Raw genomic sequence first — 63280 nt, forward strand, 5'->3', positions numbered from 1 at the left:
TTTCACTTTTGAACCTCTCACTATTTTCAGCACTCCCAAAATAGATTTTTGGCACTATAGATTGACGTCCAATAATTTTCCACTTAATTACCAAATTTAATTAATTTAGGAATAAAATCTTAAAATCATATTTAAATCAATTCGACACGATTTAATGCTCAAGTAAATAAACAAACTGCACCACAATAATCAGCATAAAATTTCGATCGTCGACAATCCCACCTAATTTCTAGAAAATAAATAAATAATTAATTAATTAATTACATAAATTATAAATAAATATAATAAATCCAATTTAGGCCCGTAATGCCTAATTGGAAGACAAGACGAGCCCGGAAAATTATCGAGACTCGTTCAATAAATACGATGACCTATTTCCTTGCTAACTACACTAACTATTTGCCTAACATGCATAGGTAAATCCCTAATTTAATTATTCTAATATATATTTTGCACTTAATTAAATCTAATCAACCCCTAAGCATAATTAGCATACTAATAATGGATTAGTGAGCAAAACTTACTTGTTTAACGAGTGGGTTGGATCAAATCGACGGGAACGTCGTAGAAGACGTTTTTTTTTCTCAAAGCGGGCCTAGGTTTTGAGGCTCGAACACCTCTATATTGGGCCCGACACATTGTTGGAAACCCACTGCTTTCCCCCTCTGATTTGAGTTGCAAACAAGGGAAATGAAGCTGGTTTGGTGCGGGAATGGTGACGGTGGACTGGTGGATGGCTTAGAGAGGTAACCGGTGGCCGAATGGAGAAGAAATGGGTTGATAAGAGCTCCGGCGAGTGGGTGGTCGGCAACCGGTAGCTCCCGAGGGTCTTAGGGATCTTATAGGTGGATGGAATGGCCAAAGGAAGGGTCGGAATGGGAGAAAAATGAAGAAAATCGCGAAATAGTGCAGGTGGGCAAGGGATCAACGGACCGGCAATTGGCAGCTTGCGATGGTCATACAGGACAGCCATCGACTCCATTCGGGGTGAGGTTGGGCTTGATGGAACGGTCTGGATATCCTCTTTATGGCGATGGGTGGCTCATTCGCCGATCCATTCAGGAAATTGACTTTTTACTTGGATCTTTGGCGAAAGGTCAATTGGAGCAGAAATCGGCAAAAGTGAAAATAGAGGAGGAAAACGGTCTGGCGGTGGTGTGGCTGCTCCAGCGACTTCCTTGGCTGTTGTTGGGGTTCAAACAAGGTAAGAGGAGGGAGATGGAGAGGGTTTTGGATGGCAATGAGGGAGAGAGAGAAGGAAGATATGAGGTTGGAGAGAAAAGATCTAGGGGACAAGGGCTCCACTTGCCTCAACTTTCCATCCCATGGTCTCCTTGACCATTTCCAGCAAAGTATGGCTTCCTTGGCTATCCATGAGCCACCAAGGCCCGCTTCTAGAAGTCCGAAGCGATCCAAAGGTCGCGGGTGGTGGGGGCACATGAATTTGGTTCGGTTTTTCCTTAATTGGACCTTGATTCAACACCAACCGGGCTCAATAAAATTAACCGACATCTCACTGATTCATTTGGCATTTTTCCTCACCCATACAATCCACTTGCTTCCGAATTTTGTGATAAAAAAACGATCCCAACATTTTCTGAACAAAAACGTTCGTATGCCAACTTTTTTCCCAAAAGTCTCGGGTTTCAGATAAATCTTTTGAGATTGAGTTGACGCTCCTATAATTTATTGTAACTTGACAGAATCTTCAATTTTTGAAATCGGACTTAAATTTGTTGTTAATTTCACTTAGGCGCGTTTTTAGCGTGACCTAGGCTACCGGGTAATTTTCAGAGATTTTTAGTGCAAATGACCCATGATCGATTTTCTTCAAGCCACAATGAACCCACTCGACACATTGGCGACTCTCGGTAGTCGTGAAAATTTCGAGGATTCAAATACGGACACAGGGTACCCAAAATGACAGAAAATCGGTCTAGTGCTAATCGACGAGAATTTTGCAATTAGGTGGAATCACCCTCACTTTGATCACACATCTCAGTCGAATCGACCTAACCCTGATCTCTGATCGATTTTGATAATGTCGTAATGATTCTTGCAGACTAGCACGGTCGAGGAGTCGACTTCTCGTCGAATTCTCAAGTCCATTGCATTAAAATCTCTTAATAACTTCCCCAAATAGTCTAGTTATCTCATGAGTGATCGATTCTAAGAATAACACTATAGACGCGTTGATGAAAGGCCTGATTTATTCAATTGAAAACAGTACTTGAAATTTAGGTTGTCACATTTGTTGCCAAGCACCCATCACCTACAGACGTTTCTCACAAACAAAGGAACCACGACACTCAAAGAAAAACAACACTTTGATCAACAACTCGCACCCAAATTGCCCACAATCCAATATATATAAGCCAAGAGTTGACTGACTCTAGTGTGGAAAGAAACCCACGCAATCCTAAGGGTTTATTTGATAACTGATCAAATAGTAATTGATTCTATTATTTTGTTCTCTAGAACAAAAAAAGAAGAAAAGAACATAATTCCTTTTGGTAACTTCTTTGTTCCTATGAATAAATTTGTTCTCGAGAATAGATTTCAAACATAATCAATAAATAGAAAAAAGTTGTTTCCTTATTCTAGGAGACAATTCCAAAATGAAGCCATTTTTTTTTTTTTTTGTTGCTCTTTTCTTTTCTTCTTTCGTTTTCTTCTCTTTTCTCTTTTTCTTTCTCATTGCTGGTCATTGGCCATGGTGATGGTCGATGACAGGCTAGGTGAGGTCTAGTGACCGCGCCAGAGCCTCCCAAGGCTAGGGGGAGGTTCGACAAGCTTGTTGGAGCCTTGCAAACCTTGTTAGTGGTTGGGCGAGCTTGCCTAGCCATAGGTGAGGTCGCATAGTCATTAACGAGACTTAGCCTCACCTAGATCTAGCAAGCCTGAGGCCTTGTCACTAGTTGCCGCGAGACTCAGTCTCCCTAGGCTAGGAAAGGCCGAGCCTCATTAAGCCTTGCCCTAGCTTGGCGAGGCTTCGGCGAACTCGCTGAACCTCACCCTTGCTTGGATAGCCTCCGACAAGGTCGCCGAACCTTGCCCAGCTGCTCATCGGCCATTGCCGTGGCTAGTGACTGGCCAGAGAAGAAGAAGGGGGATGGAAAAAGAAAAAGATAAAAGATAAAAAGAAAAGAAAAAGAGAAAATATAATATAAGTATTTCCTGAGAATATAATTTTGAACAGTTATTAAATGATTGCAAATGCTCAAAAATTCATCTACATAATAAAAAAAAAGAAATGTTTTTAAGCATAAATTATTCCTGAAAATAGAATGGTTACCAAATGCACCATAAGTAAACTTGGTCGATGAAGTCAACATTTGAGATTGGCTTTTCTATCTTTATTTTCTAGTGCGTTCTAGTGAGTAAAAGGTTAAATTTGCGTTGCTGATTTTTTAGGTCCCGGTTCCTTCTCCCTCGGCTATGGAGCAAGTGCAGCAACTCGGACCATTCCGAGTCCACAGCAACGGGAAGACTCTTTACGAAAATAAATTTTCATGGAATAATGGTAAAGTATTTAAAAAATGTCTTTGCAAAAAGCATTTCGCCTTTTCTTGTCGCTAACAGAGCGGAGTCTTATTTGTTTTATGAGGGCAGCTGTGAACGTGTTGTTCCTAGAGTCTCCAGCTGGTGTCGGTTCTTCTTATTTTAACACGACGGCGGACTATAGCACGAACGGAGACAGCAAAACAACTGTGGACAACTATGTATTGTTGCTAAATTGGCTGGAGAGGTTTCCCGAGTACAAGGACCAGGATTTTTACATTTCAAGCGAGGGCTACGCGGGTCATTACGTGCCTCAGCTCGCTCACAACATACTATCCAACAACAAGAAGGCAAACAAGACCCTTATCAACCTCAAAGGCATCATAGCAAGTTGTTTTCATAAATCGCATGGTCTTTGTATGTATTGAATATTGAACGATGCGTGTTTGACCATTGGAAACACCTAACGCCTATACATTCACGCGGCCAGCAGTGGAATAACCAGGCGTGCAATGCAGCAGAAAAGGACGTTGAGAAATAAAATAAAATAAAATAAGAGAGAAAACTAGAAAGGGACAATTTTTTGTTTTTTTAGCTCCACTTCTGTTCCTCTCGAAAAGAAGAAGAAGAAGAAGAGAGGGGCCACCGATCATAAAAGTAATCGTGCCTTCCACTAAAAATCTTATGAGAATCATATAGTGCATCTCCCCGTTAGCTTGACCAATACCATGATTCTTATTTTATCTTGCAAACTCGAACCTATATGGATTTGCCCTCCCATTATTCTGAATTTGACTTAATGCTCACTAAAGTATCACGATAAATAAAGGGATAAAATTCGTAGTGCGAATATATTGACATTTCGCTTATTGTGTGTATTCAGACATGCGAGACTTTTTTAAGGGAAGGAAAACATCGGACGGCACAAATATGCAAGCGATGAATTGATGAAATAGCAACGTATTGTGAGTATGCTCTTCCTTTTGTTGCCTTTTTTTCTTTTTCTTTTTTCTGGTTAATGGCTTTTGCTCATGCATGCAAGGAAAAAAAAGCATGATTAATTAAGTTGACAGCTATCATCATCACAATTTTTGTGGGAAAAGTGTAAAAAAAGTCCCAAACATTTTGCATTGATGTCAATTTAATCATAAACCTTTTATTGGTATCAATTTAGGCATAAACCTCTCCTCCCGACTAATTTTGGCTAAATTTTGTTGACATAGACATCGATCGGTTGACATGGCACGGCCGATACTAACATTGACAACTTTTAATATTATTTTAATATGTTTATGAATCTTTATTGTATATATTATTTATATTCTCTTTTCTTTCTATTTCTTTTTTTCCTTTTTCTCCTCCTTCCTCTAATCAATCACTGGACCTTGACGATCACCCAGAGGTGACGGCCGGCAAGGTTGAGGTCCACCTCACCAGAGGCCGTGAGGTCAAGCCTGCAAGGGCTCAAGAGGGCTGGGTGAGGGCAAGCATCGCCAAACACAGCGCGAGGCCACCCTTGCGATCTAGGCGGCCTCAAGCTAGCCTTGCCAGAGGTTGGGCGAGGCTTGCCCTCGCCAAATCCAGCGAGGGTCACCCTCGTCACCGAGCGCGAGTCCACCTCGCGGCCTAGGTGAGACTTGACATCACTGGATCTGGCGAGGTCGGGTCTTGCTCATGGTCAGCAAGGCTACCTTCACAGCCTGGACAGCCTTGAGCAAACCTTTGTAGAGGCTGGTTGGTTTGACCTCACCAAATCTATGTTGAGACTTTCTTGTTGAGTTATAATTACAATATTCTCTTTCATTATAATCCAAATTCAATTAAACTCTTCTCTTTCATCCGATCTTCTATATATACAGCTAATTTTGATCCAAATTCAATTACTCTCTCTCTCTCTCTCTCTCTCTTGTGGCTCAAAGAGGAAGAAGCTGAGAGCAAAGAGAATGGATAGAAACTCTAAAACCCACTCTTCTCTTCTTCTCTTCTCTTTATGTATTATGCTATCCTTAGTTCAAATCCAGGGAAGGAAGCAAGGAGATGTTCTTGATTCTCTATACAAATTGAAGTTCGAAAAGTCAGGGATCGACACGAGCCTTTTTCAGGCAACCGATCACCATAGAATTCTCAACTCTAGAATGTATCTTCAAGAAGGACTGAGGGAGAAAGATAGGATCAAAAGGTTGCTTGGACAACCACCGGTCAAATTCGATCACTATGGTGGATATGTCACTGTGGATGAATTGGCTGGTCGAGCATTTTATTATTATTTTGTCGAAGGGATGAGAAACAAGGAGTCAATGCCACTTCTTTTATGGCTTAACGGAGGTGTGTGTTTTAGTTTTACCAATTGCGCTTGATCTTCAGCGTCTTTTTCTGATTTAGAAAGCAATGCAAATTTTTCTTCTCTTTCGATCCAAGTATTCTCTTTACCTAAGAATTCATCACGGGTTTTATAGTCAACGCATGTAATTGCGTGGTAGTTTCACGGCCATTCAGGCTGAAATGAAACTTGGTCAATTGATATAAGTACTTTGTCAAGAAAGCTAAGCATGTCTCTATTTGTTGTGGTTGGCTATTTATCACTTTGGAAACACTGCAAGCGGTCACATTGGTATATATATTTCATATTTTCACGTACCTTGTACAGTCAAAGTATACTAATACAAGTTATTATCTGGATTTGCCATTTTCTAATCTACCTTGTTCGATGCTTGTCATCCCGACATTGGAAGGATTATCGGTGATATGAAATGTCGCAGATTTAAATGTCCTCTTCATTCTACATGCATATACAAGCATAGATGAGCTATCTATATCATTTATTTAGTTATATATGTATGTTATTATACTGTAAATCATCTTAAGAATATTTTCCGGTGCGTTTTAATGAGTAAATGGTTAAATTTATGTTGCTGATTGTTTAGGTCCCGGTTGCTCCTCCCTCGGCTATGGAGCAATGCAGGAACTCGGACCATTCCGAGTCCACAGCGACGGGAAGACTCTTTACAAAAATAAATTTGCATGGAATAATGGTAAAGTATTTAAAAAATATAGTGTAGTCTTTGCAAAAGCATTTCACCTTTTCTTGTCCCTGACAGAGCGGAGTAATTATTTGCTTTGCGAGGCCAGCTGCGAACGTGTTGTTCCTAGAGTCTCCGGCTGGCGTCGGTTTTTCTTATTCTAACACGACGGCGGACTATAGCTCGAGCGGAGACAGCAAAACAGCCGCGGACAATTATGTATTCTTGCTAAATTGGCTGGAGAGGTTTCCCGAGTATAAGGACCGGGATTTTTACATTTCAGGCGAGAGCTACGCGGGTCATTACGTGCCTCAGCTCGCTCACAACATCCTATCTAACAACAAGAGGGCGAACAAGACCCTTATCAACCTCAAAGGGATTATAGTAAGTTGTTTTCGCGAATTGCATAGTCTCTTACCTATATTGAATATTGAACGATGCGTGTTTGACCATTGGAGCCACCTAACGCCTGTACATTAACGCCGGGAGTGGAACAACCCCACGGCAATGCAACAGAAAAGGACGTTGAGAAATAAAAAAAATAATAAAAAAAAGGTCGAGGTTGACTTTGCCAGAGGCCATGAGGTCGCGCTTGCGAGGGCTCAAGTGGGCCGGGTGAGGGCAAGCCTTGCCAACCCAGCGTGAGGCCGCCCTAGCAACTTGGGTGGCCTCAAGCCAACCTCGTCAGAGGCTGGGCGAGGCTTGATCTCGTTGGATCTCACGAGGTCGGGCCTTGCCCATAGCTAGCAAGGCCACCCTCGCGGCCTGGGCAAGGCTTGACCTCCCTAGATCTAGCGAGGTCGTGCCTTACCCATGGCCAATGAGGCTGCCCTTGCGACTTGGATGGCCTCAAGCCAACCTCGCCAGAGGCTAGTTGAGGCTTGACCTTGCTAAATCTAGTGAGGTCGGGCCTCACCCATGGTCAACGAGGCTTGACCATCGCCAACTATTGCCTTTGGCTAGTTATTAAGGTCCGGTGACCGGCTGGAGGAAGGAGGAGGAGAAGGAAAAAATAAAAATAAAAATAAAGTAAAATTAAAAAATTATTTAAAGTTGTTCATGTTAGTAGTGGTCGTGCCATGTTAGCCAACTAGCTTTCAATTAGTAAAATCTGGCCAAAATTAGCTGAAAATGACTAAATTAGAATCAAGTCAAAAATTTTAGGACTAAATTGATATAAAGTGAACGGATTTATGACTAAACCGACATCAATAAAAGGCTTAGGATTGAATTGGTACCAATGCAAAAGTTTATAACTTTTTTGACATATTTCCCCATATTTTCTTGTCTATATATATATAGTTATGTCAATATATTTTGAAGATCGTATTGACATTTCAATACCGTGTCGTAGTTCTCTTTTGGCCTCTCCACATGAATTGAGCGCGCAGTCGTGTTGCGAATGTACCTCTTGGAGAAAGCAAATGGTCGGATGCCAAGCTCGCACACTTGACACGATACTTGGCCATTAATCTATTTTCCACATTTTTAGTCATCGACACGTAGAAAAATCTCTTTAGCTGTCATAATGAGGAGAACAAGTATCTTTGGTAGTTGTTCTCATCATTGGAGTTTATAGCTCCTGAATTGTTCTATTCGCTATAATGGATTTTAACAAACAACCAAGCATGTGCTTATAATCGTAGTCAACTCGATGAACATTTGGTACCAATGCCGCATCTTTTAATAAATAAATAATGTGGATGCTGCATCATCATCGCTGTAGTGGGTATTGCACTGTTAACTAATAGCGCCATAAAACGCACCACATGTGATGCTTTTTGTCTTTCCTTTTGTCTTTCCAGCGTATCATAATTTCGAATTTGGGTTCATTGAATCTGGTCCTTCTAAATATTTATGTCTGGTACTCCATTATGATTGATCATTTTATGGCCAAATGGGGCCCTTGGGCCTAGAGAATGTATATGGATTAATCGAACACGCATGCAGATTGGAAATGCGGTAATCAACGACGAGACGGACCAGCGTGGGATGTACGAGTACTTTGCTACGCATGCATTGATATCGGATGAAACAGGGTTTGCGATTGAAAAATATTGTGACTTCTCACCAAATGCCACCAGTCAAAGCCAGTGCCTTTCGGCCGCGCAGGATGCGAGTAACGACGTTTCTGCCTTGGACATTTACAATATCTACGCCCCCTTGTGCTTCTCTTCCAACCTTACATCTCATCCCAAGAAGGCCAACGTGAGCTCAGATCCATCTGCCTTTTTTGTGGGACAATTTGAAAAGCCTCAACTCAAATTTACGTTGGTCATCCATTTTTGGGTTGCGTTTTGTTTTCTCAGATCATGGACTTAGACCCGTGTGGCGATATCTACGTGCAAGCGTACATGAATAGAGAAGATGTGCAAGAGGCGCTTCATGCTAACGTGACGAAGCTCGATCACAACTGGGAAGGGTGCAGCAATGTAATCCAGGCCTGGGTAGATAGCCCTTCCACCGTCCTCCCTCTCCTCCGGGAATTCATGTCCAGTGGACTCCGCGTTTGGGTGATCAGGTGAAAACATAAAAAACAGAGACAAAAACACAGTTCGGTCACTGATGTGGGGGTATGTCTAACGAATCTTTGAAAATGCAGTGGCGATACGGATGGAAGAGTGCCGGTGACTTCGACCAGGAGATCCCTTAGCAAGATGAAACTCCCGACGAAGAGTCCATGGCGTCCTTGGTTCCTTGGGGGCGAGGTGAGGCGGCTCACTTGTTTTGATGCCAATTTTAGAGGAAAGTGACTCAATTTGAAAAGTAATCCGCACCGTCTTTGACGCATGTAGGTCGGAGGGTACGTGCAAGTGTACAAGGGAGACTTGACGTTTGCGACCGTGCGAGGAGCGGGGCATCAGGTGCCAAGCTATCAGCCCAAGAGAGCTCTCTCTCTCATCTCCCACTTCCTTGCCGGCTCTCCACTCCCGTGGCAATAGACACTTCAAGTGCTTGAAGATGATGATACAATGCTTGGGGATACATGTAATTGTTCAGTTATTTAGGATTTGTACAACTCGATTGATTCTTGTTTAATAAAGAAGTTGGTGCAGAGAAGAATGTGAGAAAGCAGGGAAAATTGGCGAAGAGACCGAAACACACAGAAAGAATAGAAATCGTTTGTTGTTTAGGGCTTCAACAAGAGAGATGAGATTTGTGAATGAAGAGAAAAATAATATTCTGTTCATTGACTAATGAATAGTACACGTGCCTATGTATAGGCTTTACATAACGATTACTAAAGTAACAAATAAGAATAAATCAAGGAGAATATATAGAATCACATAATAATATACATAATCATAGAATATCCTAAATATATCTCTAACATCCCCCCTCAAACTCAAGATGAATTGAAAGATGTCAACTTAAATTTGGAAAATAAATCCAAGTAGAGATAAGTTGACTAGTGTGACAAAGAACATGATATCGGATGAAATGAAAGTTTATTTTAATGTGCTTAGTGTGTTCATGAAAAATATCATTATGTGTGTCGCGACCTACCCTCGGGGGGAGGGAACAGGTTTAGGGGTATTGCCTAAAGGACGGGCCTAAGGCCCATGATCAGGCGTGGGCTCTCCCAAGCCCATACCCCGCGTGACATTGGGATATTCTTTAGAAATTGTGCACAAAAGGAGCCACCACTAGCCTATTGGGGTCGGCTAGAAACCAAGTGAGGTATGGGAGTATACCTCACTTCCTACGCAACCAGAGAATCTAGGTTCGGGGACTTGATTACACTAATTAATCAATTAGTGCCCTTTCGGTACCTAATCTTGTTTATTTTAACAAAATGATTTTTGACAGGCAGTTTGGATTAATTTTATACTTATCCACTAACATACGAGGTGATCATGCGGGTGCACAATCATTAAAGTAATAATCATAACTATCAAGATCCTAATTGCCATAAAATTAAACAGGTGCAATCAAACATAATTAGATATGCAAATTAAACATTTAACATAATCAATATACAAGCACATAAAGGTCTAATTACGCTAAAATGGCAATACATGGCAAGTCCTAATCAAACCCCATCATTTTTGGATTTTCGAAATTTTTAATTTTTAATTTTTTAAATTTTTTTATTAATTTATTAATATTTTTAATAAATTTTTTTGAATTTTTTTTGAATTTTTTTAAATTTGTTTAAATTTTTAATAATTTAATGTTTTTCTGGATTTTCGAAGTTTTTTTTTTTAAATTTATTTTTCGAAAAAAAGTTAATATTTTTTTTGGGCGAACCGGGTCGGGTCAACCTGACCGGGTTCGGCCTGGTGGGCTCGAAGCATAGGCCCAGCCCAAGAATTCCTCTCTCCTCTCTTTTAAAACAAAGCAGCCCACAAGTCTATACTAAACCAGCCCATAAGCAAGGACGGCCAAGCCCAACCCTAATAAACCCGGCCCGAAATATTCAAACCCTACCCGGTTCGCAACCCACACCCGACCCGGCTTCTAACCTTCTTCTCTAGGGTTTCCTGGTGGCGCTGACATCGGGCGGACAGGCGGCAACGGCGGTGACGAGCTTGACCACGGCGGCGATGCAGCGGGCGGCAGCGGCGACACGGCTGGTGGCGGCGGCATGGGTGGCAACGGTGCGATGCTGGTACTGCGGGTGGCCGGCAAAGGGACGGCAGCAAGGCAAGCGTCCAGTGCGGCAGAACAAGGACCGACTTTCAGCCGGGGGGCGGCAACGGCACGGTGGCGGGCTCCGTGGCTTCGCGGCGTCGAAGGGGATGCTCGGGGCGCCGGCAACTCGGCGGCTGCGGCACGGTGGGTGGCGGACGACGGCGGCGGCAGCAAGGACGGCGATGGAATCGAGCCGCTGTGGTGGTGGCGACGACGAATGGAAGTGCAGTGGCTCGCCGAGGATCAACAAGACGACACCGAGGCGCGAGGGTCACGGACGAGGGCCGGGCGAGGCGGCGAGGAGGACGGCTTGGACGGCGTCGGACGGCGTTGCCGCGCCCTCCTCCCCTCGTTCCTTCTCTCTCTCTTCCTCTCTTGCATTGCTTCTTGACTCCGACTCCTCTCGCTCCGGATCTGGGTTTTGGTGAGACAGCGGCGGTCGCGGTTGGTCGGGCGACAGCGGCGGCACGAGTGCAAAGAACTTCGCGGCTCGGGTGAAGAGGTAGGCGAGGGCGGAGGCGGTGGCGGTGGCTGTGGCGGCGTCGCGACTCTTGGGGCGGCAGCGGTCTCCGGCTGGGACGGAGCGGCAAGCGACCGGTGGGTCACAGCTCGAACGGCGTTGGGTCTACATTGAAGTGGATGGTGGTGGGCGGCAGCAACTCAGCAGAGATCCGGTGCGGCGATGGCGCCGAGGGATGACCGGGATGGTATGGCCGGCGCAGGGACGGTGACGGCCCCTTCTTCTTTGCTGGTTTCTCCCCCTCCTTTCTGTTTGCCTCTCTCGAGCTCTCCCCGTTCTCTCCCAGCTCTCCTTTTTTTTCCTCCTTCCCCCCCCCCCCTCTTGTTCTTGGGTTTCAAATGCGAAGGTGGAGGAGGGAGAAGGTGGCGTGGGCCCACCAAAGGGAAAACGGGGTTGGGCCGCACGGGGAAAAAGCTGCATTTTTGTTGTTGTTTTGTTCTCTTTTTTTTTCTTTTTCTTTTGTTGTTTTGTTCTTTTTCTTTTTCTAATAATTTTTTTTGTACATGAAAACAAAAATTAGGTGTCAACAACTGCCCCTCTTTGAATGTTGTCTCGAAGAGGTTGCATTCAAAGACAAAAGACACCTAAATTATTTCTGTAGTAGAGAGACCCTGAGTGCCTAGGCACGCGTCAGGTCGACAAAAAGGATTCATAACTATGAAAGCATGTCTTGCCAATAAGATGAAGAAAGACTCCGGGCTACAGAAGCCTACCAGGTCATAAGATGGGAGGGAGACTCCGGGATACAAAGCTCTCCAGGTCATAAGAAGTGAGGAAGACTCCAGGATACAAAGCTCTCCGGGTCATAAGAAGTGATGAAGACTCCTGGATACAAAGCTCATCAGGTCATAAGAAGTGAGGAAGACTCCAAGATACAAAGCTCTTAGGGTCATAAGAAATGAGGAAGACTCCAGGATACAAGGCTCTCCGGGTCATAAGAAGTGAGGAAGACTCCATGATACAAAGCTCTCCGGTCACAATAAGTGATGAAGACTCCAGGATACAAGACTCTCCGGGACATAAGAAAGTGAGAAAGACTCCAGGATACAAAACTCTCCAGGTCATAAGAAAGTGAGAAAGACTCCAGGATACAAAACTCTCCAGGTCATAAGAAGTGAGGAAGACTCCAGGATACAAGGCTCTCTGGGTCATAAGAAGTGAGAAAGACTCCAGGATACAAGACTCTCCTGTCATAAGAAGAAGGAAAACTCCGAGGATACAAGGCTCTCCGGGTCATAAGAAATGAGGAAAACTCCAGGATACAAGGCTCTCCGGGTCATAAGAAGTGAGGAAGACTCCAGGATACAAAGCTCTCCGGGTCATAAAAAGTGAGGAAGACTCCAGGATACAAAGCTCTCCGGGTCATAAGAAATGACGAAGACTCCAGGATACAAAGCTCTCCGAGTCATAATAAGTGATGAAGACTCCAGGATACAAGGCTCTCCGGGTCATAATAAGTGATGAAGACTCCAGGATACAAGGCTCTCCGGGTCATAATAAGTGATGAAGACTCCAGGATACAAGGCTCTCCAGGTCATAAGAAATGAGTAAGACTCCAGGATACAAAGCTCTCCGGGTCATAATAAGTGATGAAGACTCCATGATACAAGGCTCTCCGGGTCATAATAAGTGATGAAGACTCCGATACAAAGCTCTCCGGTCATAAGAAGGGGGAAGACCCCGGGATACAAGACTCTCCGGTCATAAGAAGAAGGAAGACTCCAGGATACAAGGCTCTCCGGGTCATAAGAAATGAGGAAGACTCCAGGGATACAAGGCTCTCCTGTCATAAGAAGTGAGGAAGACTCCGGGATACAAACCTCTCCGGGTCATAAGAAGTGATGAAGACTCCGGGATACAAGGCTCTCCGGTCATAAGAAATGAGGAAGACTCCGAGGATACAAGACTCTCCGGGTCATAAGAAATGAGGAAGACTCCAGGATACAAAGCTCTCCGGGTCATAAGAATTGATGAAGGAATGAGGTCTCCCCGTGTAACAACGGGTTTCGACCGGGTTGAAAATGCATGATTTGAGGAAAACCAATGAACCTTTGTAGATAACGTGGTTTAAGGTTGACCATGAACCTTTTGAAAAAATTGCAGTTTTAAAAATAGACTCATGAACATTTTAAAAGTGTGGTTTAAGGATTGACCCACGAACCTTGTGGTTTAAGGATAGGCCCGCGAACCTTGTGGTTTAAGGATAGGCCCGCGAACCTTGTGGTTTAAGGATTGACCCGCCAACCTTGTGGTTTAAGGATTGACCCACCAACCTTGTGGTTTAAGGATTAACCCACCAACCTTGAAAATAACATGGTTTAAGGCTGACCACGAACCTTGTTTTTTTAGGGAAGTACTTGCTAACCCCTTGAAAACTGCATGGCTTCACTAAGGAATCCTGTCAAACTCAACTTGAGCAAATGTCATTAGAGACGTCATTAAGAGACGCATTGGCAATATTACAGCATTAATTAAGGAAGCTAATTAAGCTAAGTCTGACTGCTTTAGAAAAACACTCGATGTCAATTAGCATCATGTGGCACAAAATTGTCATCTCGCTTGGAGATGTATCATTAATCATCAAATTTCTTTGGAGACGAGTTCTCATCGAACGGCTACGACTCGAGAAAAGGTTCATTAAGCATGCCAAACTAGAGCTTCTTAGTCGAAAGGGTTTCTCACGCACTCTCAATAAAATGGCTACTCACATCCATTCATGTGGGAGATAATTGGTTGCTGAAGGTATCTCACATAACCTACGTCGAAGGCTTTCGGAAACATTCACAATGAGCACAATCTGATCGATCAAAAAGGTCTTTTGAAATGACTGCAATATAGGCTCGGTTAGGGCTTACACAAAGGAATTATTGCTTTGAGGCCAATAAAGGAACATTTGTCACTATCTTCAACAGCTTTACAAGTCGAGAGCTTGGAAGATGAGACAAGACAGAATTACTTCCACTCCTTCAAGCAGTAGCTTCTTTGTGGCATTCTCATTTTCACTCAAACCATCCCAATCAGAAGAGACTTCGGAAGAGGGTTGTAATGTTGGCTTGGGCGAGGCTCGAAAGGCTTAAAATTTTCAAGAGGGTTTTTAAGAGTCGGTGATCATAATGGCATCGTGACTAGGTCACTCGATCTTTCCAAATCATTTGGCTTTTGAAATACAACGTATCTCGAAAGTCCATTGATTAATCATTCCTGCATGGGAGCTTTGCCCCTTTTTCTAATTTCCTTTGCACTTGCAATGATTTTTTTTTTTTGCAGGCACTTGGACTGTGATAATTTTTCACATAAGATGCAGCCTTTTGGCCTTTTTTTTTTTTTTTTTTACGGGCATTGGCCTTGCTCTTACCGGACACCTTTGCTTTTTCATGCCCCATAATTTGTCAAACTTTTTGCTCTTTGAACCTTTGGAGTTCTTATGACTTTCGAGATGCTTTTCATATTTTCTCGTGATCAATTATATTTGGTCAATTCTTATGCCTTGCCCCAGTGAAGGGAGATGATCACCGCTCGTGGTTCAGAAATGAATAATCAGATCCAAATTGGTTAAAGCAATGGATATCAGTGTTTGGGTAGAGAATGAAATGCTCTTCTTCACTTTGGGATTAGTCGAGATCTAATGAGAATTCCTTTGAAGTTATCACCAGAAGATTGATGCAAATGAAAGTAATAGAATCTTTCTCAACCTTTTGCTTTACAACACGACCGTAACCTCCTATGTTGCCCCAATGTAGGGTCGTCCTCGACAGGGTACTTTGAATGATCATCTTTATTCTGCCCAAAGGGGTAGGAAGAGATTAGTGCAATGCTTGGGATTGATGAATGAAACGCTTTTATCATTTCGATCTTTGCGCTCAATGCGAATGAATCGTTCATTCTAAGAGAATGTCGTTTTTCACTCAACTCTCAAAAGTGTTTGAAGGACGTGTTTGGAAATGGGCTTGCCTTTCTTCATCCTAAGCACTTTTTGCTTGGCATGGTTAACGTCTCAATCTCACTCTGTCGAGATCATCTGAGTAGATCAATCTCCATAAGGAAATTTGATTTTAAATGAATAACCCACAAAACCAGAAAACAATTTTGAGATAAATATGATGCTCAAAAGTTTGAAGAAATTTTTTGTTTTCAATTTTTCATTTTTGTGCTTATTTCTAGGGAAGCGCCAAAGGATCTTTTTGTAATGGAAATTCTCTTTCTTTTTTCTTTACTTTTTTTTTTACTAAAAAAAAATTGAGAAGGATGGTACTTACCTGCGGCGTGGTGACCCGGTAAACTTGTAAAGAATGTAAAAGAATATGTTAGTGCAAACATCTATAGGGATTGATGTGTTGGAAACGATACATTATTACCCTTCATTCGCTTTCATCCTTTGGGCGCTAACATCTCTTGGATTCACCTTCGTGGATATTTGGTAGCTCGACAATACCCTTCCTTTACATTCGTCTTTAAGCGTTTGACGTTTTCCTGATTCCTTGGTAGAAGACGCCGCTTCTACGGTCAAGATGCAACTTTTTTTATCACCCTATAAGAAGGGAAGATGAAACGAGTTATCTCCTTTCTTAGTTAGGTTCAACTGAGGAACGATACATCCTTCTTGATGAATTTGACAATGTTGTTCCAGCGCACTTCATTGATGGGTGGAGGAGAGATTTTTCTCTAGATCAAACGTTGTTCTCCCATTCTTTATATGACAAACCTTTGTTCTTTTCGAATCTATCCTGTACCAAAGAAAAGGATATGTCATTTTTTATATTGAAGAGAATCAAGTTTAGGAACGAAATACATCCCTTTCCATAGTCGAGCAATCAGCATCCCGAGGTGTCCCTTATGAAGGAAAGGGGTAATATTGCCCCTTTGTTTTATTTGAATCCTTCTTTGTTTAAGATGAACATGACTTCATAACACTCCATCGCATCTGCTGGAATGTTACAAAAATGTGTACTTTTGATGTCTCCTTGACAATGAAAAGAAAGTCATGTCAGAAACGATATCAGAAATGAATAACTAGAATCGATACAATTTACTCTTCCTTCAATTTCGCCTTTTTGGATGCTTGGCAACTCCCTTCATTTGTCTCATCATGCAAAGTGAACGAGATTGATGGGTTGTTTTGGCATCTAAGGAATTTGCGAATAACAAAACTTCCTAGAATGGAATTCAACTTTGTTCCGCCTCTATGGAAAATTGGTGCCAAGGATGCTTCGATGCATGCTTACTCCTCAAGTTCCCTGAGTCTACACTTTTATCTTTTAGAATGAGCAAATGTCAATCTCAAATAAACTCATCGTCCTACCAGAGAAAGCGATTTTGTGAAGAGAGGGCCTTAAGCAAAGTTTTCTTGAAATTCATTTTGGAAGGTAGACGTAAAGATTCACTTGAAACACTTATGAATCCGTTTTTTTTAAGGGATGATTTTCGTGAAGTTGAATTCCATCATAAAAAAATGAGTTGCATGATTTACAAAGGCATTAATTGGATTCACAATCAAAACTCAAAACGGAAAACACAACTCTTAACAAGAGTAAAGACAATAATAAAATACAAGAAACACTTGCACAAATGAAAGTAAAAATCAACTCTTGTCCTAGTTCTTGAATTCACTTCTCTATGTGGTCACACACGAGAATGTCATGGAACATTACACATAACCTGCAAAAAGATGACAATGTCAATACGTGAATGAGAGAAAATGATATCTTAATGAGGTCGCTTCTTACAATAAAATCGAGGCGACGATACATGCCCCACAATCCTTGTTACGGGATTTTAGTATTTCGCCAAGATTTTATCATAAGAAAAGACATTATTAAAATTATCAATCCACGGCCATCGATCGAATGTCCACTTTTATTCCAAAAGTTTCTTATGCAAAATGACATTGATTTTTAAAAGATTGATTTGTGATTTTACTCTTTAAAAAAATGAAGTGACTTCTATTTTGAGAAATTTGTACATAAAATGATTTGCGTTATAGTCCCAAAATGTGAGAATGAGAAAATTTGATAAAAAAATGCAATTTCAATTTGTGTCCCAATATAATCACAACTTGAAAGTTTTTTTTTTCTTTCTTTTTTCGAAATGATTTTGAGCCTCTAACTAGAAATTTAAACAAAACCATGTGTTCAATAGGGCCAAATCAAAATGTTTAGAACTTGCATTCAAATGCTCACTTGTCAAAAGTGATTGTCAATTTTTCAATCATAAGCTTGCATCACCGAGGGCATTCGATTGATTTCCGCAAATTTCAAGATGAAAAAGCAATACAAAATGAGCAAATAAAAAGGAAATGATACTTACAATGGGTGCCGACCTTTGTCTCATGCTTTTTTTTTTTTCCGATCACATATACATGCACATGGAATGTGGTTCAATTTCTACTCTATACGGCCCAAAATGGAGTCATAGGATCACAGACTGAACCAACAAGCTCGTGGCTAGGTCGTGTTACCCATGACTCCGGCCATCAAAGAACCGACCCGTGTCGCATGCTTGCAGACCGGTGGGTACCTTCGACGTGAAGAAAGAAATTTCGGGGTAGAGATGGGCGACTCGTACTACTCGGTTGTAGTCGGAGTGGTATCCACCTTAACACCATCCTAAGTGATCCTATGCGGCCCAGGTCCGGCGGCAGGTTGTGTGTGCTAAGGTGTAGTGCAATGCAAAAGATACATGCACAACAATTTATAAACAAACAACACTCCGTACATAAAAAATAAACCATACATTCCAACACCTCCCTGCAAGACAAAGGTGAGCAAACACTTCCCCTTATACCTCCCATTCTGCAAAAACATTTAACACTTTTAATGTTAGGGACTTACCTGGAATCCTCGCTGCCAAATAAAAATATTTTTTTAAACAAGATTAATTCTGGCCTAAGTCCTCTAAGGTTCAAAACTAAGTCCCCGGAGTCGCCAAGCTGTCGCGACCTACCCTCGGGGAGGGAACAAGTTTAGGGTATTGCCTAAAGGACGGGCCTAAGGCCCATGATCAGCGCGGCTCTCCCAAGCCCATACCCCGCGTGACATTGGGATATTCTTTAGAAATTTTGCACAAAAGGAGCTGCCACTAGCCTATTGGGGTCGGCTAGAAACCAAGTGAGGTATGGGAGTATACCTCACTTCCTACGCAACCAGAGAATCTAGGTTCGGGGACTTGATTACACTAATTAATCAATTAGTGCCATTTCGGTACCTAATCTTGTTTATGTTAACAAAATGATTTTTGACAGGCAGTTTGGATTAATTTTATACTTATCCACTAACATATGAGGTGATCATGCGGGTGCACAATCATTAAAGTAATAATCATAACTATCAAGATCCTAATTGCCATAAAATTAAACAGGTGCAATCAAACATAATTAAATATGCAAATTAAACATTTAACATAATCAATATACGAGCACATAAAGGTCTAATTACGCTAAAATGGCAATACATGGCAAGTCCTAATCAAACCCCATCATTTTTGGATTTTCGAAATTTTTAATTTTTAATTTTTTTTTAATTTTTTTTATTAATTTATTAATATTTTTAATAAATTTTTTTGAATTTTTTTTAAAGTTGTTTAAATTTTTAATAATTTAATGTTTTTTTGGATTTTCGAAGTTTTTTTTTAAATTTTATTTTCGAAAAAAAAAAAGTTAATATTTTTTTTGGGCGAACCGGGTCGGTCGACCGGACCCTGGTTCGGCCCGGTGGGCCCGAAGCATAGGCCCAGCCCAAGAATTCCTCTCTCCTCTCTTTTAAAACAAAGCAGCCCACAAGTCTATACTAAACCAGCCCACAAGTAAGGACAAACCCAAGCCCAACCCTAATAAACCCGGCCCGAAATATTCAAACCCTACCCGATTCGCAACCCACACCCGACCCGGCTTCTAACCTTCTTCTCTAGGATTTCCTGGTGGCGCCGACATCGGGCGGATGGGCGGCAACGGCGGTGGCGGGCTTGACCACGCGGCGATGCGGCGGGCGGCGGCGCGCGACACGGGCCGTGGCGGCGGCACGGGTGGCGGCGGCGGCACGGGTGGCAACGGTGCGATGCTGGTACTGCGGGTGGCCGGCAAAGGGACGGCAGCAAGGCAAGCGTCCGGTGTGGCAGAACAAGGACCGAATTTCAGCTGCTGGGCGGCAACGGCACGGTGGCGGGCTCCAGGGCTTCTGCAGCGTTGAAGGGGGATGCTCGGGACGCCGGCGACTCGGCGACTGCGGCACGGTGGGTGGCGGACGACGGCGGCGGCAGCAAGGACAGCGATGGAATCGAGCCACTGTGGCGGTGGCGATGACGAATGGAAGTGCGGTGGCTCGCGAGGATCAACAGCACGACACCGAGGCGCAGGGTCACGGACGGGGTCGGAGCGAGGCGCGAGGAGGACAAATGACTCGGACGGCGTCGGACGGCGTTGCCGCTGCCCTCCTCCCCTCTGTTCCTTCTCTCTCTCTTCCTCTCTACTGCATTGCTTCTTGACTCCGACTCCTCTGCTCCAGATCTGGGTTCCGGTGAGACAGCGGCGGTCGCAGTTGGTCGGGCGACAAATGTGGCACGAGCTGCAGCAACTTTGCGGCTCGGGTGAAGAGGTAGGCGAGGCGGAGGCGGTGGGGCGTGGCAGCGTCGCGGCTCTGGGCGGCAGCGGTCTAGCCGGGACGGAGGCGGCAAGCGACCGGCGGGTCACGCGGCTCGAACGGCGTCGAGTCTACATTGAAGCGGATGGTGGTGAGCGGCGGCGACTCGCGAGATCCGGTGCGGCGGCGGCGCGAGGGATGACCGGGATGGTATGGCCGGCGCAGGACGGTGACGGCCCCTTCTTCTTTGGTTTCTCCCCCTCCTTTCTGTTTGCCTCTCTCGAGCTCTCCCCCGTTCTTTGCCCAGCTCTCCTTTTTTTTTCTCCTTCCCCCCACCCCTCTGTTCTTGGGTTTCAAATGCGAAGGTGGAGGAGGGAGAAGGCTGGCGTGGGCCCAGCCAAAGGGAAAACGAGCTTGGGCCGCACAGGGGAAAAAGCTGCATTTTTGTTGTTGTTTTGTTCTTTTTCTTTTTCTTTTTCTTTTGTTGTTTTGTTCTTTTTCTTTTTCTAATAATTTTTTTTGTACATGAAAACAAAAATTAGGTGTCAACAATGTGCAATTTGGATAACACTTCGGTTGTCACAATGAATGATTGTTTTGCTACGATGATGCACTCCCATATCTTTTAGTAGCCACCAAAACCATGATAACTTTGATGCCGTATCGGGCAAGAGCTCGTTATTCTGCTTATGTACTAGAGTAAGCGATAGTGGTTTGTTTCTTGCTACGCCATTAGATGAGTGAGTTGCCCAAAAAGACATAATAGCCCATAGTGGAGCCGCAATTGTGAGGGTTACTAGCCTAGTCAGCATTAGAATAAGCTGTCAACTTCAAGATAGAATGAGCAGAAAAGTGAAGACCATGAAACAACATACCCTTGATGTAGCACAAAATTTGAAGAACTACATCAAAATGAGTCGTACAAGGCGCAGTCATTTACTAACAAACAATGTGAATGGCATAAGCAATGTAGGGACATGTAACGGTGGGATAAATAAATGCTAGGAGATGTTCTTGATTCTCTATACAAATTGAAGTTCGAAAAGTCAGGGATCGACACGAGCCTTTTTCAGGTAACCGATCACCATAGAATTCTCAACTCTAGAATGTATCTTCAAGAAGGACTGAGGGAGAAAGATATGATCAAAAGGTTGCCTGGACAACCACCGGTCAAATTCGATCACTATGGTGGATATGTCACTGTAGATGAATTGGCTGGTCGAGCATTTTATTATTATTTTGTCGAAGGGGTGAGAAACAAGGAGTCAATGCCACTTCTTTTATGGCTTAACGGAGGTGTGTGTTTTAGTTTTACCAATTGCGCTTGATCTTCAGCGTCTTTTTCTGATTTAGAAAGCAATGCAAATTTTTCTTCTCTTTCGATCCAAGTATTCTCTTTACCTAAGAATTCATCACGGGTTTTATAGTCAACGCATGTAATTGCGTGGTAGTTTCACGGCCATTCAGGCTGAAATGAAACTTGGTCAATTGATATAAGTACTTTGTCAAGAAAGCTAAGCATGTCTCTATTTGTTGTGGTTGGCTATTTATCACTTTGGAAACACTGGAAGCTGTCACATTGGTATATATATTTCATATTTTCACGTACCTTGTACAGTCAAAGTATACTAATACAAGTTATTATCTGGATTTGCCATTTTCTAATCTACCTTGTTCGATGCTTGTCATCCCGACATTGGAAGGATTATCGGTGATATGAAATGTCGCAGATTTAAATGTCCTCTTCATTCTACATGCATATACAAGCACAGATGAGCTATCTATATCATTTATTTAGTTATATATGTATGTTATTATACTGTAAATCATCTTAAGAATATTTTCCGGTGCGTTTTAATGAGTAAATGGTTAAATTTATGTTGCTGATTGTTTAGGTCCCGGTTGCTCCTCCCTCGGCTATGGAGCAATGCAGGAACTCGGACCATTCCGAGTCCACAGCGACGGGAAGACTCTTTACAAAAATAAATTTGCATGGAATAATGGTAAAGTATTTAAAAAATATAGCGTAGTCTTTGCAAAAGCATTTCGCGTTTTCTTGTCGCTAACAGAGCGGAGTGATTATTTGTTTTACGAGGGCAGCTGCGAACGTGTTGTTCCTAGAGTCTCCTGCTGGTGTCGGTTTTTCTTATTCCAACACGACGGCCGACTATAGCACGAACGGAGACAGCAAAACAGCTGCGGACAATTATGTATTCTTGCTAAATTGGCTGGAGAGGTTTCCCGAGTACAAGAACCGGGATTTTTACATTTCAGGCGAGAGCTACGCGGGTCATTACGTGCCTCAGCTCGCTCACAACATCCTATCCAACAACAAGAAGGCAAACAAGACCCTCATCAACCTCAAAGGGATTATGGTAATTTGTTTTCATAAATCGCATGGTCTTTATCTATATTAAATATGGAACGATGTGTGTTTGACCATTGGAGCCACCTAACGCCTGTACATTCACGCCGGGATTGGAACAACCCCTCGGCAATGCAACAGAAAAGGACGTTGAGAAATAAAATAAAATAAAAAAGGTCGAGGTTGACTTCACCAGAGGCCATGAGGTCGCGCCTGTGAGGGCTCAAGCGGACCAGGTGAGGGCAAGCCCTGCCAACCCAGTGTGAGGCCGCCCTTGCGACCTGGGGAGCCTCAAGCCAACCTCATTAGAGGCTGGGTGAGGCTTGATCTCGTTGGATCTCGCAAGGTCGGGCCTTGCCCATAGCTAGCAAGGCCACCCTCACCGCTTGGGCAAGGCTCGACCTCACTAGATCTAGCGAGGTCGTGCCTTACCCCTGGCCAATGAGGTTGCCCTTGTGACTTGGATGGCCTCAAGCCAACCTCGCCAGAGGCTAGTTGAGCCTTGACCTTGCCGAATCTAGTGAGGTCGAGCCTCACCCATGGTCAATGAGGCTTGACCATCGCCAACTATTGCCTTTGGCTAGTTATTAAGGTCCGGTGACCGGCTGGAGGAAGGAGGAGGAGAAGGAAAAAATAAAAATAAAAATAAAGTAAAATTAAAAAATTATTTAAAGTTGTTCATGTTAGTAGTGGTCGTGCCATGTTAGCCAACTAGCTTTCAATTAGTAAAATCTGCCAAAATTAGCTGAAAATGACTAAATTAGAATCAAGTCAAAAATTTTAGGACTAAATTGATATAAAGTGAACGGATTTATGACTAAACGACATCAATAAAAGGCTTAGGATTGAATTGGTACCAATGCAAAAGTTTATAACTTTTTTGACATATTTCCCCATATTTTCTTGTCTATATATATATAGTTATGTCAATATATTTTGAAGATCGTATTGACATTTCAATACCGTGTCGTAGTTCTCTTTTGGCCTCTCCACATGAATTGAGCGCGCAGTCGTGTTGCGAATGTACCTCTTGGAGAAAGCAAATGGTCGGATGCCAAGCTCGCACACTTGACACGATACTTGGCCATTAATCTATTTTCCACATTTTTAGTCATCGACACGTAGAAAAATCTCTTTAGCTGTCATAATGAGGAGAACAAGTATCTTTGGTAGTTGTTCTCATCATTGGAGTTTATAGCTCCTGAATTGTTCTATTCGCTATAATGGATTTTAACAAACAACCAAGCATGTGCTTATAATCGTAGTCAACTCGATGAACATTTGGTACCAATGCCGCATCTTTTAATAAATAAATAATGTGGATGCTGCATCATCATCGCTGTAGTGGGTATTGCACTGTTAACTAATAGCGCCATAAAACGCACCACATGTGATGCTTTTTGTCTTTCCTTTTGTCTTTCCAGCGTATCATAATTTCGAATTTGGGTTCATTGAATCTGGTCCTTCTAAATATTTATGTCTGGTACTCCATTATGATTGATCATTTTATGGCCAAATGGGGCCCTTGGGCCTAGAGAATGTATATGGATTAATCGAACACGTATGCAGATTGGAAATGCAGTAATCAACGACGAGACGGACCAGCGTGGGATGTTGGAGTACTTTGCTACGCATGCATTGATATCGGATGAAACAGGGTTTGCGATTCAAAAATATTGTGACTTCTCACCAAATGCCACCAGTCAAGTAAGCCAGTGCCTCTCGGCCGCGCAGGATGCAAGTAACGACGTTTCTCCCCTCCAAATTTACAACATTTACGCCCCTTTGTGCTTCTCTTCCAACCTCACATCTCATCCCAAGAAGACCAACGTGAGCTCAAATCCATCAGCATTTTCTAGTTCCCTCAAACTTTTGCACTTTTGTAGGACAATTTGAATAGCCTCAACTCAAATTTACATTGGTCATCCATTTTCGGGTTGCGTTTTTTTTATTCAGATCATGGACTTCGACCCCTCTGTCGACACCTACGTGCATGCGTGCATGAATAGAGAAGATGTGCAAGAGGCACTTCATGCTAACGTGACGAAGCTCGATCACGACTGGGAAAATTGCAGCGCCGTTGTTTTGCAGACCTGGGGAGATAGCCCTTCCACCGTCCTTCCTCTACTCCGGGAGTTCATGTCCAGTGGACTCCGTGTTTGGGTGTTCAGGTGAACAAAAAAACAGAAACAAATACACAGTTCAGTCATTGAAGTGGGAGTATGTCTAACGAATCTTTGAAAATGCAGCGGCGATACGGATGGAAGAGTGCCAGTGACTTCGACCAAGAGATCTCTTAGCAAGATGAAACTCCCGACGGAGAGTGTGACATCCCAAAATTTTCAACACTGTCTTCTACTGAATAAATCGGGCATTTCATTGACACGTCTATAGGGTTATTCTCAGAGCCGATCACTCTCGAGATAACTAGACTAGCTGGGACAATTATTAAGAAATTTTAAGGCATAGACTTGAGAACTCGATCGGGAATCGGCTTCGACCGTGTCTATCTTTAGAGGCCATTGCGGCGCAGTGTGTAAAATCGATTAGAGATCGAGAGATAGGTCGGTTCGGCGAGATGTGTGGCTAATCGTGGGTGACACCACTAAATTAGAAAATTCTCATCTACTAGACGTGGCGATTTTCTTATTGTTTTGGTACCTGTGTAATGCGTAATTGAATCCTCGAGATTTTCACGACAATCAAGAGTCGCCATTGAGTCGAGTGGATTTATAGTGGCTCAAGAAAATCGACCACGGGTCATTTGCCTTAAAAAGTTCAAAACTACCCGATAGTCTAGGTCACGCTAAAAACACGCCGAATGAAAATTAACCGCCAATTCGAGTCCGATTTCGAAATTGAAGTTTTGGCATGTCACATAAATTTTAGGAGATCGACTCGCCTCTCAAAGATTTTCGAAGATTCGGGAAATTTTACGGAAGTTAGGTTCGGACGTCGCGGAAATTTGGCGAGGAAGTTCGATTGGCTAAATTAATGGGAAATGGACTTTGAGTTGAGCCATTGTGTGTCGATTTATAGAAAATCATTTGGGATTTTTCACGTCGAAATGACCCCGAGTTGGGAATTTATTGGAGAAATTGAAGCTCAAATGATGAAATTCGTATGATTGGATGAGGCAGCAATTTTGGACTTTAAAATTTTTTATTTGTGAGTTGATAAGCTTGAAATTGATTGGGGGGAACAAAGAGGAGTGTATGGTGGACATGTGGGGCCAAAACATTAAATGTATTGGCTAGGATTTCTGATTTTCTTGTCTCCTCTTAGCTGGCTTCTCACGCTCGGCACTCCCATCCGCTCATTTTTCCTGCTTTTGTCTTAATATCTCTATCGTGCGAGACAATCCATCCAATCTCTCTCCATCTTCATTTCTTCTCTTCCTCAAACGAAGCCCACACACTCTGCTCACGCCAACCTTGAGATCTTCAATCAAGCTACTTCTCTCCACTAGTTGCTGTCCCCCGCCAGTCAACTCTCCTCACCGCTGAAGACTCGAGCAAGCATCCGTGTGGTCTTCTCCAGCTCGTGGCCACCGGAACTACAGCTGCCACGTCCGAAGATCTCTCCCGGTTTCTACCAGCACGCCTCCACCATCTTTTGTTCCCCAGTCAAACCAGTCGGTTTGTTGATCGCTGCATCATCTCCAACAGCTTCACGTGCCGCGCCGTTGCCTCGTCCAACCCATGCCCACGAAGCCCAACGCCAGCTCACTTCACGGGTCAACGAAGCAGCTCCATTCTCTCGGTTGTTGACCGCCAAACGTCCACGAAGTTGCTCCATCATCCGCACGCCTCTGCCTGCGCCCTACAAAGCAGGGCTCCACGCGTCTTCAGCTTCTGCCGGTTGCTGCCAGATTCGGTCAACCAATGGAGTCACTCCACCGGCTGTTGACCCAGCGAAGCCACTTGCCGTGTGTCTTCAGTTCGCCGAGGTGCCCCCGTAGCTGCTTCACGCCCACGACGCCAGCTACCGTTCCCTTCCACTAGCATCAAAGACCCCAGCTCCTCTCCTTGCTGCTTCTTGGTTCCGCTCATCCACCGAAGACGCCAGGGAGTAGCTCCTTCTTCGCCTGCGTCTTCTTCAGTTCGTGGATCAGCCGCAACAAGCCAGTCCATCAAGCTTAGCGAAGACCAGGCCCACGGATCCTCCTCCATTTCCATCGCAGCTCATATTGGGCTTTCTTGTTCAGCCCACAATCATTGGATTCTAGCCCAGCAGTTGGGTCATTTGAAGCCCCCACGACAAGCCAAGTTCGGTCCAAGCTCAGTCAGCCCATCTTTAGTTGTTGTCCAGTTGAAATTACTCCAGCAGCAGCCCACTTGATTTCAGCCCAATACAACAGCCAGGCCCACCGAATCAGTGGACTCAGCCCAGCAAAGCTCTCAATTCAGCCAAAGAGAGCTTCAGCTTCAGCCCATTAATTTCAGTCTTGTTTCAAGCCCAGTTCAGCTAGTGCAGTTAGTTCAGTCCAGAAATTCAGCAGGTCCAGCCCATTCCAGTGCAAGAACAAATCTCAATTGGGCTGAGATTTGTTGGGCGGGCAAGGCCCGGGTCAAGTCCGCCGGTGTCGTCGAAAGTCCGATTTCGGCCGCCGTCGCGTCGCCGTTGCGGTGATTCGATCTCCGTTTTTAATCAGTGAGTTTTACTTCACTTCAAAAGCTTTATTAGTTTGCTAATTATGCCTTAGGGTTGGTTAGATTTAATTACATGCACTTAGGTGGTTAGATTAGGTTAGAACATTTAATTTAGTGACTTAAACGATGCATGTTAGGTGGTTAGACCTAGCTATTAGCAAGTAGAAATGTTTGGTTATTTATTGAATGCATCTCGGTTTTTCCCCGACCCGTTTCAGGCTCCAATAAGGCAATATAGGCCTAAATTGGATTTTTAATGTTTATTTATTTATTTTCGAAATTTATTTATTTAATTAATTATTTTTCCGGAAATTCAACCAGGGATGGCCGGTGACCGAATTTCGTGCCGATTGTCGTGGTGCAGACCGTTTATTTATTTGAGCTCTACGTTGTGTGGAATTGAATTTATTGTGGAATTTTAGGAATTGTCCTAAATTGTTTGTTATTGAATATTTGATTGGTAATGGCCAAGCATGGGTATATAGCGCCAGATACGTTGATGGGCTATATGGTAGGGAGAATGGTGAGACCAATCGGGTACGATATTATTGGACATACGTGGTTCGGTGATTGGAAGTATCACCGGCGAAAACGGCGCCTTAAAGAACGCACGTAAATGACTTATAGACACACGTGGTTCGGTGGTTATGGGAATATCACTCGGTGAAACGGCGCCTTAAAGAACGCACGATGTTGTCTATAGCCGATGTCACCTTGGCGAAAACGACGCCTTAAAAGGACACGTGGTTCGGTGATCAAGGTTATCACATTTGGTGAAAACGGCGCCTTAAAGAACGCACGGTGTCGGTGATCGGTATGTCATTGGCGAAAACGACGCCCGAGAAACACATGTGATTTGGTGAATGAGTACACCACTGGGAAATCGTGGTATGAGTGGGAATGACCTAGAAAGGGTCTGGCTAACATGTAATCGACTTAGTCGATTGATCAATGCTTGATCGAATGTCGTGAATTGTTTGAATACTTGTGTTTTAACCTTGAATTGCAGGTTGGAACCGAGGCCAAGGTAAGTCCTCGACTCGTGTTGTGCTTGGCAACCGTATGGCGTATTAGTTTATTAATCGAGTCTTAGTGGGTAGGACTCGCTGAGACGTGGTCTCATTGGTTATTGAATAACCATTTCAGGACCCTGAGGAAGAAAAGCTGAGGAGGAAGAACCTGAAGGGGAGAAAGTATTTTGAAGTAGAAGAAGATCCAGAGAGGGATCTTGAATATAACCCAGATGTAGATTGAGATCCCATCCCTTTTGTAAACCCTGTCTCAGTATAGATAGGTGTGAGACAAGTATGTTATGAATAGTATTGTAATATGCTATGAGTTGAGTTGTTAATGAAAGTGTGGTTATGAATTTTCAATATGAAAAATATGGCCTACTTTCCTATCCCATTGTTTTATTGTCTGGGGATTTATAATTGCTTCCGCATGTGCTTAACCATTTGGGAAAAAGAAAGGGTCGGCGATACATAGTCCTGGGATATCGCATTCTAAAATCGACCAAGTAGAAGGATGTGCGCGCGTCCGAGGATCGGGGCGTGACAGAGAGTCCATGGCGTCCTTGGTTCCTTGGGGGCGAGGTGAGGCGGCTCAATTGTTTCCATACCTATTTTAGAGTAAACCGACTCAATTTGAAAAGTAAACCGCACCGTCTTTGACGCATGTAGGTCGGAGGGTACGTGGAAGTGTACAAGGGAGACTTGACGTTTGTGACGGTGCGAGGATCGGGGCATCAGGTGCCGAGCTATCAGCCCAAGAGAGCTCTCTCTCTCATCTCTCACTTCCTTGCTGGCTCTCTACTCCCATTCAAATAGATCCTTCAACTGCTTGAAGATGATGTATTAATGCCTGAGGACTCACTTTTCTCTCCATTTTCTATTTCTTTCTCTGGTAATTCATAGGGCTCACATGTAATTCCTTAGTTATTTAGGAATTCGAGAACTTCATGTTTCACTTTTTTCAAAGATATTGATGCGGAGAGAAATGTGTAAGCAGAGAAAATTTGTGAAAATATTGAGATGCATGCATAAGTTGTGTTAGAAAAGTCTCACATTAGAGATATGTTATGATGTAAAACACTTGATATATTTTGGTGAGTTAATAACTTATTGGCTTAAGTGTTTTAGTAGAGCTAGGTTCAACTGAATATGTTGACGAGTTCAAATTTAAACTGTCTCTTATTGGTCTTCCCTGTGAAGCTATTAGGCTTCATGCTCCCAACGAATTAATTGTTAGGAATCAGAAAGTGAAAAATCATGAAACCACACTAGGCAATATCTTTACTATCGGTATTAAGATTCAGGGTTATAATTACATAAGATATTGCCTTAATATATGGCATAAGTCTATGGTGTACAAGTTATAACAAAAATTGCATGTATACCATTAGCAACAATATTTTCTTCTTTGCCTTTTCATGAAAATTACATGTATGTTATTAATAGTTAAAAGCTTCTCTACTCTAATATTACTTTCCTAGAGGACTCCACACTTCTATCAATTTCCCACTTGGAGACTGATATTAAAAACAACAATAGGCTTTTAGTCTTCCCTTGTCTTTATAAGCCAAATTGTCCTAGTGTAATGGCCTCTTCATCGGTAACCATGGAAACTAGCTAAGATAATTCACATCCTAAGTTTTTCGGCGGTGACAACCTTGGTTATTATATTTGCTAGATTTTTTGCACAAAGAATTTTCTTCAACAACAGTGTCCTATCATTAATCAGCTAAAGAATGTGAAGATATTTTAGCTCAATATGCTTTGTCCTTGAATGAAATACCGGATTCTTTACTAGAAAAATAACACTCTAATTGTCACTGAAATTAAGATTGCTATCTTGCAGGGAATTCTTCAAACAAATCATCTTTGATATCAGCTGTTAGGAACAAGACTGGTTAAAGAGAAAAAAATAGGGAAGAAGACACACAAAGTTTTACTTGAAAAACCTTTTCAAAATCAGAAATTGGAAAAACCATAATTCTGCATTAGGTAATCTCTTCACTATTAGTATCAAATTTCTAAGTTACAACGAAAAAAGATATTATCACAATATATAGCAGAAGTTTTAAGGTAGACAAGTTATAGTAGACAATTACATGTATGTCATTAGCAGTAGTACTTTATTATTTGTTTTAACATGAAAATTTTATGTATGCCATTAGCAGTTAAAAGCTTCTTTGCTTTAATATTATTTTTTTCTATCATAGTTCCCAACTCCATTGGGAGAGGGGAACACAAAGAAAGAATTGAACTTGTTTGTTCTTTAGGGCTCAAACATGACGATGTTTAATTTAATTGGATAAGTATTAGCAACGATTATGCACCAACAGTCCATGGAATATGTCGTTAACATCTAGCCTAATTGACTAAAAATATCAAGATCCGTGAAGCTCACAGTGAGTCTCACGGTACAAAGTAAATAGTTCAATATAGTTCATTGGTATTACATCATGTGTATAAATGAGTTCAAGACAATGGTAAAGGATTCACTTTTGAAAAAAAAAAAAAAAATTGCGGCCAAATGTATTCACCTCATATACTGACCGGAATTCCTTCTGACTAGGTCTCTCCCATGAACATAGTTACACAAATTAACACATGCAAATAGACCCAGTATTATATATTTGGCTATCACAAAATGAGATAATTAAAACCCATTTAAAAGTTACACGTGGTATATGATATCAAGCGAAGCAGCAGTCGACAGAGCAGAACTTAAATGGATTTGTGAAAACCAACACCAAATTGTACGCATTTGTTTTAAGTTAAATCTATATGACTTTATTAATATTTTTTGGCAGCCACTATTTCCACCCTATTTAATGCTAAAACCAGTCATTAGTACGCAGATGACCAAAATACCCTTCAATTAATTTTTTACTTTTCAACTTTTCATTATTTTTTCCTGGCCGAGTCTCTCTTTTATTAAGTTAATGCTTTTGATACAACGTGCTTGTTGCCAAATCAAAATGAGCAAAGAGGTACGCAAGAGAAGATTACATTGATTTTGTTGTCTCCTTAAATAATTATCAGACTCTCTTTAATCCTTGAAATTTCAAACGGACTGGTCCCTGTCCCTAGCTTTCACACACCGTGCACAAGTCACTTATTGGCCACTCGCCTCCAAAGTCGCAGCACGACATCCCACTCCTTCCTCAGCCCTTGCCACCACTCCTCCCTGCCTCCAGCTCGAAGCCCGTGTCACTGCAAACTGGACTCAAGAGCTCATTCGAATTCCCCAAATCAGATCAGGAGCTTTTGTGGGCTCGGATCAATACAGATTTGAGGTCATGGCCATTGCTAAGGATGGGGCCGAGAGGGCGCGAGAGATGGAGCGGGAAGAGAGAGAGAGAGAGAGAGAGAGAGAGAGAGAGAGATCAGACAAACAAAGAGAAAGAGGGGCGTGAGTAAGGACAGGGTGCCAGAGGTTGAATCAAGAGGTGGTCGTGCGGTGGCCTGCGATGGTCTCATCGGAGGTGACTTCAATGGCAAGTGACATTCTCTCTTATGCACCTCTCTATTCATCTCGGTGGAGCAAAGAAGAAAGTACATTCAAGTTGAAGCAAAAGCGTCAACTTACTGAAGGAGAGAGAGTGAAATCCGACCGTGAGGAGACAGAGAGAATAGTTTAAAAGTTTGAATTTTTAATTTGAATGTAATTTAGTCAATTATTTACATAGGGGTCATTTAGTAATAAAGGAGTGTAAATTAGTAGCTGCCTTTTCTTTTTTTCCACCTTATCCGATTTTGTTAATTCTCAATTTTCTTTTGCATATGTTGGTTCATAAAAAACTGATCTTTGAGGAATGAGGATATTTTTTGAAGAAACGAGGAAAGACTAGACCTGTTGCAAAATGTGATATTTCCGAAAAAAAAAAAATTCCAAAAAGTCATTTTTCATGAAAATGACAATATTCTTCAATGTTTAACTAAAATCTAAAAATAAATAGGAAAATATTTTTCGCCATTTATATGAAAAATCTTATTTGATTTTCTAGTGAAAAATATCAAAAAAATTAAATTTTTAATTATTTTTGCTTTTCTTTTTTCTTAGTACTTAGTTGCTTGCCAGCCATGCGACAACCACCGGTTGGTCACAGACGAGGGATGAGCTTGCCCAAGGTTGGGAGGCTCGACCTCGCCAGATAAGATTTAGAAAGATTTCATATTACCAATGTTCCACAGGTGAGGGATGAGCTCTCCCAACTTATTCCAAATGTTATTAATGCCACTTCTTCAAATAAGAGTTAGTAAACTAAGACTAGCTATAGTACATAACTTAAAAAAATAAAAGTTGGCTAATTGCACAAAAAAAGATTGGTAATTTCATATACAAGGTGTGTCACACCCCGATCCTCCGAGCACATGCCCATCCCCACCTTGGTCGATTAAAAGTGACGTCATAAGATGCATCGCCGACTCTTTTATTTTAATACACATGCGGAAATATATAAATATAAATCCTCAGACAATGAAACAATGTGATAGGAAAGTAGGGCCATAAAATTTCAAACCACATAACCACGCTTATATACAAACATACATAGTAGGCTATGTCATATATTATACAAGTTGGTCTAGGTATATAAAAACATATACACCACAACATGTTCTCAAACAAGGGGCGAGGGTCTAACAACCACAACTATTCATCATCACTAAATTCTTCTTGCTCCACCGCTTCATTCTCAGCGATCTCCCCTTCTTCCTCGCTCCAGTTGGCGGCCTTGGTTGAGTACATCGAAGAGTCAAAATCGCCTTCGAGTTTGGGATCCTTGGCATTCACTACTAATCCATATGTTGTGCCCTTCTCGAGCGCAACCTCCAAAACATACCGAGGTACATCAAATTTCGACACAGGACCCTCCCTTCGCCCGTCATGATAGTAACAATACCATGACCAGTACCTATGAGGCACCTTTTTGAGTTCACCCTCGTTGACCCACACGGTGGATATTATCATTACACACTCCAATCCTTCAGGGTGAGGGTGTATCGGAATATGATAACCTACTTCTGTGATTTCCTCCGGTATACCAAAATGCACGGGAGGTGTTGCCATCTAGGAACCTGAAATGTTGTCCCACGATAGGGTAAGACTACGTCTCGACAAGCTCTACCCCCCAAGACTCGATTAGGAAGCCAATACACCCTAAAGGTTGCCTAAGCACATCATGGGTTATAGGACTTACCTTAGCCTCAATTCCATCCTGCAAATCAGTATATTTCAAATATACACAAATCACATCAATTCACCCAATTAGATCGAATATCAATCAATCGACTCAATTGATTACATGTCACCACGACCTTTTCCTGGTCGATGCATTTAATACTATCTATAAAGTCCTATTAATTCAGGACTACTCACCCAAAACTGAAAATAGATAGTATAGTTTGTCCAAAATTGATAATATAGTATACTATATATATGCTCACCCAAAGCTAATAGATTAGAGCCTTCATACCATCGTAGTATACTATATATGCTCGTCCAAAACTAATAATAAGGTATATTGCTCACCCAAAACTGGCATATCACTCGTGAGCTAATATAGTATACTGGTATACTGCTCACCAAAAGCTGACATATTGTCCGTAGGTCAATATAATATACCACTCCAACCATATAGTCCATTCATCATTTTTATCATACCCGATAAAAATAGCCATGTGTGGATATACGGTCGGCCTTAACCAAAATACCATAATTTCACTTCCATAAATCCCACCATTTTATATGATCCACCAAAATATTTTTGGTGTTATAAACTAATGCTTGGTTAATTTCCAATCAATTGCTAAAATAATTAATTTAGGAATAAAATCCTATAATCACAATTAAATCAATTCAGCATAAATTACAGCTCAAATAAATAAACAGACTACACTTTGTAATAATCGCATAAAATTCCGATTAGTCAGCTATCTCAGCCTAATTTTAGGAAAATAAATAAATAATTAAATAATTACGAAAAATATTAAATAAATGCAATAAATCCAATTTAGGCCCGTAATGCCTAATTGGATGCCGAAATAGACTTGAAAAAATTCCAAGATTTGTTCAATAAATAATAGCACAAGTTTACTTGCTAATGTCGCTAACTAACCACCTAACATGCATCAACAGATAATTAAATTAACTAATCTAATATAATCTATCCACCTACATGCTTAATAAATCTAATCAACCCATAAGCATAATTAATCGACTAAGCAGGGATTAGTAAGTTCAACTCACTTGATTCGAGATCCATCCAATTCAAAACGTCGAGAGCGCAACGGGGACCAACTTTCTCCAAAGCGGGCCAAACTTTCGAGGCCTAGAACCACCTCAAAATGGGCCTTGAAGCTGATGGAGTACCCACTTCCTCAGCCTCTGTTTGCTACTGTAAACAAAGAAAACAAAGGTTGAACAAGACAAGTAAGACCGGTGAAAGCAACGGCAAGGTCGAGCGGCCAACAACATGGGCTCACGGTGGCTTGAGATGATCATGACATCTCCTAGGTCGCACGGATAGAGGTAGAGACACGACTGGGACGGCAAGAGGGCGAGATGGCCAGGCGCAAGCGGACGGCGGTGTCGCATGCAGTCGTGAGCGGTCCTGGCTCCGGTGGTGGCTATGACGGTGTGAGGGGTTGCTCCAGTGGTCTCTTGGCCTGTTGGTCTCGAAAAGTTCCTAGGGAGAGAGAGAGGGAATGCTAGCCGGTTGTCTTGAGGGAGAAAGAGGAAGAGAGAGAGAACCATGGGGCCACATGCCTTGTTTTTCCACAAAATTGCCCCCTTGACTCTACCTCAGCCACAGCTGGTCTCCATGGCCCTCATTTAGCCAACAATACTCATCCTTGGACACTTGAAATGGTCCAAAACCATAGGCAAAGGGGGGAGTTACGAATTTCACATGAGTTGGCTTCAATTGGACACTTATCGGTTCTCAAATCAATTCAGTTCGACCTCAATAAATCCCATTGTCGAGTCCTCGATCAAATCAATATTTTTCCTCACTCATACAACCCACTTGCTTCCTAATTTTGTGATAAAAAACAATCCATGCATTTTTTTGAACAAAACTGCTCTATGCCGACTTTTTCCTAAAAAGTCTCGGTTTGCAGAAAAATATTTTGAGACTAAGTCGACGCTCCTAGATTTATTGTGACATGACAGAATCTCGGATTCAAATTTGCGATTAAATTTACTCAAGTGCGTTTTTAGCGTGACCTAGGCTACTAGGTAGGTTTCTAAAATTTATAGTGCAAATGACCGGTGGTCGATTTTCTTCGAGTCACAATGAACCCACTCGACACATTGGCGACTCTCGGTTGTCATAAAAATCTCGAGAATTCAAATACGGATACATGGTACCAAAACGAAAGAACAATCAGTCTAGTGCCGAGTCACGAGAATTTTCCAATTTAGTGGTGTCACCCACGATAAACCACACACCTCATTCAAGTTGACTTATCTCTGATCTCAAAGTGATTTTTAACTGTGCCGTAATGACCTCTAAAGATGAGCACGGTCGAGAAGCCGATTCCTGATCGAATTCTCAAGTCTATGGCATTAAAATTATTTAATGACTTCCCTGAATAGTCTAGTTATCTTAAGAGTGATCAGGTTTGAGAACAACTCTATAGGCGCGTCGATGAAATGCCCAATTTATTCAATAGAAAACTGGATTGAAAATTTGGGATGTCACAAGGTGATACTTTTAAATTGTTGATGAACAAGGTATATAATATTGGAAGAGGATCAAAGGAATTTAGAATAATGAAAATTAAACGTTGAAAAATAACGAAAAATAATGATAATATATAAATAACTTTTATCGTTTTATGCTAAACAAAGAATAATGAGCATTATCAGATGGTTTTGGCAATATAACTAGCAAGATTTTATTTTCCATCATATTTTTATCAGTTGATTAAATAATTTATTCTTAATTACCTTGATGAGTAATTTTTCACTCAAACCAAATACTCAAGTAGTCTGCATTTAATGGTTATCAAAAGCACTGACAATTTAACTTTAAATACGTAATATGATCAAAGGAAAAAAAAAATGTAACAAAAGGAAGCTATTGAATAATATCTTGCCATTTATGTCACTCCATTGTTCACATGGTAACACATTTACCTCATGTATCTACTAATTGTAGAGATATATCATCAGTATTAAGCCACGACATCCATGTCTAGTAACAAATCGTATATTATACTCAATTAAATTCAATTCAATTAAAGTTTAGGTGTAATAAGCAGCATGTCTTCCTGTAAGAGCAAACATTATCTATATCGGAGTGACGGGGCACAGCCTGATTCCGAAAATGTGAAAAGACCTTCCTTATATTGCCTAGATCTAATCAAGCTTATCCAGGCAGTTAAGTCTTTCCCGTTCTATCAAAATTGCCATATTCTCTTTCTTCCGATTATCTATAGATACAGCTAATTCGAATGCAATTCAACATATCAAAACCACCATTAAAACTCTCTTACTCTCGCTCTCTAGTGGCTCAAAGAGGAAGAAGCCGAGAGCAGAGAGAATGGGGAGAAACCCCGAAAGATGCTCTTTTCTTCTTCTTTTATCTTTATGTGTCTTGTCTTCCCTGGTTCCAATACATGGAAAGAAGCAAGGAGATGTTCTCCATTCCCTATACGAAGCGAAGTGGGAGAAGTCTGAGATAGACACGAGCCCTTTTCAGGTGAGCAATTACCATGGAATTCTCAATTCTAGGGTTTATCGTCAAGAAGGACTGAAGGAGAAAGATTTGATCAGAAGGTTGCCTGGACAACCGCCGGTTGAATTCAATCACTATGGTGGTTATGTCACCATTGATGAATCGGCTGGTCGAGCATTTTATTATTATTTTGCCGAAGCAGGGCGAAATAAGGATTCAGCGCCACTTCTTCTATGGCTTAATGGAGGTGAATGCTTTTAGTTTTCAGAATTTCACTTGATCTTCCATGCGAGTATATTATTCTCTTCACTTAGGAATTTATCACGGTTTTTATAGTCAAGATATTCAATTACATCGTAATTATGGCGTTATAATAAACTCAATTTAAACTTTATCAAACAATATCAGTTTTCAATGCTACCATAAAATAATTAATATAACTCTGTCCTGACAACTAAGCATTTTTGTAACTGTTGCAATTGGCTTTTTATTGGCTCTGAAACACTTCGGGCTGTCACATCGATAACTTAATGAAGCCGGTGCTTTGCGCCCAAGCATTGCTATTTGTCTTTCATATTTAGGTGCAGTGTATAGTAAAAGTATGTGAACATAAGTGATCATCATGATTTGTCAATTCCAAAATCTGAATGGATTATCAGTGATATAGAAAATCGCAGAGTTGATTGGTCCAATAAATACACACACGTCCTTCTCTTAATTTTCTACAATTCATATACAGTGAATCATATCTATATTATTTTCCGGTGCATTAGAGTGTGTAAAAGTCAGCTATTTGTGTCGTTTCTTTAGGTCCTGGATGCTCATCCTTCGGCTTTGGAGCAATGCAGGAACTCGGACCGTTCCGAGTTCATAGCGACGGGAAGACTCTCTATCGAAATAAATTTGCATGGAATGTTGGTAAAGTATTTGAAAAATATAGTTTAGTGCTTTCGAAAGTATTTCACCTTTTCTTTATGCTGATAGGGTGGATCAATTATTTGTTTTACGAGGGCAGCTGCGAACGTCTTGTTTCTAGAGTCACCGGCTGGTGTCGGTTTTTCTTATTCCAACACAACGGCGGACTATATGACGAACGGTGACAGCAAAACAGCCCAGGACAATTATGTGTTCTTGCTAAATTGGCTGGAGAGGTTTCCCGAGTACAAGAACCGGGATTTTTATATTTCAGGCGAGAGCTACGCGGGCCATTACGCACCTCAGCTCGCACACAACATCCTATTCAACAACAAGAAGGCAAACAAGACCATTATCAACCTCAAAGGGATTATAGTAAGTTGTTTCCATAAATCGCATGGTCCTTATCTATGTTACATTTTGAACCTTAAGTGTTCGATCGTTGGAAATGACTTAAGTTTTGTGTGTGTTTTTGCGTTCGCCTTTTGTGTGTTTTTGTGTTTTTTCGTGTTTTTGCCGTTGGTTTTTCCAAGTAATGTGCTCCCATATTGAACCTCATCGACATGTTGAAAAATCTTTTATAGCTTTATAATGAGTAGAACAAGTGCTTTTGGTTGTTGAATTCATGATTGGAGTTACTAGCTGCTACTCAATTGTTCCATTTGCTGTAATGGATTTTAACTAAGCATGTGCTTACTATTGTAGTCAACTTCACAGAGGAACGTTCGGTATAATTGCTGCATCTCTTAATGAATAAATAATGTGGATGCCGCATGCCATATGTGATGCCTTTTTTCTTCCCTTTTGGGGAATCAAATTGGGATTCAATGAATTAGACATTAGTAGGTACTACTCTTGTTATTATGTAACCATTAATGATTATCATCGATCTGGTGCATCTAAAGATGGAACTCTGATCCTTCATTATCAAGGATGATTCCATGGCCAAGTGGGGCCATTAGGCCTAGAGAAGCCAACATCCTTATGACTCATAATATATATTAAATCATTTGACATAGTTAGATTAAATTTAAAAAAAAAAAAAATTGGTCTTGACTGTGGATGTATGTGGATGCATGTAGATTGGGAACGCAGCAATCAACTATGAGACGGATGAAAGAGGGATGTATGAATACTTCGCTACGCACGCATTGATATCCCAAGAAACATGGTATGCAATTCAAAAGTATTGTGACTTTTTGCCAAATGTCACTCAAGTAAGCCAATGCAAATCGGCGAAGTTGGATGCGGAGAGTCAAGTTTTTCCTAATATTGACATTTACGACATCTACGCCCCTCTCTGCTTATCTTTCAACCTGACTTCTCGTCCCAAGAAGACCAACGTAAGCTCAGATCCATTCGCTTTCTTTTTCCCCCCCTCATACTTTTGCACTTTTTCTACGACGATTTCAACCACCTTAACTCAAATTTACATGGGTCATCCATTTTGCAGATCATGGAATTAGACCCGTGTGGAGACGACTACGTGCCTGCGTACCTGAACAGAGAAGATGTGCAAGAGGCACTTCATGCCAACGTTACGAAGCTCGATCGTGACTGGGAAGGGTGCAGCGAAGTTATCCATCCATGGGGAGATAGCCCTCCCACCGTCCTGCCTCTCCTCCAAGAATTCATGTCCAATGGGCTCCGTGTTTGGGTGTACAGGTAAATAGAAAATTAAAAAAAAAAATGATTTTGTTGCGCACCGTCCATGTTAGAAGTGAAGGATCTGTGATGAGAATAAAATCAGGTAGAAACTAGTTACGGTTGGGTCATTGACGACTTTTGGCAATCCTTTCGAGCTAATTCCCTAAAAATTCCCAAATTTTAAATTTAGTCCCAATTCTGATCCAAGCTTTTTTTTTTTTTTAATCCAAGGAAATACCTCAAACTTTACACCTAGTTCCAAATCTGCCTCAAACTTTTTTTTTTATATTAGAAAAACCCCAAATTTAAGTTTAGTCCCAAATTTGCTCTGTACTTTTCTTTTGTCTTAGAAAAAAACCTCAAACTTTAGGTCAAATCCCATATATATTCCATTCTTTTGTTAGAAAGAAAATCATCAATTTTTACTCTGGCCCTAAATTTGTCACCATTAACCCTCTATCCGATAGACCAAAAGGTCCAAAAGTCATTGTTATTATCTCTAATTTTTATATCCTAGAATGGTTTTATTTTGAAGATAATTTTCCATGTTGCTTTGCCAATGTGTATATATTGCTGATGTGGAAATGCCATGTTACCACGAGGAAGATTTGAGAATAGATTAAAAGTTGGTGATTTTTTTTTTATAAAACAAAATTTGGGGCATAGTTGAGATTGGACCTAAAGTTTAGTTTTTTTTTTTTAAGACAAAAGAAAAGTTCAGGGCGGATTTAAGACTGAACCTAAAGTTTGAGGGTTTTTCGAAACGAAAACTTAAGTTCATAATAAATTTGAGATTAGACTTAAAGTTTGGGGTTGTTTTTCGGGAATTGGGTTCAATCCTTTGTGGTTGATTGAAGTGGGGGTATGACTGACGAATGACTGAAAATGCAGTGGGGACACCGACGGAAGAGTGCCGGTGACTTCGACCCAGAGATCTCTTAGCAAGATGGGCCTCCCAACGAAGAGTCCATGGCGTCCTTGGTTCCTGGGTGGCGAGGTGAGGCGGCTCATGTTATTAGTTTTCACGACATCCACCCCCTTCTTTAATTATTCTTGTCTTTGATCCCCCTCGTCCCAGAGGGATCACAATCGGCTTAATTTGTTGAACGAAAAGTAATCCGCACCGTCTTTGATGTACATAGGTCGGCGGGTACGTGCAAGTGTACGAGGGAGACTTGACTTTTGCGACGGTGCGAGGAGCGGGGCATATGGTACCGAGCTATCAGCCCAAGAGAGCTCTCTCTCTTATCTCTCACTTCCTTGCGGGTTCTCTACTTCCATATAAATAGACCCTCAAGTGCTTGAAGATGATGGGTTATTGCTTGAGGACAAACTTTTCTCTCCATTTTCTCTCTCTTTCTTCAGCATTAATAAGGGCGCGCATGTAATTCTTCAGTTATTTAGAAATTCAAGAACTTCATTGTCTCTCTTTTAACAAAGATATTGATGTGGAGTGAAATGTGAAAGCACAGCAAACTGGCCAAGATGTTGAGATGCATGCATGAATTACATTAGATAAGTCATACATCGAAAAATCAGTATAATGTAAAGCAGCTTATATACGTTAGATAAGCCATGTAGGATGTTTGGCATTACTTCAGTGATTTTCAGCCAAAATCAGCCAAAAAAATGGTGAAGAATCGTTAAAAATTTTAGGACTAATTAGCTAAATTGGAAAGTTTAGTGTTGCATTGATCGTTGTATAGTAGGTTTACGATTTTTTGCACGATTATTTCAAGTGAAATCTATTCGACTCTATTATTATTATTATTTTGGCCACCTTATCTAATCTTTGTTAGTTATCGATGTTCCTTTGCGTACGTTACATAGACGCAGCTGCTTGGATCTTATCACAATAAACCACCACTAAACGCCTCTTTGTACTCTCTCTCTCTCAAGCGGCTCAAAGAGGAAGAAGAGTGGAGAAAATGGGGAGGGACACTAAAGAACACAACTCTTGGCTTCTACCTTTTTCTCTACTTCTCTGGACGTCTATTGTTCAAATACTCTTTTTTTTTTCTTTTTTTCGGGTTCTCACTCAACTTGATTGTGGATTACGTTGCTTCCGTGTAAACTTTCGCATAGGCTTAGCTCAAAACATTAACAAATCTCAACCAGTGTACATATATGTCCCGATATTGGGTAGCTCTACTATATTAAAGTAGCATAACAAGCATCCTAATAAATCAAATTCATTATTGGCCAAGAAAGGGGAAAATTGTGTTAAAATATGTCTCAAATTTAAGCTCAATGTGAAATTTCGAATATTCTGAATTGGATATTTTGCAGATGTGTGAAATCGAACAAAGAACATTTGAAGATCAACTTCCCAAAATTTTCGAATTTACATTGGAGAGTTTGCCCGCTAAAATAGAAAAGTCCAACTTTGACTTGGATTTTGGATGCACACTTCAACTTCCTCGGCCAAGAGAGAAAATTAATAAATAAAACGGAAAAGATAACAACAAAATAAGAAAGTTTGTTGTTGACTTTGATTTGCATCTTGGGATTAATATGCATGTCATGCAAGATAGGAAATAGAATCCTATGAGAAATCGGCAAAAGAATAAGGGTCTCACTTATGGTATATAGATTTTGTGGCCTTGGGTGGCAGAGGGTTGAAGTGGTCTTGAAGCGCCGTCTCATCGTCGAGTGCTTGGGAGAGATTTTTCTATCATTCTTGTCCGTGAATTACATCCAAGAAAGATTAGTATTTATAGCCAATTTAATCTTGAGGTAAGATTTGAGTGTAATTCCTTCATGAGATTGAGAGATTATTTCTTGAGGAATTTCGGAACTAAACATTATGTGCGTTATTGGGTGTAATTGGGGCTTGGGAAACACCAAAATAGTGTTTGAGTGACTCGAGTGTGTAATCTCATTGTATCACTTGATCTATAGTTAAATTCGTCGCTGCTCTCCCCGTGGACGTAGATCTTTATGAATGAACCACGTAAATCAGGTGTCCGATTTATTTTCTTCTTCTGTTTATATTATTGTTTGATCACTCATTTTTCACAACAAATTGCACGGTCTGATTTTGTTGCAAGAGGTTCTCAAACATCCAATGCAAATCGGGTAAGCTCATGGTCATTGAAATTCCAAAGCACATTTGCAAAACTTCAAGTGGATAAAGATAAAAGAGAGTAGCTTTGACTAGAGTCACCAGTAACTTACCTAATTAGTGTGTTACAGGATCATAAGATGACAATTACAAAACACTTCATCAAAATGTGAAAATAAGAGGGGCGGAGAGAAGAAGGCAAAATTTTAGACACCACAAAATATATATGGAATGGCATAGAATCCAGTAGTCTTTAAGATGTGTGAACCTCCTCTGCAGTAGCCTCAAAAGTCTCCCTAGTAATAAGTTCAGGGACCTCATCATCATCCTCCCGAGTAAATTTAAAATTTGATAGCATAATAGTCGGAAAAAGTACGAAAATAAGCCATCACTCACAAAAAAAAAAAAAAAAAAAAAAAAAAACTTTTGATGCAAGTTTGCAGTGGGAACATCTTGTTCTCTAGAGCTCCCAACCACAGGACAATTATTCTTTTCACTATCTTATTCATGTCTATGGAAAGTAAAAGTAAGCTTAAAGGCATATCTTTTTAAACTCGGTAACTGAACTATTATGCTAAATGATTTTTGTTAACCATTTTGCACAAAGTCAATTAGATAGATTGTTCCAAAACTGCAAAAAGCCATAGATGCAATTACTTATTTGCTTCAAAGTTTAAGCAATGAAAAGTTAGCTGTGAATGCCGATACGGTAGTAAAGTTGACAAAGAGGAACTTAACTTATCAAATGTAGGTACTGTTTGTGGGAAATGATTAGGGATTTTGGGAATAGTCCATCCCTCTCAATACAGTACACCATGTGGGACTCATAATCATGTAAGGAAGGGAGGGAGTAAGGGCCTATTTGTTTATTTTTGGTTCTATTCCAAGAACACAAATTTCTGTTCTTTTGTTCCGGGGAACCAAAAAAAAAGAAAAAAAGAAATGTGTTCGTTTACACTTTTATTCCCGGGAATGCTTTTTGAAGAAACAAAAGAACAAAAACACAAAACTTGTTACCACCCGTGGTGGTGGCGTAGTGGTTGAGCGCAAGTTCCTTTCGAGAGAGGTCTTGAATTTGAATCATTGCATCGTCTGCCTTGCAAGAAATGAACCCATGACTTATCCGGGGTAGCAAGGGTGGTGGTGACTCTATTGCTCTTCTAGGGTTTACTCCGCTGCAAAGCGGCTCACGGAGGTTCCCTAAGTACCAAAAAAAAAAAAACACACACACAAAACATGTTTCTTTTTTTCTCCTTTTTCCTTTTCATTTCTCTTCTTCTTTTTTCTTTGGCTGGTCACCGGCCTTAACCATGGCCGATAACCGGCCGTCGAGGGTCAGCGACCTTGCTAAAGCGTCACCGGCCCCTGGCTCGGCCAAGCTCGCCCAATCACTAGTGAGGCTCGGTTGAGCTAGGCCACCACCAGGTCGGCATCACCCAGTGATGGCCCGGCAGGCTGAGCCTCGCCGATGGCTGGGTGAGCTCGGCCTCATCGGATCTAAGCGAGCTCAAGCTCACCCAGCCACCCTCGCCGGGCCACCTCTAGGACGGCGTTGCTTGGTAGTGGCTCGGCGAGGTCGACCTCGCCTAGCCTAGGCGAGACCAAGCCTCACACGGCCACGGGAACGCTTGGCCTCCCTAATCGGCGCGAGGCCGGACCTTGCTAGGCCAGGGCGAGGCCAACCTCACGTCGCCTGGGCAAGGACAAGCCTTGTCGGTGGGCCTAGTGAGGCCAAGCCTCGCTGGTGGCCTAGCGAGGCTCGTCGGACGTCGCCAACCATGGTGGTGGCTAACGATCGGCCAAAAAAGAAAAAGAAAAAGAAAAAAAAAAAGAAAATATAATAATAACATTTAAAAATTATACAAGTTTATCAAATGTGTTTCTGTTCTTTTTCTATTTTATTAACATAAATTTTGTGTAGTTATCAAATGCGTCATTATGTTCAAAAATTGTTTATGGTCTTGCCCAGCCCAAAAGAGACGAGCCTCGCGTAGCCATGGCAAGGCTTGGCCTCCTAGCCGACGTGAGGCTAAGTCTCGCCAAGCCAAGGTGAGGCCGACCTCGCACCGCCCGGCGAGGCCAAGCCTCGTCGGTGGCCTGGCAAGGCTCACCAGGGCTAGGCTGGCCTCCGACAAGCTCGTCGACGTCGCCGGCCACGGCAGTGGCCAACGCGACCCAGCCAAAGATAAAAAGAAAAGGAAAAAAAAAGAAAAATATAATAAAAATATTTAAAAATTATACAAGTTTACCAAATGTATTTATATTCCTTTTCTACTCTAATAACAGAATTTTTGTGCAATTATCAAATGCATTATTTTGTTCAAAAATTATTTTTGGTCTTGCCCAGCCCGGGCGAGACCGAGCCTTGTGCGGCCATGGTAAGGCTCGGCCTCCCGGCCGGTGCGAGGCCAAGCCTCACCGATGTCCTGATGAGGCTCGTTGGGGCTAGGCTAGCCTCCAGCGAGCTCGTTGGATGTCGTCCGCCACGATAATGGTTGACGACTAGCCAAAGAGAAAAAGAAAAATGTAATAAAAATATTTAAAAAATTTATACAAGTTTACCAAATGTGTTTCTCTTCTTTTTCTATTCTAGTAACATAAATTTTGTGCAGGTTATCAAATGCGTTCTTCTATTCAAAAATTGTTTGTCGGAACAGAAATAGTTTTTTTTTTTTCTGTTCTTAGGAACAATTTTTGAATAGAAATGTTACCAAACGCATCCTAAATTTCCAAAGTAAACAATAATTTCTCCCTCAAGTCTTGCCAATTACACCTGCTTTGAACACAATCAAGGGCTAACTGTGACATCCTAGATTTTCAACTCTGCTTTCAATTCAATAAATCGAGCATTTTATTGACGCACCTATAATGTTATTCTTAGAGTTGATCACTCGTGAGATAATTAGATTGTCTGGGGAAACCATTAGGAATTTTAAGACAAATAGATTTGAGGATTCGACTAAGAATCGGCTGCTTAACCATGTTCATTTGCCAAGATCATTACGGCACATACATAAATTGATTAGAGATCAGAGATAGGTCGGTTCATTGAAATGAGTGGTTAAACGTGGGTGATCCAACTAAATTGTAAAATTCTCATCAGTCGGCACTAGTTTGATTTTTCTATTTTGGTACCCTATGTCCGTATTTGAAATTTCGAGATTTACACGACAATCGAGAGTTGTCAATGTATCAAAAGGGTTCATTGTGACTCGAAGAAAATTGACCACGGGTCATTTGTCTAAAAAATTCTGAAAGTTATCCAATAACCTAGGTTACACTAAAAACGCGCCGAAATGAAATTAACCGTGAATTTGAATCCGATTTCAGAAATTGAAGGTTTTGTCATGTCACAATAAATTCTAGAAATGTCGACTCAGTCTCAAAAGATTTTTCTGCAACCCAAGACTTTTTTGGAAAAAAGTCATCCTATGATCATTTTTGTCTAGAAAAAGCCAAGGACCGTTTTTTGTCATGCATTTGGGATGTAATATGGTTCAATTGATGAGGAAAAATATCAATTTGAGTGTTGACTCAATAATGAAATTTATTGAGGCTAAATAGGATTGAATTGAGCAAGAAACTAAGTTCAATTGAAGGTGAAATGTTGAAATTCATAGCTCCCTCATTGGCCTATGGTTTTGGATCATTTCAATGTTACAAGGGGGAGCATTGGTGGCTCACTGGGAGCCAAGTAACTATACTTGGCCAAGGATGGTCAAGGAGACAAGGAATTGGAAAAACTTGGCCATGGTGGCCTCTCTTGCCCTCTCCTTGCTTCTTAAGCCAATCAACCAACCATCCTCCTAGCTTGTTTGCCCACCAACAAAAGCCAGAGAAGGAGCAGTAGCCGCCCGGGATCATCACACGTTGCCACCACCACCAGAACGCCGCCCCGTCACCTTGCGCTCGCCATCGCGCCTAGTCGCGCGTGCCCTTCGCCTGCCATGTTGTCCTCGCTGTTCCAGCAGCTCCCTCAGCTCGTGTCAAAGTTTTTCGGCTCGCCTCCAACCCCCATGAGTCCCCATCAAGGCTCGGTTTGGCTCTTTCCACCTTTCCCGATCAATTCCGGCCTCAACCAACCTTACTTCCTCTTTTTTGTAGCAACAAACAGAGAGTTTGTTAATGGGTTTTCTAGCAACCATTGGGCTCATTTTGAGGTGGTTCCGAGCCTCGAAACCTAGGCTCACTTTCAGAAGAGTCGTCCCTCGTCGCGTTCCTGTCGATTGAACCGACCAGCTCGCAAAATAAATGAGTTTAACTCACTAAACCTCACTTAGTGGGTTAATTATGCTTAAGGGTTGTTTAGGTTAACTTAAGTATGGATTAGTGATAAGTTATAATGGTTAGATTAACCTTAAAATGGATTAGTGTAACTTAATTAGTGAGATTTGTAAAATTGATGATGTATTAGTTGAATCCAATGGAGTTCCTATAGTTTTGGTTTCTAGACCCTCGTCGTTTGTCATTTTTTGTAAATCGAAATGGATTGCAAATTTAAGGTTAATGTTATCTTGAGAAGTGTTTTAGACATTCTCAACTACAACATATATTTTTCTCAAGATTTTTGAGAACTTAAAAGAATGAGATATCATCTCAGTCATTTTCAAATAGAACCTTAGTTTTTGCTGGAATTGGTAACCTTTGAAGATTCTATGAGTTTTTATCAACTCTTAGGGTTCTAATTTCAAAATAGTTCATTCAAAAAGTTGTTTATCATATCTTCTAGTTTAACATAGTCAAATTTCAGATCAAATGAACATGTTTTAGATCTCGAACCAAACTGATTTCGGAAAACAGACCCAATTTTGGTGTTGGATTAAGCGATTTATTGGGCCGAATATAGAAGGATTTGAGATAAGGTGTCTTCATGAAAAATGTTCTTTTATGTGTCTATTACAACATATTCAAATTTTGGAATTTTCTAAACTCTTTAGTTAGATTTCTAGATTTAAACTTGGAGACGTGTGAGTGAGCATATTCTACCGGTTAGAGCCGATTATGAGTTTGTGATGGTTCTTGAGGCTTTGATTGCTGGAAATTGCACCATTGATATATGGTTGATTTGTGACAAGCTCTAGAATTTATCTAGAGTAGTTCAAGAATTCTTTTGGCTCGTTTCGGCTTCCAATTAGTTTATAATGGGCCTAAGTTAGATCTATTGCATTTATTTAATATTTTTCGTAATTATTTATTTATTTATTTATTTATTTTCTGGAAATTCAATCGGGATGGCCAGTAACAAGAATTTTATATTGAATTCATTAGTGCTTTCTGTTTATTGAATTAAGCATTGGATTGTGATAATTGAGTGAAATTGGTGATGATGAGGATTTATCCTAAAAATTGGATAATGTGGGTATAAATCTAAGAATTGCCGAGTGGGGTTGTAATACCAATAAATCTCACCAAATATAATAAATTTGTCGAGTGAGGCCGTGATACCACTAAATCTAAAAAAATTGTCAAGTGATGCCGCGATGTCACTAAATATCAAAAATTGCTGATTTGGACTGTGATGCCACTAAATCTAAAAAAAATTGCTTGGTTGTCGCGACCCGATCTCGCCGCCCCCTCGAAATGGTATCCAAGGATGGGAAAGGTCGGGTTTAGGGGTACTTTGATCACTAGAGTTCCCTCATGGCTTGCATTCCAAACAACGTCATCACCTCGCCTTTTGGATCAAGCCTCTCATGAGTTCCTTCTACGAGATCACGAGCTCTCCCAAGCTCGTACCCCGCGTGACAGCGGAATGTCGCGATCCATACCCACATAAGCGACACACCTAAAAAAGGGAGTCGAATGTGGATATCGAATTTAAGGGTACTTTTACTATGGTAGCCCTCTCGATAGTACGCTCCACCCATTAGGATGGCATCACTTCATCCTTTGGGCTACCCCCACATCGAGTATGCTAAACCATAGTGAGTTTCATCGAAACTCATACCCCGCGTGACAACGGATTTATTTATACGATCTACTTATTTATAACAACCTAAAAATAGACGGAGTCGCCACTAGCCTCAACTTTGGGGGTCGGCTAGAAACCCAATCGAGGTCGGGAGTGTCCCCTCGATTCCTACGCAACCAGATATCCAGGTTCGGGGACTTGGGTTACGCTAATATTGCTATTAACGCCGACCCTCGATTCCTACGCAACCAGATATCCAGGTTCGGGGACTTGGGTTACGCTAATATTGCTATTAACGCCCTTTCGGTACCTAAACAGTATGTTGTGTTTTTCCTAACATGTCCATGCGTTTTTTTTACATTTTTCAGGATCATCAATTCCTAGACTAAGTGATCATGCGTGGCGAATTACTTTCATTCTATTCTATTTCTAAAAATGAAAAGAAAACAATCAATGAAATTGAAAGCACAAGACATGAAGTAAACAATCAAGAGAAATCAGTAAACCTAATTATGCAATTCTAAAAAATATAAAAGAGAAAACAATCGAGAAAGAAAGGAAACCCGCAACTCGTCGGGCTTTATACAATGCATAAAACCCGAGACATGTGTCGGGAAAATGAGCATTACATGATAACAGTCGGAGTGGACATCGACCTTCACCATCTTCACGCCTTCTCCATCTTCGGGATCCTAATCTAAATCTAATCTAATAAACCTATAACTAGGTATATGCAGTGGAAGGAAACAAACAAACATATCAAAACATCAAAGAACAGGACATTATTAGTGTTCAAAAATGGTGACTAAAGTCACAAAGTCTTCTAGATCAAATTCTAAGTGGTGTCCCAAGATTCATCATTATTATATGTCACATCTAAATTCTTCATCATAGAAACTAGACACTCAACATAGGCTCAATAAAAACGCAATCAATGGCTATCTCATCCTAAAATTTCTATAGCAGGTGAATCAGCATATGAGGAACAAACTTCATGAAAAAAAACATCCTAAAATTCTAGGCACGTGAATTTATAACATCCTGGAAGAGATCAAGGTCAATCAAAAGTAGAACAGAGCAGCAAGGCAAACATACAACCATTTTTTTTATGTGAAGGACAAACTTTCATGAAGGACCTAATCCCAAACTCCTCACACAAAAATTTGTATTAAATTCACAAGTATTCGAGGTTATAGAAACAAAGCATGCTTTCTAGACCAAGACAAATTCCAAATTTCAATATCAGCAAATTTACGCATGAACAGCAAACATCAATTACGCGTGATCTCCATTTAACCCACTAAAAGCACACATAATCGCATTCTAGTAAAACTTTACAGAGGAAGTGCAGTAAGACACAAGCATTGCAACTTTAATGGGACATTGGAACGTAGGTAAACATAACGCAATAGGGATTAACTATATATGACTGAGCCCAAAAGTCACAAAGCACAGCATGTAGATTGAAGATAAAGAGAGAAAATAAGCATAGGAAATCAGCCAATATGGATCACTAAACCCACATATTTTCATCATACTCCTAAGTATCTACTCTTTCTCATAAGCCAGATCTATCAAGACAACAGGAAGTAATTGAATGATAACCCATGTAAAGAAAAATACGCCTAAAAGAGAGATGAAGTCCAGCCTCCATTTAGTTTCAGGTTTAGGTATTTCCTTTGACAAACTCAAACATCATTGCTGTTACTGACCCTAACAAAAGCTGAACCAGATTCCCAGATCATCCAACATGCACCAAGGATATAAAGTCCTTTCCTGATATAAAATCATTTGCTGCTAAGGAAATGTTTCTCCACTAAGGTGAACTTCAGGTACAACTCATACCGGTCTACCGACAACTACAAACTCATCAAGGGGGAAAAATGCCATACAGCAGTCAGATTGAAGTGCACCAGCGAATTCACAACTTTATGGCAGAGAACACATTCAATATTGTGAACAAAGAACTCTAAAAAATGAACACAGCAGCAACGGGGACCAATTTTATTAAAACCAATCAATTTTCTTCTTGTACGTGTCCTGTTTGCTCAGCTTGCTTTGCCTTTGGATATGTATCTAACCCAAGAATTTCAATAACAAATCCTAAAACGGCTAGCTACTAATTTCTGAAATGAAAGGAAACGAAATACAAGTAAAGTCTATACAACAAAACTAATGTATCGATCAAGTAAAGGGAAGCTCTCAATCAGAATCTGAATTGAAACACACACTGATCTAATTCATGAATTTTATCAAACAGGTGGTAGATATTTCCGTCGAAGGAGCTAGATGCAGAAATAAGAGAGACATCTTATCACAAAGAGGCGATGCAGCATGTTCAAGGTCATTAGGAAAGCCTCACACGTGACTAGATTTCGCTGGTGGTGGAATTGAGTATTCGGTTTTTACCTTTAGCAGAAACAGAGCATGTGGATTTACCTTGACGAAGAGTAATATCTTACCACGATTGGAGAATGGAGGTCCTAAACACGTCGGCACCTGTAACTTGAACGAAGAAACCGTCGCTGTAGTAAACGCTGTCGCCGTTGGCTTCAGAGCTCGATCTCTGGAACCGAACGGATTCCTCTGAACTCGGTGAAGTATCAAAAACTGTCACTCTCCGAGCTCCTCGACCGACCCATTCCGGCCTCTAGAGTTTGAGAGAGATCGGATCTACAACTTCAACGGCGGCATCGAAGAACGGCACTCGGATTCGGAGATCCGCTAGACTGAACATCGTCCAGGCCGGGGTTTCGGAGACGGGGCCGCGACGGATTCAACGCGCTCGAGCACCGAATCGAGTGTGCGCGAGAATCTCTCCGACGATTCGGTGAGCCCAATCCCGAGAGATTCGAGTCTAAGAATGGCGAAAGAAAAACGGATCTCCACGTCTTCGGATCGGGTCGGATCAACGGTTGTGTTCGTCGTTGCCATGACCGCCGTCGCCTCCGATCTTCGATCCCTCACCAATAAAAAAATATCAAATCGACTCCAACACGAGCTTCGGAGATGTCCGCCATTCAATGATGTTGAAGCTGATTTCGTTATTGGAGCTTACGGAACATCAAGAACGCCGAGCTTCGATGTGCCGAATGAGTGGAGAATCTCAGCAAAAGTTGCGATGATCAAAAAAATCCTCGGAGAGAAGTAGCGGAAACGTTTTGATCTCGAGAGAGAATCCATGGGGATCCTTCTTGCAAGAGAGACCACCGGCGAAGAATTCCTTCGTTTTTCTGTTCGACCCCAATGCCGAGGGAAAAATCCAAGAGAGATGTAGAGAGAGAATTTTAGTCCGAGAAACTAGATCTGGAAAATGACCCCCCGAGAGAGAAATCCCCGTGCGAGCTAAAACCCCCTTTTTCTTTTTGTTTTCTTTTTTTTTCTTTTTCTTGTTTCCATTCTTTTTCTTTCTTTCTTTTCACTCCTTTTTCTTTATTTCTCTCTTTTTTTTTCTTTTATTGATTCCTTTAGTTCTTTTTTTTTTCTCTCTATTTTTTTTTTTCTTTTTATTTTCATTTTTTTTTTTTTTTGCAAAATGAATGATTAAAATGTCGACAAAAATTTCGGGTGTCAACATTAGTGAGGTCGTGATTTCCACAAAACCTAGAAAATTGCCAGTGGGGGCCGTGATGACCACCAAATATAGAAAAGATGCTAGTGGGGTCGTGATTACCACTTAATCTAGGTTGTGTTCCGTTAGGCCAAAATCAAGAGTTGAAATTGATTAATCGAAATGACCGTGTGATGGTCTTGATGACATGTAATCAACTTAGTCAATTGATTGATGAGTCGATCTGTCTGATGATATGATATGATTATCAATATTTATGAATTAACTGACTTGTAGGAAGGAATTGAGGCCAATGTAAGTCCTCTGACTCGTGTTGTGCTTAGGTAGCCTTTAGGGTGTAATTGGCTTCCTAATCAAGTTTTAGGGGTAGAACTTGCTGAGACATTATCTCACTAGTTATTGAATAACCATTTTAGGTCCTTAGGTGGTGTTGGCGAAGGACTAGAAGCCCTGGAGTTTGAGAGGTGAAGCTCGAAAAATCAGCGATCTTGTCTTGCTAGCTAGTCGTAGGATAATTCTCCTTTGTAAGGAGCTGATTCCTTCTATGAACCTTTGTATAGACATGTGTGTTTATAAAAATGTATTTTGTGAAAAATTAGTCCTACTTTCCTATTCCATTGGTTTATTGTTTAGGGATTATTTATATGCTTCCGCATGTATATTAAAATGAATGGATCGGCAATGCGTCATGGGACGTCGCTACTAATCGACTAAACAGGGATGGACATGTGGTCAAAGGATCGGGACGTGACACTAACATTCAAAGTTTATTTTTTAAAATTAATTTGCATCAAATTTCAACATCAGTACATTAGAGAATCAATCAGGAAAACCACTCCTAGCAAAAGGACAAGCAGTGTAGACCAGATCTAATCTGACAACCAAAGAGGGCTCTTACCATCACTACCAAAACCACCCCCAAAAAAAAAAAAAAAAAAAAAAACAGAACACATAAAGAGAAAATAAATCGAAGATTCTTGAAGACACTTTTATCGATTTGGTAACCTCACAAAGGTTCGTTCAACTCGAACACTGCCAAACCAACGAAAACCCATTCGCAAACCACAGGCTCGAACGATGGTGCCAACGACCACCTGCCTACAAAGCCGAAACCGGGAAGTACCCGCACGTCAAAAACAGTTATTTTAAGCTCGTAGAAGCTAGATATAGAGTCTGACAAGCAAACAAGCACGAGGTGAGGGAGTGAGGCTCACCTTGCTTTTGACAGCGGATCAACCAGCCAAGCTCAACGATGGTGAACGTCAGTGGCGACGAGCTATAGGCACAACCGGTCGCACTGGAACCAATCACATTTCCAAGCCCACTTCTTCCTTTCGTCTTCTCTGCAACCCCTTGAGCTTCCTTTCCTCTTCTCGGCAATAGTGGTGGTTGGGTAGCGACTGTGGCTGTGTTAGTGTTGTATTGCGGGATTTGAAAATTATGGTTGAAAAACGAAAGTGAGGGGCCAATTGAGCGATAAAGAGAAAAGGGGAGAGAGGGAGAGATGCTTCGAATGGTAGGCCAAAAGGCCCGCGCTAACCCGTTCTGGCCCAACCCTAAATTTAGGGTTGGGTCAAGCCTGATCGGGCTGACGCGAGCCTTTTTGACACCCCTAGTTCAAAGCAGGTGTAACTGCTAAGACATGAGAGAGAAATTATTGTTTACTTTGGAAGTTTACTCCCTCCCTTCTCACATGATTATGAGTCCCACACGGTGTATTGTATTGAGAGGGAGGGACTATTCCCAGAAGCACTAATTATTTCCCACATTTGATAAGTTCAGCTACTCTTCGTTAACTTTACTGCCATACCGTCCTTCATAGATAAGTTCAGCTACTCTTCGTCAACTTTACTGCCATACCGTCCTTCATAGATTGCTTTTCATTGCTTGAACTTTGGAGCAAATAAGCAATTGCATCTGTGGCTTTTTTGCAGTTTTGGAACAATCTATCTAATTGAATTTGTGCAAAATGGTTAAGAAAAATCATTCAGCATAATAGTTCAGTTACCGAGTTTAAAAAGATATGCTTTTAAGCTGACTTTTACGTTCCATAGACATGAACAAGATAGTGAAAAGAATAACCGTGTCCTGTGGTTGGGAGCTCTAGAGAACAGGATGTTCCTACCACAGAATTACATCCAAAAAAAAAAAAATTTGTGAATGATGACTTATTTTCGTACTTTTTCGACTATAATGCTATCAAATTTTCAATTTACTCAGGAGGATGATGATGATGAGGTCCCTGAACTTGTTCCCAGGGAGACTTTTGAGGCTTCTGCGGAGGAGGGTCATACATCTTAAAGACTCTACTTGGATTTTGGGCCATTCCATATATATTTTGTGGTGATTAAAATTTTGCCTTCTTCTCTTCGCCCCTCTTATTTTCACATTTTGACGAAGTGTTCTGTGATTGTCATCTCATGATCTTATGACATACTAATTAGCTAAGTTACTGGAAACTCTAGTCAAAGCTGCTCTCTTTTATCTTTATCCACTTGAGCTTTTGCAGATGTGCTTTGAAATTTCAAGGATCATGAGCTTATCCGATTTGCACTGGTTGTTTGAGAACCTCATTGGAACAAAATCCACCCGTGCAGTTTCCCCTTTTTTGGCCAATAATGAGTTTGATTTATTTGGATGCTTGTTATTCTACTTTAATATAGTAGAGCTACCCAGCATCGGGACATATATATACACTGGTTAAAAATTGTTAATATTCTGAGCTAAGTTTGTGCTAAGGTTTATGTGGAAGCAATGTAATCCATAACCAAGTCAAGTGGGAGCCCAGAAGAAAATAAAAATAAAAAACCGAAAAACCCCACCTGACCCAACCTGGTTTTCTTCGTTTCAGTTCTTATGCGTTTTGGGTCGGGTCAGGTCCGTGCGCGCCCTTATGATTTGAGTCAGGTCAAGTAACATCGAAACTCAACTGAACCCGACCCATTGACACCCCTAAGTAATAGCGCATTAAAGTGAGCAAAGAACTGTTCAAAATGTTAAATAAAAGCAAACCATACTGTTTCTTTAGGGTTTGGTTTGGTTCAATTTGGTTCAAGAGTACCTTTTTCAGTAGCTAGTACATAACTCAAACAAATAAAAGTTGTCTCATCAAACAAAAAAAATTGGTAATTTCATATACAAGGTGATACTTTTAAGACGTTGATGAAAAAGGTATATAAATAGTGGAAGAGGATTAGAGGAATTTTAAATAATGAATATTAAGTGTTGAAAAATAATGAAAGAGTTATTTGATAAAAAAATCAATAAGTTTTATCGTTTTATGCTAAACAAAGAATAATGAGCATTATCAGATGGTTTTATTTATATAACTAGCAAGAATGTATTTTCCATTGTATTTTTATAACTTGATTAAATAATTTATTCTTACTTACCTTTTTTTTTGGTCGAAATCCTTACTTACCTTAATGAGTGATTTTTTACTTAAACCAAATAATCAAGTTGTCTGCATTTAGTGGTTATCAAAAGCACTGCCAATTTCCTTACCAAAAAAAGCACTAACAATTTGATTTAATATGATCGAAGGAAAATAAAAATTGTAACAAAAGGAAGCTGTTGAATGATATCTTGCCATTTATATCACTCCATTGTTCACATGGTACATATTTACCTCATATATCTACTAATTGTAGAGACATCATCATCAGTCTTAGCCACGACATCCATATCTAGTAATAAATCATACATTATACTCGATTAAATTCAATTCAATTAAAGTTTAGGTATAATAAGCGGCATGTCTTCTTGTAAGAGTAAACACTGTCTTTATTGGAGTGACAGGGCACAACATGATTCCGAAAATGTTAAAAAAACCTTAATTATATTACCTAGATCTAATCAAGCTTATCCAGGCAGTTTATTCTTTCCCGTTCTATAAGAATTGCCATATTGTTTCTTTCGATTATCTATGGATGCAGCTAATTCAAATGCAATTCAACGTATCAAAACTGTTAAAATATGTCTCAACTTTGAGTGTAATGTGAAATTCTGAATATTCCAAATTGGATATGTTGCAAACGTTCGAAATTGAGCAAAAAATCCAAAGATCAATTTCCCAAAATTCAAATATGCATTGGAGAGTTTGACCACTGAAATAGGAAAGTCCAACTTTCACTTGGATTTAGATTTTGTTTATAATATACAAAGATATGTTTTGGTTTAAGATAGGAAACATAATCTTATGAGAAGTCGGCAAAATAATAAGGGTCTCACTTATATATATAGATTTGTGGTCGTGGGTTTGGGAAGAGGGTTAATCATGAAGAATTGGTCTTGAAGTGCCGCCTCATCGTCTAGTGCTTGGGAGGTATCATTCTTGTTCGTGAATTACATCTAAGAAGATTTAGTATTCAAGTATAATTCATTTGTGATGTGTATAATTCCTTTGTGAGATTAAGAAATTATTTCTTGAGGAATTTCGGGCTAAATGCGTTATTGGGTGTAATGGGAGTTTGGGAAACACCAAGAGAGTATTTGAGTGATTCAAGTGTGTAATCTTCTTGTATCGCTTAATTTATAGTGAAATTCATCGCTGCTCTCCCCGTGGACGTAGGTCTTTACGATTAAACCACGTAAATCTGGTGTTCGATTTATTTTCTTTTTTTTATCGATATTATTGTTCAATCGCTCGCTTTTGCAACAAAAACCACCATTAAAACTCTCTTTCTCTCCCTCTCTAGTGGCTCAAAGAAGAAGAAGTTGAGAGCAGAGAGAATGGGGAGAAATCCCAAAGGACGCTCTTTTCTTCTTCTTTTATCTTCATGTATCTTGTCTTCCCTGGTTCCAATCCATGGAAAGAAGCAAGGAGATGTTCTTCATTCCCTATACAAAGCGAAGTGGGAGAAGTCTGGGATAGACACGAGCCCTTTTCAGGTGAGCAATCACCATGGAATTCTCAATTCTAGAGTTTATCGTCAAGAAGGACAGAAGAAGAAAGATTTCATCAAAAGGTTGCCTGGACAACCGCCAGTCAAATTCAATCACTATGGCGGTTACGTCACCATTGATGAGTCGGCTGGTCGAGCGTTTTATTATTATTTTGCTGAAGCAGGGCGAAATAAGGACTCGGTGCCACTTCTTCTATGGCTTAACGGAGGTGAATGCTTTAGTTTTCCCAATGTCACTTGATCTTCAATGCGAGTATACTATTCTCTTCACTTAGGAATTTATCAAGGTTTTTATAGTCAAGATATACAATTACATCGTAGTTACGGCGTTATAATAAAACTCAATTTAAACTTTATAAAACAATATCAGTATTCAATGCTACCATAAAATAATTAATATAACTTTGTCCCGACAACTAAGCATTTTTCTAATTGTTGCAGTTGGCTTTTTATTGATTATGAAACACTTCGGGCTGTCACATTGATAACTTAATGAAGCCGGTGCTTTGCGCCCAAGCATTGCTATTTGTCTTTCATATTTAGGTGCAGTGTATAGTAAAAGTATGTGGACATAAGTTACCATCATGATTTGTCAATTCCAAAATCTGAATGGATTATCAGTGATATAGAAAATCGCAGAGCTGATTGGTCCAATAAATACACACACCGCCCGTCTCTTAATTTTCTACGGTACATATATGGCGAATCATATCTAGATTATTTTCTGGTGCATTAGAGTGAGTAAAAGTCAGCTATTTGTGTCGTTTCTTTAGGTCCTGGATGCTCATCCTTCGGCATTGGAGCAATGCAGGAACTCGGACCGTTCCGAGTTCATAGCGACGGGAAGACTCTCTATAGAAATAAATTTGCATGGAATATTGGTAAAGTATTTGAAAAATATAGTTTAGTGCTTTCGAAAGTATTTCACCCTTTCTTTATGCTGATAGGGTGGATCAATTATTTGTTTTACGAGGGCAGCTGCGAACGTCTTGTTTCTAGAGTCTCCGGCTGGTGTCGGTTTTTCTTATTCCAACGCAACGGCGGACTATAGAACGAACGGTGACAGCAAAACAGCCGAGGACAATTATGTGTTCTTGCTAAATTGGCTGGAGAGGTTTCCCGAGTACAAGAACCGGGATTTTTACATTTCAGGCGAGAGCTACGCGGGCCATTACGCACCTCAGCTCGCATACAACATCCTATTCAACAACAAGAAGGCAAACAAGACCATTATCAACCTCAAAGGGATTATAGTAAGTTGTTTTCATAAATCGCATGGTCCTTATCTATGTTACATTTTGAACCTTAAGTGTTCGATCGTTGGAAATGATTTAAGCTTTGCGTGTGTTTTTGTGTTGGCCTTTTGTGTGTGTTTTTGTGTGTTTTCGTGTTTTTGCCGTTGGTTTTGCCAAGTAATGTGCTCCCATATTGAACCTCATCGACATGTTGACAAATCTTTTATAGCTTTATAATGAGTAGAACAAGTGCTTTTGGTTGTTGAATTCATGATTGGAGTTACTAGCTGCTACTCAATTGTTCCATTTGCTGTAATGGATTTTAACTAAGCATGTGCTTACTATTGTCGTCAACTTCACAGGGGAACGTTTGGTACAATTGCTGCTGCATCTCTTAATGAATAAATAATGTGGATGCTGCATGCCGTATGTGATGCCTTTTTCTTCCTTTTTGGGGAATCAAATTGGGATTCAATGAATTAGACATTAGTAGGTACTACTCTTGTTATTATGTAACCATTAATGATTAGCATCGATCTAGTGCATCTAAAGATGGAACTCTGATCCTTCATTATGAAGAATAATTCCGTGGCCAAGTGGGGCCATTAGGCTTAGAGAAGCCAACATCCTTATGACTCATAATATATGTTAAATCATTGGACATAGTTAGATTAATTAAAAAGAAAAAAAAAATTGGTCTTAACTGTGGATGTATATGGATGCATGTAGATTGGGAACGCAGCAATCAACTATGAGACGGATGAAAGAGGGATGTATGAATACTTTGCTACGCACACATTGATATCCCAAGAAACATGGTATGCAATTCAAAAGTACTGCGACTTTTTGCCAAATGTCACTCAAGTAAGCCAATGCAAATCGGCGAAGTTGGATGCGGAGAATGAAGTTTTTCCTCATATTGACATTTACGACATCTACGCCCCTCGGTGCTTATCTTTCAACCTGACTTCTCGTCCCAAGAAGACCAACGTAAGCTCAAATCCATTCGCTTTCTTCACCCCCCCCCCTCATACTTTTGCACTTTTTTTACGACGATTTCAACCACCTTAACTCAAATTTACATGGGTCATCCATTTTGCAGATCATGGAATTAGACCCGTGTGGAGGCTACTACGTGCGTGCGTACCTGAACAGAGAAGATGTGCAAGAGGCACTTCATGCCAACGTTACGAAGCTCGATCATGACTGGGAACGGTGCAGCGAAGTTATCCATCCATGGGGAGATAGCCCTCCCACCGTCCTGCCTCTCCTCCAAGAATTCATGTCCAATGGGCTCCGTGTTTGGGTGTACAGGTAAATAGAAAAGAAAAAAAAAATGATTTTGTTGCGCACCGTCCATGTTAGAAGTGAAGGATCTGTGATGAGAAAAAAATCAGGTAGAAACTAGTTACGGTTGGGTCATTGACGACTTTTTGGCAATCCTTTCAAGCTAATTCCCTAAAAATCCCAAATTTTAAATTTAGTCCCAAATCTGATCCAAGCTTTTTCTTTTTTTATCTGAGGAAAAACCTCAAACTTTACATCTAGTTCCAAATCTGCCTCAAATTTTTTTTTTTTCTTTTTTGTCTTAGAAACCCTAAATTTTAATTTTAGTCCCAAATTTGCTCCGTACTTTTCTTTTGTCTTAGAAAAAAACCTCAAACTTTAGGTAAAATCCCAAATATATTTCATTTTTTTGTCAAAAATAAAATCATCTATTTTTACTCTAGCCCTAAATTTGTCCACATTAACCCTCTATCCAATAGACCAAAAAGTCCAAAAGTCGCTTAGTTGTCTCTGATTTTATATCCTAGAATGGTTTCATTTTGAAGATAATTTTCCATGTTGCCTTGCCGATGTGTATATATTGTCGATGCGGAAATGTCATGTTACCATAAGGAAGATTTGAGAATACATTAAAAGTTGGTGATTTTTTTTCTCGGATAAAACAAAATTTGGGGCATATTTAGGACTGAACCTAAAGTTTGAGATTTTTTCGAAACAAAAAATTAAGTTCAGGGTAAATTTGGGACTAGACATGAAGTTTGGGGTTTTTTAGGGAATTGGCTTCAATCCTTCGTGGTTGATTGAAGTAGGGATATGACTAACGAATGACTGAAAATGCAGTGGGGACACCGACGGAAGAGTGCCGGTGACTTCGACCCAGAGATCTCTTAGTAAGATGGGCCTCCCAACGAAGAGTCCATGGCGTCCTTGGTTCTTGGGTGGCGAGGTGAGACGGCTTATTAGTTTTCACGACATCCACCCCTTCTTTAATTATTCTTGTCTTTGATCCCCCTCGTCCCAGAGGGATCAATTGGCTTGATTTGTTGAACGAAAAGTAATCCGCACCGTCTTTTTATGTATATAGGTCGGAGGGTATGTACAAGTGTACGAGGGAGACTTGACGTTTGCGACGGTGCGAGGAGCGGGGCATAAGGTGCCGATCTCTCGGCCCAGGAGAGCTCTCTCTCTCATCTCTCACTTCCTTGCTGGTTCTCTACTCCCGTATAAATAGACCCTCAAGTGCTTGAAGATGATGGATTAGCGCTCAAGGACTCACTTTTCTCCCCCATTTTCTCTCTTTCTTTAGTGATTAATAAGCGCGTGCACGTAATCCTTCGGTAATTTAGAAATTCAAGAACTTAATTGTTTCTCTTTTAACAAAGATATTGATGTGGAGTGGAATGTGAAAACACATAAAACTGGCGAACATGTTGAAATGCATGTATGGGTTATGTTAGCTAAGTCATACATAGAAGAATTGATGCAAAATAAAGTAATTAATATATCTTAGTTGATTCAAAACTCATTAGCTTAACTGTGCCCTATAGGATGCTTGGCATTATTTGACTGATTTTCGGCCAAACTTGGCGAAAAAAACACATTGAAATATTGTTGAAAAAGTTAGGACTAATTGGCTAAGTTGAAAAATTTTAGAGTTGCATTGATCGTTTTATGCAGATTTACAATTTTCTGGCCACCTTATCTAATCTTTGGTAGTTATCGGTGTTTCTTTGCGTGCGTTGCTTCATGAGAAACAGATATTTGAGGAATGGGGATACTTCATGAAGAAATGAGGTGTCGCAACCAGATTTTTCGGGTTCACCACCTAAAACTAGGTTAATGGATTACTAAGTCTTTAAGCTTAGCTCGGGTTCTCCCAAGCTCATACCAATTCGCGACTTATGTTTGAATTCTTAACATGCAAATGATTTTTAATTAGGAGTCGCCACTAATCTATTTTTGGTGGGTCGATTAGAAACCCAAGTAAAGTAACGGGAGATTTACTTTACTCCTACGAATCAGAGATTTATGAGTTCGGGGACTTGGTTACACTAGACTATCCTAGTGCCCTTTCGATACATTTTTATTTCATTTTCAAAAATGTTTGGCAATTGAATTTATTTTAATCTAACTTCCTAACATGTGAGGTGATCATACATGTGCGCATACCACCAATTTAACACTCAAGAAAGCATTTAAATAATTCATGACTTACCTCACAAAGAATGAAAGCAAGATTCTGCAGTATTAAATTAAAATCCATATCAACAACCCTGATATGATTTCTAATTAACACGCAATTACCCAATTTTTGTTTTCGCTTTCTTAATGAAAATCATACGATGCATGCTAATAATCTAATATGACATGGCAGCATGACCTAAATTATATGACATGAAGAAATGCAATAATTAAATGCAATCTAAATTACCTAATTCTAATGACATGCAATGCGATGCGATGACATGCAAAATTATTTAAACTAAGATGACATGCAGCATACAATTTAGTATGCGAGTTATATGTCATGCGACATTTATTAAATGACTTAATCTAATGATGAGGAAGTTCTAATTAAATGAACCTAATAAAAAACTAAATGACGTGCACTTGATATGATTTAGCTAGATTAAAATTCTATCTAATTTAAACTAGGGATTAAGTCACATTAAATCCTAATTTGAACTAAAACATTATCTTAATCTAACATGCGATCTATCTAATATGCAATGACGTGCGGAGCATGCCCTAATTCTACATGACATATGCATGATATTTTTTATCTTTTATTTTTTATTTAAAATTCAAAATTTAAAATTGCCACGTAATTAAACATGTAACTAAAATCCTAAATGAATGCATTTTTTATATTTTTCAGACTGAAGTCCCTATCCTAGATATGCATGATAAAAAATATTTCAAAACAAACTGAATCCTAATTCAAATATTTTTTAGATTTTTTTAGTGGTTTTCAAAAACAAGCAATTATCAACTAAACATTAAATCTAAACAATCAAGATATTCAATCAAATAAAGAATTACAATGATCGAAAAATAACCCGTCATCTCACAAGGGTCAAATTAACGATTACAATAATCTTGAATGTCACGACAAGAAGATCAAAATAACTAAAAGTCTTATCCGAATTCTTACGGATCAAATTAATAGTTATATTGATTCAACAATTAATGTCTATCGACAAAATGCCCAAAAATTAATATAATTAAAAAATGATCCGACATCTTACGACCAAATTAATAATTATATAGTTTTGGGCAAAACTTTAAGGATAATGCCTAAACTATACAAATAATTAATTAAAATTGACATCACATGTTCTAACTTAAGCAAAAATGACAGCATTTAAAATAACTAGATAAATAAATAAAAATAAAAGGATAAAAAGTAAATCACCTAAAAAGGAAATTAAAAAAAAAAAACAATGGTGGACGGCGCCGGGCGGAGGATGGCCGGCGTCAGAGCTCCGGCGAGGGCACAGCAGGTGCACGGTGAGGAGCTCCGGCGAGGAGATTGTCGTGGGTCGGCAAGGGCCTGCGTCGCGGGGCTGCGTCGGGGCGCTCGGATCACGAGCTTCAGCCGGCGGGGTGCTGCAGGGACGGCGGGAGGCCTCTGGTGGCTGCGATGAGGAGCTCCGGCGTCTGGATCGGGCTGTTGGGCGCGGCGTCCAGTGAGAGAACAGGATCGGGGGCGAGCGTCGTGGCGCGGAGTGAGGGCGGCGTCAGATCTAGGTCTTCGATGAGGCTCGGCACCGGCGAAAGGGAAGGGTCGAG

At 40.7% G+C, this 63280-nt stretch overlaps 4 protein-coding genes across 4 annotated transcripts; all 4 read left to right on the forward strand.

The window, feature by feature from the left end:
- Positions 1 to 5423: 5423 nt before the first annotated feature.
- On the forward strand, positions 5424 to 9581 carry LOC104431762 (serine carboxypeptidase-like 40). Its single transcript, XM_039318156.1, has 7 exons — positions 5424 to 5826; positions 6426 to 6533; positions 6631 to 6905; positions 8472 to 8729; positions 8831 to 9042; positions 9124 to 9229; positions 9317 to 9581. Exons 1-7 carry the CDS (start codon positions 5445 to 5447, stop codon positions 9461 to 9463), a joined length of 1488 nt encoding a protein of 495 aa, XP_039174090.1. The 5' UTR covers positions 5424 to 5444; the 3' UTR covers positions 9464 to 9581.
- Positions 9582 to 19607: 10026 nt separating this feature from the next.
- Positions 19608 to 25557, forward strand: LOC104454588 (serine carboxypeptidase-like 40). Its single transcript, XM_039317984.1, has 9 exons — positions 19608 to 19730; positions 20172 to 20397; positions 21252 to 21542; positions 22142 to 22249; positions 22347 to 22621; positions 24181 to 24441; positions 24568 to 24782; positions 24861 to 24936; positions 25501 to 25557. Exons 1-9 carry the CDS (start codon positions 19608 to 19610, stop codon positions 25555 to 25557), a joined length of 1632 nt encoding a protein of 543 aa, XP_039173918.1.
- A 9278-nt stretch (positions 25558 to 34835) lies between these two features.
- On the forward strand, positions 34836 to 40805 carry LOC104455953 (serine carboxypeptidase-like 40). Its single transcript, XM_039317985.1, has 8 exons — positions 34836 to 34941; positions 36716 to 37201; positions 37765 to 37872; positions 37970 to 38244; positions 38952 to 39212; positions 39323 to 39534; positions 40408 to 40513; positions 40659 to 40805. Exons 1-8 carry the CDS (start codon positions 34836 to 34838, stop codon positions 40803 to 40805), a joined length of 1701 nt encoding a protein of 566 aa, XP_039173919.1.
- A 15988-nt stretch (positions 40806 to 56793) lies between these two features.
- Positions 56794 to 60719, forward strand: LOC104455955 (serine carboxypeptidase-like 40). The gene is made up of 7 exons (XM_039317986.1): positions 56794 to 57175; positions 57740 to 57847; positions 57945 to 58219; positions 58931 to 59191; positions 59304 to 59515; positions 60329 to 60434; positions 60573 to 60719. The coding sequence occupies exons 1-7, from the start codon at positions 56794 to 56796 to the stop codon at positions 60717 to 60719; spliced, it is 1491 nt and encodes a 496-aa protein (XP_039173920.1).
- Positions 60720 to 63280: the final 2561 nt, after the last annotated feature.

Source organism: Eucalyptus grandis, chromosome 7, assembly GCF_016545825.1.
Source record: "Eucalyptus grandis isolate ANBG69807.140 chromosome 7, ASM1654582v1, whole genome shotgun sequence".
Taxonomy (NCBI): domain Eukaryota; kingdom Viridiplantae; phylum Streptophyta; class Magnoliopsida; order Myrtales; family Myrtaceae; genus Eucalyptus; species Eucalyptus grandis.

Excerpts from the sequence above, each read along its gene's own strand:
- LOC104455953 (XM_039317985.1), top strand. The coding sequence starts at position 34,836 with ATGGCCAGGCGCAAGCGGACGGCGGTGTCGCATGCAGTCGTGAGCGGT. Across the intron at positions 37,202-37,764 it reads TCTTCTATGGCTTAATGGAG|GTCCTGGATGCTCATCCTTC; the intron begins GTGAATGCTTTT and ends TCGTTTCTTTAG. Across the intron at positions 40,514-40,658 it reads CTTGGTTCCTGGGTGGCGAG|GTCGGCGGGTACGTGCAAGT; the intron begins GTGAGGCGGCTC and ends TGATGTACATAG.
- LOC104431762 (XM_039318156.1), top strand. The coding sequence starts at position 5,445 with ATGGATAGAAACTCTAAAACCCACTCTTCTCTTCTTCTCTTCTCTTTA. Across the intron at positions 6,906-8,471 it reads TCAACCTCAAAGGGATTATA|ATTGGAAATGCGGTAATCAA; the intron begins GTAAGTTGTTTT and ends ACACGCATGCAG. Across the intron at positions 8,730-8,830 it reads CTCATCCCAAGAAGGCCAAC|ATCATGGACTTAGACCCGTG; the intron begins GTGAGCTCAGAT and ends TTGTTTTCTCAG.
- LOC104454588 (XM_039317984.1), top strand. The coding sequence starts at position 19,608 with ATGGGCGGCAACGGCGGTGGCGGGCTTGACCACGCGGCGATGCGGCGG. Across the intron at positions 19,731-20,171 it reads GTGGCAACGGTGCGATGCTG|ATCTGGGTTCCGGTGAGACA; the intron begins GTACTGCGGGTG and ends CCTCTGCTCCAG. Across the intron at positions 22,622-24,180 it reads TCAACCTCAAAGGGATTATG|ATTGGAAATGCAGTAATCAA; the intron begins GTAATTTGTTTT and ends ACACGTATGCAG.
- LOC104455955 (XM_039317986.1), top strand. The coding sequence starts at position 56,794 with ATGGGGAGAAATCCCAAAGGACGCTCTTTTCTTCTTCTTTTATCTTCA. Across the intron at positions 58,220-58,930 it reads TCAACCTCAAAGGGATTATA|ATTGGGAACGCAGCAATCAA; the intron begins GTAAGTTGTTTT and ends GGATGCATGTAG. Across the intron at positions 60,435-60,572 it reads CTTGGTTCTTGGGTGGCGAG|GTCGGAGGGTATGTACAAGT; the intron begins GTGAGACGGCTT and ends TTATGTATATAG.